The sequence below is a fragment of the Neoarius graeffei genome, chromosome 9 (genome assembly GCF_027579695.1).
Source record: "Neoarius graeffei isolate fNeoGra1 chromosome 9, fNeoGra1.pri, whole genome shotgun sequence".
NCBI lineage: Eukaryota > Metazoa > Chordata > Actinopteri > Siluriformes > Ariidae > Neoarius > Neoarius graeffei.
Window position 1 is genome coordinate 34,236,010 of NC_083577.1, and position 72,089 is coordinate 34,308,098.

A 72,089-nucleotide genomic window follows, 5' to 3' on the forward strand; every position below is an offset into this window, starting at 1 on the left:
ATATAATAAAGTATGTGCAGTATGAACCATATGATAAAAGTATATATAGTATGCACCATATAATAAGTATATGTAGTATGCACTATATGATTTTTTTTAAAAGTATGTGTAGTATGCACCATATGATTTTTTTAAAGAAGTATTTATAATATGCACCATATAATAAAATAGTATGTGTAGTATGCACCATATGATTTTTAAAAACGTATGTGTAGTATGCACCATATAATAAAGTATGTGCAGTATGAACCATATGATAAAAGTATATATAGTATGCACCATATAATAAGTATATGTAGTATGCACTATATGATTTTTTTTAAAAGTATGTGTAGTATGCACCATATGATTTTTTTAAAGAAGTATTTATAGTATGCACCATATAATAAAATAGTATGTGTAGTATGCACCATATGATAAGTGTGTATAGTATGCACCATATATGTGTAGTATGCACTATATGATTTTTTTAAAGTATGTATAGTATGCACCATATGATTTTTTTAAAGAAGTATTTATAGTATGCACCATATAATAAAATAGTATGTGTAGTATGCACCATATAATAAAAAAGTATGTGAAGTATGCACCATATAATAAAGTATGTGTAGTATGCACCATATGATTTTCAAAAAAGTATGTGTAGTATGCACTATATGATAAAAGTGTGTATAGTATGCACCATATATGTGTAGTATGCACCATATGATTTTTTTAAAGAAGTATTTATAGTATGCACCATATAATAAAATAGTATGTGTAGTATGCACCATATAATAAAAAAGTATGTGAAGTATGCACCATATAATAAAGTATGTGTAGTATGCACCATATGATTTTCAAAAAAATATGTGTAGTATGCACTATGATAAAGTGTAGTATGCATTATATGATTAAAAAGTGTGTAGTATGCACCGTATGATTTTTTTTAAAGTAGCATGCGTAGTATGCACTATATGATAAAAAGTGTGTAGTATGCACCGTATGATTTTCAAAAAAGTATATGTAGTATGCACTATATGATAAAAAAAAATGTGCAGTATGCACCATACGATTTTAAAAAGTATGCGTAGTACGCACCCTATGATAAATAGAGTAAGTCATGCAGTAGGGAAGTGTGCGGTTTGGGATGCAACCTACGCAACTTTTTGTTTTTTAATATTATTTCCGGTTAGGAAGTCGTCCTGAAACGCTTCTCTTTAAGAGCTCTGCAAAATGCAACTGCTCCCCCCGACTCTGCTGTCAGATTCGTGGTTGTGTGTCAAAATAAAAAGGGATATATTAAGAAGAAATGTAAGATTATCCGGTTATCAGATGTTTTCAATTACCATATCAGAGGGAAGTGAGTGTGTAGCCTCGCTCTCAGCTCAGCGGCCGTTGTGTCCGAGGCGAGCGCGCCGAGGCTCTTATATACCCCTCTAAAAATAGCTCACCTTTCACTGCCTAGTACGGCCTGATTGGCAGCTCGGCCACACCAATCGCGCTTCGGTATTCAAATCTAGTCCCGCCTCTTTGCCTATTTTAGCGCCGCCTCCATTGGGTGCCGGCAAGATCGTCAGCCCCATTTACTTTATATGGTCACGCACGGAATTGATTGACAGCAGACGCCACGCCCCTTTCGCGAGTTGCTCGGCTTCCTCTTACTCGCCAGAGACGGCTAAAGCCCGAGCAACTTGGCTGCTGCTGCTGCTCAATCGCGGCTGTGAAGCGACCTGGATTTACAGTGTGGAGATGCGGAATTAGGTGGCCGGTTCTTTCCCCGGGCCAGCAGCGCAGAACAGAACAGGGATTGCAATTTAAATGACACGACCATATTTTTTTTTCTCCCTAAACAACAACAACAGCAACAATAATTTGCAGAGTTTGACCCGCTGTGCAGCAGTTAGTTTATTTTTCAGATCTGTACAAATTGCACGGTTTTCCCCGGAGCGCGCGCCGGTCACGGATCTGAAGAGTTGTTGTTGTTGTTGTTTCCACTGATTTTTTTTTTTTTTGGAGAAGCGGGTGATATTTCGGTTATCACGGAATCAAATTGTCTTTCTTGAGAGACCCAAAAATGGACGTGCTGGCGAATTACAGTATCTTTCAGGAACTTCAGCTGGTCCATGACACGGGCTACTTCTCAGCGATGCCGTCGCTGGAGGAGAACTGGCAGCAGGTGAGCGAGTGCGCGTGCGCGCGGGAGTAAGTGCGTTACTATGGCGCCTTAGTTACGGGCTACGTCTCGAATCTGCGACGGCTGTACCGAACAGTAAACATGCTAACCGGTAGTGATGGCGTACTTTCACTAAACACCCACTCAGAGGGCGTGAAGTTCGCCTAAACAGAATTGAACCACCACTATTATTATTATTATTATTATTATTATTATTATTATTATAGCTCGGTTCGGTGAATCAGGCGGAGCGCGAACACCACGCTGGTTCCGGTGTTTCCAAAACACAGCGCGCGCCTCTCTATGGTGCGCTCGTGCCACACTGCTGGTCAACCTTTTTGGACTTTGTTTGTTTGTTTGTTTGTTTCTCAGCATAAACAGCTGTTTATTTTTAATCTGGTCAATGGTGATGCTTGTAGGCGCGCGCCCGAGAGTGTAAAGGCTCGTTTCTCTGCTTCTTCTTCTTGTTGTTGTTGTTGTTGTTGTTCTGGCTGCTGTGGGGTCTCCATTGCTCCCTGTCTTTCACTTTCATGTCCTCTGTCACCACACATCCATGTATCTCCTCTTTGGCCTTCCTTGTTTTCATGTGCCTGGCAACTCCATCCTCAACATGCCCTGCATCTCTTCTCAGGATGTGCCCATACCATCTCAATGACTCCTGGATGCACATCTGTCCAGCTGCTGTGTTTCCAGTTTAAGTAAATGACCGCCAGTTAGGATTCAGACTGAATCCTGTGTGATGGAGAAGCATGCAAAGTAGCATATTGCGTTTTTACTGGCGAGTCACCAGATCATCCTGTCCTGCACAGCCTTTCGGTCATACCATATACCCGAGTGAACCAGCCGGTTCAACTGAACACAGAGAGAGGAGTGCACATGGTGAAATGAACGCCTTGTAGACGAGCCCTTTTTGTTGTTCTAAACCTTAGGAGTGATGTTTGATTAATTTCTGCTCGCCTCTGTGCTCTATAGAATATGTTTGAAATGTGCATCGCATCGCATCGCATCACATCCCCCTGCACGTTCCTCCTCGTTTTAGACCGAAGGCTGTGAATTGAAATCAGGATTGAATTCCTAGTCTAGTTTATGATTAACCCAAAATTCATAATTTGGTATCGGATCCTGATGGCTAGGATTCATAATCTGGATGGAGCCAGCTGATTGCCATTCCATGTGCTTGACTGCAGGGGGAAACAGCTAGTGGGGGTGTGTGTGAGAGAGAAGTTAAAAGAACATCTAGGAGGGTCTCCCTTTAAACCTGCTTGCACGCGTGTGCGCTCACACACTCCGGCACCAGCTGTGCTCTAGTAGGGGTGATCTGAACCCTTACGACAGTGATTAGTACACAGCCTGGTCTCCTTCATCTGTTCATCCTCACATCTTTGATGTATCAAACAATAGATAGAGTAATTAGCCAATGACTTAAATGTGCAGGTGTGTGTGTGTGTTGATAGTCAATTAGTGGCACACGCACACATGGGCTTGCAGTTTTTGCCTACTGCTGTACATCAATTTGTATATTAGAGTATCAGTGGTTTGTGTGTGTGCATGTCAGAGAAAGCCTTTCTGTTTTGTTTTTTTTTTAAAGTATGATGTTAAACTGGCATTCCAGTTCACCTGCTGATTTACACTTCCCAAATTCAGGAAGAAGGAGGCAATGGAAGCAATAAATGCAGGCGTGTTTACGCACACCGAGGACCATATAATACATCTAGTGATGACTGGAAAGGAAACATTGAGCTGTAATCTCATCTCTTTTGACATGTTTTCTCACCCTTGGCACATACTGTTGGGTGAACATGTGATATGGCTTGGGAGGAAAAGGGAAGCAGTATCTTGGCAGTGGGACAATAAAGTGCCGTGAGATAGTGAAAGGAAGAAAAGGCCTTGCTGGGCTGACAGGTGAATAAAAGAGGTGGTGGAATGGCCGTGCTGTAAAAATCTGATGCTTTTACTGGCAGTGATGGCTTGATAGTGTGACTTCAGATCTTCCAGGGAAGGGAAATGTCCTTTAACCCAGGAACAAGATACATGGACACTCTCGTTCCAGGGTGAGTGGCGCATGAATCAGTCCCTAATGGGCACGATAGGGGTGAATTAAGTTTCAGGGCTGGGCAGCAGAGGAAGGAGGGCAAATGTGGGCGAAGCGCTATACGACTATGATAAAGTCCTCACAGGACCTGACGTGCACCACATCCATTCCCCTAACGGGACTGGCGGCTGATGGCAACACCCCCCACCCCCCTCCTCCTTGAACAAAGACGCCATCTCTCACTGTCAAGAGAAGACAGGAAAGCAAGAGGCAGTGAAAGACCGAGCTAAACGGCTCGGTGTAATTACAGCACGCTAGCATTTTTTTTTTTTTTTTCGCAACGAAGGTCGGGATTAGTTCAGCAGTGACCCACAAGGAAGGTTAATTCAAAGAGCGGCTGTTTGCTCAACAAGGGGGCCCCTGTTGTCTCTTGTTCCCTTCCCCTAGTAGCACCACCCAGAGGGGTCCTCTGAGCTCCACACTAGAGGCAGTCAGGACAGGTGGAGAAGTCTGGGGAATCACTCTGTGGAGGTAAACAACACCATTAGAAGCAAGCATGGCAGTCTGGCCAATTAGCAAGGATCACCTGAGAGACTGATTGTGGGTGCGTACGTGTGTGAAGAGGAGGGGGTGTTTATCTGCGTCCATCCATCTGTCTCACATGAGCCAGGAAGTCAGTAATGGTTAGTCGTCTTTTAGATGTTTTTGTTTGGTTGCGTGGGTTTTTTTTTTTTTTTTTTTTTTGAATTGGCTGTCCGAAAAATGGGTCACCCTACATCAGTTTGTCTTCCATGCCTGGCAGAGCTGTCTCTCAAATTTGCCTCGTTTTCATCTCTGTGGTTGTTTCGAAGCCGTCTATTTAGAAACAGTGAGGAATTCAAAGCTTCTTATCTGCTTTTGTTTCTCGGAGCATTATTTAAGGTGTGTAGGCCGGGTCCTACTGAAAAGCATGTTGCAGCAAGTGGTTATCCAATGCCAGAAGTCCTGTTTGTCCTGAAAAATCCCTGCAATAAGATGGTGATAGACATGAAACCTGGTGGCTCCACTGGTTTTACCACCTGTTCCATTAACACCTTTTGTAGGTGTGTCACAAAGGGGCTTGATTTGGCTGAGCAGGTTACATTGTGTCCAACTATAAACCTTGACAGGAAGCAGAACTTAAGGCTTTCTATTAATGCAGTTCTTCCACATCATACCACACATCATGCTTTTGAACTGGTGCGTCTTGGTGTAGGGTCATGTAACCCCACGAACCAGGCCACAGACAGCCATCACAGGGCAAAGACAGCACATGGCCTCATCCAGGGAGTTCTGTCTGTCCCAGAGAAGCCAAGTTTGACAAGATAATGAATCACCCTGCATACATATTCCGCTCTGCAGTTTTTCACATTTCACAGCCCAGTAACTCTCAGAACGGTGGCAGTGGGGTAGGAGAAAGCCAAGTGTAAGAGCATCCGATACCATTAAAAATACATTCAAATGGAGTTCAGATATGCTTCCGTGTTTCTAATGCTGTCATAAACCATAAACTTGTTCTCCTTTAGCCACCTCCCTTGATTCTGTGCCTTGTAGGCTTGTGTCCAGGCAGTGTCTTGCTTTAAATTCTACTATGTGCTCTATAGGATGCCTCCCTGGTTGTGTAATTTTGATCCAGCTGAAGGTGGTGTTATATTTTTGTCTGTAACAAGCAGAAAAAAAACCACGTATTGCTTAATTCTTTGAGTACAGCTGGTTTCTGACAGACTATCCATTGAGGGCATGGAGAATGCCCAAGCCCAATCTTAACTTCCCCCAGCACCTTCTGACTCTGGAAAAACTCTAGGATTATGGCAGAAGAGCTGGTCAGATAGGGCCTGTCAAATATCCCACATTAGAAATGGAAATGTGCACAGACTATGGACACCTGGACAGCTTTAGCATTCAAGATGCTGCACTGCTCTATGGTTCCATATGGGCTCTGCAGGAATTCAATTCCAGTCGTCTTCAAGTCTCAGACAGAAACAGGTGTATGTGCCTTTTTAGAACATGCTTGTCCATGCCAGTATTCTTGTCCGTTGTATATTCTGTGCGGCCACTACATCATCAGACCTCGGACCAGTTTTACCGGTCCCTGCATTGAAGTGATAACAGCATTCTGCATGTGTTGACACTCAGACATGTGGGGAAACATGAGACTGAGATCATGTTTCAAGTTTCGGCCTGATAGCCATGAAAGCTGTCGGAAAACCATTTCATCCAGGCAGACAGGCCTGAATGCCCTCTCACATCCACTCAAACACATAAGTCACAGGATGTGGGTTACGGGTCGTGGATAGTGCAGTGGTGTCTTGTCCTTTTTTATTAGTGTTTTTTGTAATGGGCAAAAATAAAGAATGTGAACATGCTCTCTGGTATCAGCCCTTTTGCTTTGAACGGGTTACGATGAATCAGCATGAGCCAGACAGTGTTGAGTCACCCACTGGGATTTAACAGCATGAGGTCATAAAGCCAAGCCATTGTACCAAGCATTTCCTGGATTCGCTCTCTGCCACACAAAAGAGAGAACAAAAATCAACAGTCCAGTTGGTGCTGTGGTAATAGACGTCCATGGTCTTTTCTCTGCTTCTCCTCATGTATCTGATAACTCGGCTGCTCAGTACAGCAGAGTATACAAGCTGGGACTCACTCACTCTCTCTCTCTCTCTCTCTCTCTCTCTCTCTCTCTCTCTCTCTGACCCAACCAGACTCGATCTGTCCAGCCCCAGACAGCTGACAGTAATTAGACTCTGGCATGAGGCAGCAGACTCTTTTTCATGAACAGGGCGAAACCAGGTCTTCTTTGAAGTGGGGCAAATTCGCTCGTGTTGTTTTTGACCAAGCATGTTGCTTACATACTCTACTTTTTGCACAAGCTTGCAATTTTGTGACAACATGAAAATGTCTCAACTTGCAAAAGAAGCTTCGTGAACAGCCGGCCACACCAAAAGCGTGAACAACAACTTCAGATTAAATTAACCATGAAATCCATCCATTATCCGTAGCCGCTTATCCTGTTCTACAGGGTCGCAGGCAAGCCTATCCGAACTGACTATGGGTGAGAGGCGGGGTACACCCTGGACAAGTCGCCAGGTCGTTGCAAGGCTGACACACATGCCCCTTTTCCACCAAAGCAGTTCCAGGGCTGGTTCGGGGCCAGTGCTTAGTTTGGAACCGGGTTTTCTGTTTCCACTGACAAAGAATTGGCTCTGGGGCCAGAAAAACCGGTTCCAGGCTAGCACCAACTCTCTGCTGGGCCAGAGGAATGAACCGCTTACGTCAGCGGGGGGGCGGAGTTGTTAAGACCAACAACAATAACAAGACCGCGAAAGATCGCCATTTTTAAGCGATGAGAAGCAGCAGCTGTACAAACGCGAAGTCATTTTTTATTGTTGTTGCTGCTGCTGCTGCTTCTTCCATGTTGTTTTTGCTTCGATATTCGCGCCAAGGTTTATGCAAACGTAGCGACGTAACTGACGTATACAGAGACGTAATGACGTGGCTCCGCTTAGCACTGCCAGCTATGGAAAAGCAAACTGGTTCTCAGCTGGCTCGCAAGTTGAACAAGTTGTGAACCAGCACCAGCACTGGCCCCGAACCAGCCCTGGAACTGATTTGGTGGAAAAGGGGTAACAGAGACAAACAGCCATTCACACTCTCATTCACACCTACAGTCAATTTAGAGCCAGCAATTAGCCTAACCTGCATGTCTTTGGACCGTGGGGGAAACCGGAGCACCCGGCGGAAACCCACGCAGACACGGGGAGAACAAACATGCAAACTCCACACACAAAGGCCCTCGTCGGCCGCTGGGCTCAAACCCAGGACCTTCTTGCTGTGAGGCGACAATGCTAACCACTACACCAGCGTGCTGCCCACCACAAAATCCATTAAGGTAAAGAGAAGTAGCCTAGATTGTACTCGATCATAATTCCTGCTGTTTGCACTGTCATTTCAGTCGTGTGAAATTACCTCCACAATCTGCTTTTGAAGAGACACTGAGACCTCACCCACACAGGTTGATTGAAAGCTGTTTACCAAACCTCAGTTGCCATGAATTTTGGCAATTGCTCTATAATTTATTCTCTCTGCCAGATGTAGATCAAAGTAGATGTCAAATTGGCAGTCTGTAGGTTGTCTTGCAAAGAGGTTTTCGAAATGAGAGTCAATAATTAGCATTTCCAATGCAGAAGGGATTAAAAAAATAGAGTTGTGTGAGAGCCAGACTCGGCTGTGATCAGGGTTTTTTTTTTTTTTTTTTTGGTTTGTTTTTTTTAAAGTTAATTTTTTTATATATTTATTTTATGGATTTAATGACCATAAATGTGTTGAATCTCCAACATTAAGGTGAATAGAGGCTTTGGGAATTTTCTTAATCCCTTGCTATTAAAATAGCACTGCATTTCTATGACACAAACACAGCCTTCATTAGTTTGTCTGAAGGTAAAACACTTCCATATAAAGCCATGAGAGCAATGAAAACTACAGCCTGAGTCACAGGGCAGCTGAGTGACTGTCTGCGATGTCATATATTTCATATATATTATGATACTGTTGCTAAAGTGACGGTGTCGACTATATGCACGTCTGTTATTGGCTGGGCATGCAGTATGAATTCAGGAGCTTATGTTTAAAGGGTATGCGCATCTTTTACTCGTTTGATTGACAGCCGTGATGATCCATAAGTTCGCAAGAGATGTTGGCGAGGTCTTTACAGTTTGCCTCGACATGTCCAGTTTCATAAGCATCGGGGTTTAAGTACAGATTTTTCAAAGGTTAGATCTCGTCCATGACTGGAATTCACCCAGCTTGATAAGCCCTCAGTACCAGAGACGCTTCTCTTTTCCTTTCTGATGAATATAAGGAAGAGAGTCCTTCAGCAAACGCTAATGACTTCTACCGTCATCCTCCTGACTCCAACCTCCTCCTGCCATGGAGAAGTACTGACCACCTAATTATCTCCTTGCCTATCGGAGCACTGATGGATGTGGCTTTGTTGTCAGGAGATCAAGAGATTTTCAGGGTCTGCATCTGAAATAGGGCCGTTTGTTTGAGAGGTGAGGTGGGAGTGAGTTGGACACCACTTCTCCGACTGCTTTTCAAGTGTCTGTTAACCCACAGAGAGGAGGAGCAGCGAAGGGATGGAGTGAGAAAGTAGAAAAAGACAGAGTACGGATTGCATCTTTATGCATGAGGCCTAGCGTCCCCTCAGCCTGATGGAGAGGCAGCTTAGCCACTCAAGTGGTTGATTAACAGCCAGTGAGGAACCAACCATTGTTCTCGAAGTACACGTACTGTTTGATACACACACGCACAAACGCATGCACTCGGACTAACTGAGAGCTCGATGGCATATTTTTGCCTCAATTTTCAAGACGGCAAAATTCAAGCCGATTCAAACTCCACGTATTCCAGCCTAGCATGTTTAGTATAGACCGGGAGTGAGTTGGTGATGAATAATAGATTATGATATTTTTGGTATTCCTAACCAGCTATAAGTAGCACGGCAGAATGTCAAAACAGTTGAAGAAAGAGGGAGAGGAGTCGTGTGAAGAAGTGAAGGGCATCTCAGCATGGAGGAGAGCACTTATGTTTATTCAACTGCTTCTACGCTTGGGAGGGGTAGAAGAGCCTCCCACACAGTTCTTCGTTTCAGTCTCTGGTCGACCTGCTGGAAATTCCCTCCTCACATCCCGCTCCTTTAAAGCCATCTTCCAGGCACAAGTGTGCCGAGAGAGAACTCTGGGCTGCTTTCACATTCACTCCTGCTCATTTTCCACACATGGCTATGACTGAGAATGGGGGTGTGGCTTATCAGCCAGCTTGAAAATTACACCATGAAAGGGAGAATTTCTTTTTTTTTTTTTTAAGTGACCCTCCTCTTGCTTCCTGTATGCAAAAAGCAGATAACTTTGACTCGCATTTAAACAACGGCTTCTCCGACTTGCTAATTCAAGATATTCTTTAGAGAGAGGAGGAACGCAAAACATGGTTAACTGAATACGACCTTGAAACAAGAAGGCCTGGAGGCGTGTGTGTGTGTGTGTGTGCGCTCACATACACCAGGGCAGCAGATGTGTTTGTTTTGGTAGCAGTGAGGTACAGTGAGGCGGCATCAGACACAACACTGGCTGTACGTTCAAACACAAACACTCGGGGACAACAGGTACTTTCCGTCAAGGAGAAAATTACCTACAGGGCTCATTCTCTGTCCTGAAATAGACCCTGAAACTGAAAGAAAAACCAAACGCTGAATGAAACGCAGGCCACGCGAGTATGAAACCTAGAGGCATGGCTCGGAATCATACGCACCCGAGGGTATTTGTTGACTCTAAAACTGGGAACGTTAGACAGTACAAAAATAGTAGTGCTACTTTCCTGACGTTCTTTTCAAGTTTTAAAGGGCTGCGTTGTGGTGATTTGCTTGTACTTTGTGTGTCGTGGATATTTGCATATGTTCTGTGTCCAGTGACTACATGACCTGGCTGCTGTCCAGAGTCCCATTGTGTTGTGCCTGGCCTGCTCATTTCCACTCATTTCTCTCTCTCACTTATTCCAAGCTGCTGCTGCTGCAGGCAAGGTTGGCATGCATTGCCCCATGCAGAGCTTCCTGCCTAACTATAACATGTCTGCCCACTAAAGAGATGGAGAGAAAATAAAAAGGGCAGATGCCCCCTTGGCACCCAATCCTGCCACTCTCTCTAGTAGAGCGGAGTGATGTACACACAATCCTCATTGCCCTCGTGAGCAGGAAATGCCCCATAGAGATGACTAAAGCAGTGCCAGAGATGGGACTTCCCCATTCGTGTACACAAAGCAGACCTGAAGACTCCATTCACAGCAAATTTCATACGTGGTTTCACCGTGAAGTTTGTGGCGCTAGAACATCCGCGTTACTTAAAATGCTTTCTTGTACTCAGGAAACCAAACCCACGGATGTAGTGTTCTACTATAAACCCCTATAACTTGCTCTTTTCACAATCGCAATGGCTACAGCTCCAGGTGATGACCACACAGGTGCCATGTTGCCGTTATTTTATTTATATACAATATAGAAAATATATATTTTTTTCCTTTTTTTGTACTCCAAGGCTCATGCCAAGTGGCATAGTGCACTCCCATTATAGTCCTGGCTATGGATTCACCAACACTGCTGTCTTCCCTCAGAGCGTCTGCATGCTGCTCTGCTGTGAGACCCACCTGTTCCTCTCTGCTGGCATGATCCAGTTTTTCAGTGAAAAAGACAAACGAGGGGCTCTGTATCCTCCACCGTGACCTCACATTCAAATTAAAGAGCAGCCACATGCCAGCAGATTTGACATTAACATCCCCCAGAGAGGCTATAAAAATACGCAGTACGAAAAGAAAAGGAGGGTACTTAAGCCGAACCATAAAACTTGATGAAAAGCCCTTTAGTTTCTCTCCCATATAACAAGTCGAAAGTTCTTTTCATGCTTAAAAAGATCACAAATTATATTTCAGTATTTCAAAATGTAAGCAGAGCCAAATGTTTGGGTTTTGGAGCTGCAGGCTGTACTACTAACCCGCCAACCCTTTATAATTCTCCTATGACGTCAGCTCAGCAGCATCGATTCTCCTCAAGATTCTGAACCAATAAGAGGTTTTTGAGCGAGCGGATATGTATGCTCGACTCAGCCATTAGGGCTTGTGTATGGCACCGTTAAGTGGGTCACATGCAGAGTGTTATCGACCTTGGGAATTTGTCCTTCTCGCTGAGACGTTCAGCCTCTCCTCCTCTTTTGTTTTGCACAGCCACGCCAAGACCTATTTTTCAAGGGAGGGAGGGAAAGGGGGGGGAAAGGCACCCATTCAAATTGTCACATTTACATGCAAGAAGGTTGATAGAATCTGATTTGGGATTCATTTGCAAGAGCGTTTGCGGCACGTTAGCGACATTCTTTTAGCACTCTGTGCTTCAGTCACCTGGCTGGGAGATGCACGGTGATGTTCACACCATCTGGTGGAATCACTTTAGAAACAGGACGAAGAGGTAATTATGATCTGGAAGGTACAGTCGGCGCATTGGTGGCGGGGCATGGAGTGCAAAGTCTGTCTCCTTTAAAAGGGAGCCTGCGCCAGTGCGTAGCTATGTGGGTCGCCAGCTATTTTAATCTGCGATGTTGCTGGGAATACCTGAGGGATTGGCCAGGCTCTGTCGGAATGGGGGCTGACGGTGTGCGAGTGCCTGTGTGTGTCTGTAAATTGCTTGTGTAGCCAAGAAAGGGTAGGGGTGTGTGTGGAGGAGAGAGAGACTGGCTGCCGAAAGTTGATGAACCAGTATCGAGCACTTTTCCCTCTGTCAGATTCAAGTAACAAGTAGTGTGTGCTTTTAGGCATGGAGTGCTGCTCTGAGGAAGCCCTGTAGTGTCTAACTGACTTTGCTTCCCCCCCCCCACCCACCCCTTTTTTTTTTCCTTTCCTCCTTAACAGAAGACACACAACCGAATACCCTCTCTCTGGCTTTTCACAGACAGGTCAACTGCTTAATTCTTCATGGAGTGCGTGTGTGTGATTCATCTTCAGTCGTATTCAGAATGAAATCACTGGATAACTGAAAGTGCTAAACATTGCCCTGCACTTCCACAGTAGTCCCGCCTGCACTGTATATTCCTGTAAAAACCATGAAGTAATCTCTGCGATTTAGTTCCAGTTTTGACTAGCAACCATGCTGTCATCCCAGGCTTTATGACCTTGTGGTAGACTGATGGAAGGCGTGCAGGAGGGAATAAGGAGTTTAATGAGGGAGTGCAGCACATCCGTAACATGCCCCTCTCCCGTGGTGCAGACAGGTGTGATGGCAGCAGGGGCACCTGCTGAACCAGCCTGGCCTAACGTAAAGCACGGTGGCTTCAAAAAGCTCAGCTCCCAGTCTGGTGTTATTTATACGCTAACCAGGTTGGGGCACCTCGGGTAAGCACGCTAACGCCAGAGGGGCAAAAACTGGAGCTCCACATGGTCAGCCACAGAGACACCACTGACTCCCCCTGGCCTACCTTCACAGTTCGTTCTTGGCAAAGAGCTCCCTTTTTGTGGCTTCCATTGTAGTCAGGAATTAATGGACTGCAAAGGCATTCATCAAGTCCCAGTTAGGTTTCCTTTTTATGTCTCTGTAGCAGTTGTGTCAGACACTGGTAATTGGGTTCAAAGTACCATCACAGTAAAAGGCTGCGTGGGAGTGAGTCAGAACAGGGCGGGCCCTTGCCGTCTCAGGTGACCTCACTCTCCGCCTAACTACTCTGGAGTGGGGGGGGGGGCACGGACGGGAGGGATGAGGTCATTCTTCGAGCCTGCAGGAAGGATTTGTATAGGCAGCTCTGTGTACGTGAGTGTTTGCATGAGTGACGAACTATGAGGAAGAGTGGGAGAAAAGCATGCGTGTAAGTTGCTAGATTGCTTTGAAAGTCACACACGTGCATCAATGTTATTAGTCTGCGTGTAAGAGAAATGTGTACGTGTTTATGTACAGTGCTTCCCACAATTATTGGAACACCTTGTGAAGATTAGTAAAGGGCCTTTCTGTGCGGAGTTTGCATGTTCTCCCCGTGTCCGCGTGGGTTTCCTCCGGGTGCTCCGGTTTCCCCCACAGTCCAAAGACATGCAGGTTAGGTTAACTGGTGACTCTAAATTGAGCGTAGGTGTGAATGTGAGTGTGAATGGTTGTCTGTGTCTATGTGTCAGCCCTGTGATGACCTGGCGACTTGTCCAGGGTGTACCCCGCCTTTCGCCCGTAGTCAGCTGGGATAGGCTCCAGCTTGCCTGCGACCCTGTAGAAGGATAAAGCGGCTAGAGATAATGAGATGAGATGAGAATGGGTTAGGAACCCCCCCCCCCCACCACCACCACCACCACCTTTTATCGAAGTAGCGTCATCTCGCACTCAAAATGATGATAGTCCGACCTTTAATTAAAATAAATTTGTTCAGAGAGAAACAAATCCCTCAAGAAATAACTGTTCAACAGAAACGCATGCCATAAGTATTGGCACCAGTTTTGGAGGGCAGTGTGTGGAGTTGTGTATATGAAATGAGTGAGCGTGCCAGTCAAAAGGTAATGCTTTTATACCAGGGTTTTGGCTTTTTTTTTTGTGGATGAAGCAGATTGTGAAAGTAGGAACAATGGATTCATTCACACTTTTTTTTTTTTTTTTCAAGCAGTGCTCAAAAAGCTGCCATCACAGTGATGCATTTCTGTAACCCCTGGCTGTGGCTTGTGGTTTTATAGAGGAGATTTTGTATGTCGTTTCATGATGGCCATCACCCCCCCCCCCCCCCAATCACCAGACAAACCCTCACCCCGTCTCAGTGCTGAGTGGCAGGCGTTTTGTCTGGTGTTTAAGAGATGAGATATCAGAAGACGAAAGGACACAGTGCACAGATTGAGACATCACAACAAAGCTGTGGCTCTCGGTTCTGTATTGCAAGCACGTAACGCGACTAGGATCAGATCAGAGGAGGTATTTCTAAAGCAGCTATCTCCTTTGAGATGGCCCTGATACATGTGTTTTGTTTCTCCAAAATGGTTTTAAGACTCCTGAGTTATATCTGCTAGTTCACATTTACTCTCTCATCCTCGTGTCTGACATTTGGGCTTCTGTAAAAATGCAGTTTCATGATTACTTTCTCACACTCAAGCTGTACAACTGACGGAACATTATGTGAAATGGCTTTCAGGATTTTTTTTTTTTTAAATACCGTAATTCTCAATATTTATGATAAACAACAGTTTCAGTGCTTTTGATATTTCATCAGAACACCTTGGTTCTTTTTCCAATGCTTTAAGTTATCTGAAAGTGCCCGTGTTTACCCATTCTTTGACATAATCACCGGGGAAAAATAAGAGCACAGAAAAGAGCAAAGGAGTTTGTTGTCGCATAAAATATGAGCTGAGCTCACTTGGTGTAATTACCATTCTGCAAGATAATTATAAAGAGGACAGAGTCAGGGATGAAAAAGTCATTTACGTGCTCCTTAGTGAGCAACTGCAATTAACTGGGTTGCTTAACCTGGTGCTGAAAAATTGGGTTGGGCCGGGATCTTGCGCAGTTATCACACAAAACAGAACCCGCCAGGCCTCTCCTATCTCTCAGAGGTGAGCTCCTAAAAGGGGGCTCGTGCAAGTTGCTTAATTTTTTAAGCGGCTTTGCAAAATCAACATTCCCCATTTTGTTTTGGAGCCTTTCGTGCGTGAAAAATCCCTATAGCACAAAAGCTTTTCAGCGGCACCGCTATAAGATTGGTTGAGGGCCTGAATACGGAAGCGACAAGAGGGGGGCTCAGATTCTTGTTATCTTAACTGCTTTTTTCCATCACTGCTGGCTAATCTGTACTCTCAAATTGGATTGGTTATAGGCATCTATGCCCTCCTTCAAACCCTTCTCCTCCTATGCTAAGTAACATGCTCACAAAAGTTCAGTGATGACACTCTGGAATGTGCCAAGCAAGGTTCGTCCTTATCTATAGGATGGTAATCAGGGCAAGAGGCAAAGAAGTACGGCATAACCTGCATTCTTTAGCTCCAAGACGATGTACAGTACAGTCACGCTATCTGGAGCTAGTACAGACCCCTGCGTCATACCTGTACAATATCTAAAATCCTCGGGCTACACAAAGTCACAGGGGTGGGGGTTTTTTTGTAATTAGATAAAACAGGAAAAAAAACCTCCACTGCATGGAATGTATTTCCTCTCTGTTAGAGCCTCCTTGTCGCTGCTGTCTCACACTCTCAATTGGTTACATCCTGTAGTTGGATATCGGGCTGCAACAATAACTGGATCACCACCATACCACGGTATTAGGAGGTGTACAGAGCTGTTGAGCCAGTCACCAATATTAGCTTCATAACAGCCCCCCCCCCCAACCCCGGCTTGGTCTGTGGTCTTGTCTACACGTGTCTGTATATTTTCGAAAACTCACGTTTTTTGAGGTTTTTTTTTTCCCCCCTATCAGTTTTGAAAAAGATCACGTCCACAGTACACGTTTCTCTCCACACAAGAATGAGAAAAGGATTTTAAAACGCTCCGACCTCTGTACTGAGCACACGCATAACATTTTAGCAAGCGCATCACGTTATTGTAACCTTCTGGTTGACTGACCAGTCAAATCAATCGAAGGGACTGACACTGAGGACAAACGGTCGGTGAGTGTGGTGTTGGAAAACTATTGTTGAGCAAGTAGTTGGAGTTATGGAGGAAAACATGTATGATAACCCCCTGTCTATTCCCTTTTTTTTTTTTTATTAATTATAATGCCTAATAAAACTCACTTTTTTAAATGTGTAATGCTTTTTTTTTTTTTTTTTTTTTTTATATAAAGTTTTAAGTCCAGTTGGGAACTGAAACTCTGTTCGAGCCAAAATGCCAAGTAACGGGTACCTGTTTAAAAAAAAATAGTAATAATAATAATGATACTTTTGGTTCTGCTTATTGGTTCCTAAACTCAGTAACCCTTTATTGCCAACAAAGGTTACATATCTACCAAGAGCTGTCTATGTAACTGTCCTACATCAACAAAAGTGTATCCATTTGTTCATATACAAGCTAGCATGCATGGTAACGTCACAAGTGTGAACGTTCAGTTAATGCTTAAAATACATTTTTGCTATCTACACATTTTGACCTGGGGTAGCACGGTGGTGTAGTGGTTAGCGCTGTCGCCTCACAGCGAGAAGGTCCGGGTTCGAGCCCCGTGGCCGGCGAGGGCCTTTCTGTGTGGAGTTTGCATGTTCTCCCCGTGTCCGCGTGGGTTTCCTCCGGGTGCTCCGGTTTCCCCCACAGTCCAAAGACATGCAGGTTAGGTTAACTGGTGACTCTAAATTGACCGTAGGTGTGAATGTGAGTGTGAATGGTTGTCTGTGTCTATTGGCCCTTTTCCACTACCCTTTTTCAGCTCACTTCAGCTCGCTTCAGCTCACTTCAGCCCGACACGGCTCGTGTTTCGACTATCTAAGAACAGCACGACTCGGCTCGCTTCAGCCCTGCTCAGCCCCCAAAACTCGCACGGTTTTGGAGTAGGGCTGTAAACCCGGAAGAAGAAGAATTACAAAGCCTTATGCGCCTCGCCTCATCTATACGCTCTTGCCAGTATCTGTTGGTGTTGTCGGTGACAACAAGCCACAGCACCAAGACCAGCAACACTAACGACTCCATGTCCTCCATGTTTATTGTTTACTCTCCGGGTTGTGAGACTACCGCTTAAAAGATCACTGATGTCACTGTTTGCACCGCCTAATGACATCACCTGACGTCCACCCACTTTCACTAACTCCACCCAATGTGTCCACCCACTTCCAGCCAGCACGGTTCAGCGCGGTTGTAGTCGAAATGCAACTCCAACAGCCCCACTCAGCTCAACTCAGCACGGCTCAGCCCCACTCAGCCGCGTTGGTAGTGGAAAAGCGGCATGTGTGTCAGCCCTGTGATGACCTGGCGACTTGTCCAGGGTGTACCCTGCCTTTCGCCCGTAGTCAGCTGGGATAGGCTCCAGCTTGCCTGCGACCCTGTAGAACAGGATAAAGCGGCTACAGATAATGAGATGAGATGAGATGAGACATTTTGACCTGACCACTTTTTTGTACCCAACGAGGAATCGATAAGAACTAGAATCTGTAAACAGAATTGGAAACGCTAAAATTCAAAAGATACCCAACCCTACTTTTAAGTTAATGAACCAAATATTTAGCACTTTATGCGGTGTTTTTGAAATACATCTCATGAATAAACGAGTACAATTATCCTTGGCATCCAAGCCTTAGTTCTTGGCTCCAAGAACTCGATGGATTTTTGTCTTTTGAAAGCAATAAACCAGTAGAAACCATGTTTGCACACCAGATGATTGTAAGGCTGTTTAGGTTGGGCATATTTGTTGTTTAATATAAACAGTTTCTACTTCTGTTGCATGGCTACCCTTGAAATTGCCAGCAACTGCTGAGCATAAGGAGTTTGAGGAAATAATTTATATAGCCTATTTTAAAATGGACCCAGTGCCCCCAATTCTGCTAAATTTAAATCTCTTGCTGGTTATTCCGAATGAGGTACAAACAAGTCTGCAATGGTTAGCTCTTTTAGCTCAACAATTTCAACATATTAAAGGATAAGTAACGCCAAACGAATGAAACAAACACACGGGGGTTTGGTTGCGGTATTCTAGCAACCCGCAAGGTGCCATTCTTTGAAGACTGTGTTAAAGGGGAACTGAAGGCAAATATTTTTTATCAAAATTCTATTTCTCTCATTTTATTAAATATAGGAATGCATTTTTGATAGCCATTTTGTCACTGCTATAGCAAGTTATTAATGTGTGAAATGTGTAATATATCAGTCCATATGTCAAAGCAATGGCCGTGAACAAGATTCGTTGAGACCTGTGTGAGACATCGTAGGACGGAAGTGAAACGTACAGCGGAAATCAAAGTGACCGACATCTGCCAACATTCCCTGTGTCCAAAATCACTCACTCGTTCACTACTCCCTACATAAGGAATTACTAAATAGAGGGAAAAACGCTTTTGGACACAAGCCCGTCGCACTGGTATTTACGTCATTACTGTCGCGCAATTAAAACGTGCCAAATCAGTCGGCTGGTGGGTTTTCAAAATAATAAATCCATGCATGTTTTTTTTGTGATAAATCCGTATTATACTGAGCGCATTTCCCACATTAATCAATACAAGGTACCTGCATCTTTCAGGTTTTTTTAAATCAAGGCTGAATACTTTCTTCTTTGCTGCTGCCTTTTCATCTCATCTCATTATCTCTAGCCGCTTTATCCTGTTCTACAGGGTCGCAGGCAAGCTGGAGCCTATCCCAGCTGACTACGGGCGAAAGGCGGGGTACAGCCTGGACAAGTCGCCAGGTCATCACAGGGCTGACACATAGACACAGACAACCATTCACACTCACATTCACACCTACGGTCAATTTAGAGTCACCAGTTAACCTAACCTGCATGTCTTTGGACTGTGGGGGAAACCGGAGCACCCGGAGGAAACCCACGCGGACACGGGGAGAACATGCAAACTCCACACAGAAAGGCCCTCGCCGGCCACGGGGCTCGAACCTGGACCTTCTTGCTGTGAGGCGACAGCGCTAACCGCTACACCACCGTGCCACCCGCCGCTGCCTTTTATTAAATTAAATTTGAGACTTTTAATTAGATTTTTTTTTTTTTCAGCACGGACAGCACTACAAAATGGCGTCCCCACTATATAGTGCCCTATATAGTGAGTAGGGAGCGATTTCAGACACAGGTTGTCAAAAGATGTGCGCGCCCTCTTTCGAATGCTGATGTAATCAAACCGGAAGTTTTGTTCGTTTTGATAGCAATCAGGAAAGTTTGTAGGCAGTAATCATGATTTAAAAACTCGTTTTTGTGCAATATTTCATTTGGAATACAGTTTTCAAAATGGCGGCACCGACACCTGGCTGACACTTCACGTTTCAAAGTCTTGTGAAGATCAGACGGATAAGTGACGACTGCCGTGGGCCAAACGAACTAAATTCAACACGGCTAAAAACCGAACAGGCCGAGAAGTATAATATTTAATTGCAATTAGTTGTCAATACGAGTCACGATATAAGGTTACTAAAACCGAAAACGTAATTGAATAACCTGTTAATTAGGAAATAAAGCAAGTTTAAAAATGACTTCAGTTCTCCTTTAAGGAAGTTTCTATACCGCTGCTGCCCTGGTTGGTTAAAAATGACTATCCAGAATGGCCAGCAGGATAAAATCAGTTGTAAGACTTCCTTGCTTCAATAAAATAGTCTTCGGGAAATGCATTTACAAAACACTTGCTTGCTCCTAATTTTCATTAACTAAAGTATCCAGGAAGTCTGTTCATTTGGTCTAGTAGATATTGCGTACACATGCGCACGCACTTTTGTTATTGGACGTTTTTGCCCCTAAGGTCGCATGACGCACACCCAGACTATTGTGCTTGCCTTTAGCAAGGAAAAGGAAGCAGGAATTCCTGACTGACTAGCCCCACGGTGTGGTCGGGGTAACAGGCCTCTTTGCAGAGCTTAATAGGGTGGTGGTAAAGTCAACAAGATGAAAGGGGACAGGCAGGGTGAACTGATGTCTTGAGTTTCTCCACTTGCGCTGCTGTGACATAACTCTGAATAAGGGAACTCTGCCCACCGGTCCTCATGCATGGGTAATTTTAGCTTCTCTCCATGTGGCTTCCCGCTCGTTATGCAGAAGGTTGAAAGTGCAGCGGTATCTGCTGGACAGGAGCCCAGAAAGGTAAAAAGAGGGAGAGAGAAAGCTCAGAACTGATGCCTTTAATGTAGGTGTTAGCAAATGGATATAGCAGATTTTGTCCAAAAAAAAGAGATCTTGTGCAAACGAAGTGCTCACTGCTTCACAACTGATCCAGCCAACTGACGTGGGATGCTTTAATACAGTTTCTCAAGCTGAAACGGTCTCCTTCCAAGAACTTAGCCCGATAGTCAGGTGACTTGCCTGTGCTCGGGTGGATGTAACATGAGCTCTCCACTCAATACCCAAAGGACTGTGCATCTTATGAGACCAAAAAAAAAAAGCCCCAGAGTCAGCCCCCACCTCCAGCTCTCTCTTTGTTGCCCATCTCCTTTTGTCTCGCCACACTCTTGCCTCTTGTTCTCTTTTGTCTTCTGGTGTTGTATCTCTCCACCCGAGTACTCCTCTCTTTGCGGTGAGTAATGAAGATTAGCCTACACAATGGGAACCCCCCCCACACCCCCTCCAATGCTTGCACACTTATTCGTACACACACATGCAAACACGCCAGTATCCCTCCTGAATCTTATAACAAGCTGTTAACCCCACTTAAAAGTGTCCCCTTTCAATCGGCTTGTGATGGCGAATAATCCTGCTTGAGCGATGTAATGTAAATTGCTGTATCCTGATTAGATTACCCCAGTGCCACCAGCCAGCGGCCATTAGCCAACCCATACACAGATAAACAGCAGCTCTTCCCCCAAATCCAGTTAAAGGAAGACAGGGACCCATTCTTCGGAGCTAAGTCCGCTTAGCCTAAATGCTGTCTCGGTGGCTTTGTTGGTATGATTATCCTACATTTGGTGTCTTGGTACAAATCTTCACATTCACATACCTTCTTACTGTCATAGCTGGTATGGTGGGGGTTTTTTGTTTGGTTTTTTTTTGGGGGGGGGATGGAGCTAGTATTTAGACCAGGCGTGGTATAGGGAATCAACTATTTAGGGCCTGAGCACCGGTGGTGTAAGGCCCTATTGTTTTCCCAAGGATTCCTCGTCTTCTAGACTTGGCCATTTTTGAGGTGGTTCCCATCGGCAAAAACTCATGAAATTTGGACACACATCAGTCCTGACCACTGCTAGTCAGCCCTGGGTGTGTCTGGGGGACTCCATCATATCATTTAGGCCCTGTCCACACGGCAACGGATTCAGGTGAATCTGATAAAATTGTTTATCGTTTCGGCCTGGCGTCCACACGGCACCGGCGTTTTGGGTGCCCCAAAACGAAATCTTTTGAGAACGGGTTCCAGAGTGGAAAAATCTGGCAACGGCGCCGTTGCGAAGTCGTCTGGATGAGTAGAACGGATTTGTTTACGATGATGTCACAACCACATGACTGTCAGTGCTTCACGCCGGGTAGAAGTGTAACGAACTCGATGCAAGTTGTCAACAAATCCTATAACTTGGTTCATGAAATGCGCTTACAAAATATTTTCACTGCTTTCCAAAAACAAAAACAATCCCACCAGCAAAAATGGGGAAAAAAAAGGAGCGATCTCACCTCTTCAGATGTTGGTTTAAGTCCGACAATACATTCCTCAAAAAGGGCATAGAAGAACAAAGTAATCCATCAACGTGTAGCATTCAATTTATTCCGGACCGTTAAAGAATTCTGGAGGATATCAGAATGTTGGCGTACCGGCTTCCATCTACCGCCATTCATTCCTCTTTCTGCGTCTTTCGTTTTACACTACTGATTAATAATCAAAACTTTGTGGCTGATGCTACAGAAGAAGGGGTTTATGCGCATGCATCTACTTCTATTGTTCTGGTGTCTCCGATGGGACCGTCTTACAGCGCACGTAGAGGTGTGGCATGTGTATTGCATCGTTTTCAGCAAGCGTTGCGTTGCCATATGTACCTGATATTTTACTGATCCGTTGCCCATGTGGACGCGATATTTAAAAAAAAAAAAATCTCGTTGCCGTTGTCGTGTGGATGTAGCCTGAGACTTTTGCCCATATATTGTTTCACCTATCAGATACCCAGGCTTTTATCGCACATCTCCGATGCGTGTTCATTGTATGATAACCATGTGTGACGGGTCGCGGAACCAGAGGTGCTTGGGCCCTTCATCGCCACTTGCAGTTATATTTGTCTTTATAGTCATTTGGTCTTAATTTGCACGGAATACAGCAGTGCCTGTCTTACTAACCGCTTTCCTTTCACAAGCCATCATCCATTCATAAGCTTTGTTGTGCCTTGCTAGCCCAAAGAATGTAATCTAGTCACAAGCAAAAACTGGTTCAAGTTTGAATGATTTCTGAGAAACATTTCAATGTTTGACCTAGTGTTTTTGTTGGGTTTTTTTTTCTGAATAGCATGAATGTCTGTTGAACCATTCATCTATTGAATCACTGTTCTACCACAATGGATAGAGGGTAATTGCTAAACCGTTTCCCAAAAACAAGTCCCTCTGTTGTCCCGCCACCCCTCGAGTCAAGTGTGTTTGACTGTATGTTAATGGGACCTATGTTTGGTTTGGGATCTGATCAAGGGGATGTTGTTCTTTCACAAACATTTGCTGATAAACCAAATGAGTGAGGGGTTTTGTGCCTTGCACTTCTTTTACAGCCCTTTCGTCTCCTCTCACACATTTGCCGTCGTTTTGCGAGTTAAATCGGTGTTTGTAGAATTCAGTAAAGCAGGATTCGGTGGCCACACAAGCGTATGTATTCATTAGCTGCAGCTGTGTGATGTCAAGCTTACAGTCGCCGTGTGTGTGTGGGTACAGATGGAGAAGTTGGCAGAAGCCGTTCTCCAGTGGTAGTGCCATTGCTCATTTATTCCTTAGAAACCCCATCACTCCTCACTTCAATTAAGAGGTAATAAGTTATAATAATAATTAGCAGTGGCAACTCTGTCTAGACGGGGATTATGCCAGTGGTCCATTAAGGCTGGTTGGATATATGGAATAATGGAAATTGAATTTCCAAATCGAACTTGGACTATTGACTTTTTTTTTTTTTTTTCTGCCCCAATCCTGGGAACAGTGAGTTAACCCTTCTGTCTGCTGGAATCCAATCTCAAATTAATCTATTCACTTTCCCTGTAATCTGTCAGTCATATGAAAATAGACTTATCCCAGGGTACCAACGAGTTGAGAAACGTATCATCAGTGCATGGGCGTGGATTGTGGATTTGAACTTGATTTGTACTATGTGTGGAACAATCAGGTTTGTTAAACAAGCATTATTTCCTTCCAAGGTAATCTCTCTTAAAGATCCCGTAGTCTGTGCTCGTACAAAGGTGCATATTGGTGGTAATCCCAACCAACAAGGGGGTTTAACCTACGTAACGTATATGCATAGCTATGGTGTGCGCTATGGTTTGCTTCTCCTTCCAAATGTTGAAAAATGAGTCTACAGAGAAATAAGATGCAGTGTAATGAAGTTCTTCCAGAGATGATGATGATGATGATTATTATCATTATTAGTTTTCTTCAGCCAGGGCATCAGTGTTTTTAATGTCGAGATGAGATGTTTTCTTCTCCTTAGGTGGCAATCTTCAGACTGCCTCGGGAAACCTCTTGTCATAATAAACCTGTCTTGGTTATGTCATGAACCCGAACGGGGGCCCTAATGTTCTGCCAAGGGCTGTCAGCATGCATCAACTCCCGCACACCTCTGTCTAATGAATATTTTCCTGTCTTTTTACCTCATTTTGGAGTAGAATCGTCTGACAAAGGACTCCCCCCCCCCCCCCCCCCCCCCCCCAAAAAAAAAAAAAGGTTTGTACTGAAGGGATTATAGTTTGGAGCTCGTTACTGTAAAACTGAATTAAATGTCCAGGGTATTTTAACTCTAAATGAAATATTACTTCCTCATTAAATAACCGCTCTAATCCTCAGTTGATCATGGAAACAGGAAGGGAATAGGCAAAGCCTGAACCCGGAGATAGACAATGAGGAAATGTGGTCAGTTTTTATGACCAATTCAACAGGTTTTTGTTGGGATAAACGTTTAACATATCCGAACGTATAAACCCGGTAGATCCAAAAGAACTAACAATCATTTCCAGCACACCTCCTATAATCCTTCCAAAAGCTGAAACCCCGACAACGTGACTACCAAGGAAGTGGCTTCAAGGCCTGTTGTGCCCGTCTAAAGCTGAGCCTCTGTCTGGATATCCGTTTGTCTCCCAGAGGAGCTGCCTGGTGCTCACTCGCCACAGATCCAGAAGAGGAAGGAAGAGCTGGAGTTCAGCCACTGCAGCGCCTAAGAAGGCCAGTCTCGCAGCACAGCTTTAGGCACAGGAAGGAGAATGCAGAGTACACAAAGGATGAGCTGGCGAGTTTGTATTACACAATGAGCGTGCAATTAGCTTTTCGGAAGAGGGTAAATATTGATACAAAGTAATGAGTGTGTTTGAATTTTTACATAATCTCGCACCCAAAGCCAGTCTTAGCCTTTCACGGAGAGCGTTTAGGAAGAACACGTTTACTGTGTGCTATTTGGATTCTTTCTTTCTTTTCTAAGTAACTTTCATTTCATTTTCATTGCTACCTTGAGGATGTGCTGCTCCATTTCCCACAGAATTCGGAGTCCTTTGTGAACATCTGGCACCAGTGGTGTAATCAGGCACCAAACTCTATTGGGTTATGCAAAGAAACATCAGGAATATGACACTAATCAACTATCCTAATTGGCATTACATTATTAAATGTGTCATGCAGACTGATATCACACACAGGATTATGCCATTCCTTCTATTCTTCATCTCTCATATTTATATTAAATTATACGCTTGCATGCCATTTCTTCTAAAGTTGCACAGGTCGAGCAGACTGGCTAGTTTTCATTCTGATCGGCACTGACTGGTGATCAGCTGATCAACCTAAATATTGCTGGTTTTGTCCACTTGTCCTAACATGGAAAATGTAAACTGTGACTAATCCTGCCCCAGTGTGTGAAGGTTTTTTTTTTTTTTTTTTTTTTTTAAATCGCGTTCTGGAATCAGAGACATGACATCTAACAGTGTTGCATCTAGTACGACATAATGTACACATCAGAAATACGAACATACTGGACCGGCGTTTTGCTTTTTGTGCACGTTTATACCACTTTTTTTTTCTCTCTGTGTCAGAGGTACAAGAATTTTTATTTCTCTGCTGAAATTAAGTCATGTAAGATGGGTGCTTTTGAATATGCTAGGAAGGGAGACCAGACACAGGCCTTTAATTTATTGTTATTAAGCTTTGCTTTTATAAAATTGTAGACAAAAAGCTGCATGGTCTTTTAACCTCATGGAATCTGTGTGTGGGTTTTATTTTTTATTATTTATTTAAATTATTATTCAAAAAGTAAATAAGGTTCTATATTCTACAGACACGAGTGTTTTTACTGGGCAATGCACCACTCGTATTTTTCATACGAGCTACATCCAGGACATGGAGAACCAAAACCTTGACATAATTGATGTCACTCGTGAGGAACTTGATTAATTGTTTTGATAAATTTGGGTACTTTGTGAATGTGTCTGTATAATAAAGAGAAATCACACGTTGGCTTGAAGATATGAAGTTTATCTTCTCGTGTTGAAAAACTCGCATTTTTCATATGAAACACATCGTGGATCTGAGTGACATATTTAAATAATATTGGCTGGCGTTGAGTGGTCTATCAGATATATTCCATTCAGCTAGCATGATACAGAACGAGTTGAAGATGAGTTCAGTATCATGCTAGCTGAATGGGATATATCTGATAGACCACGAAAAAAGCCTATTATTATTATTATTATTTATTATTATTATTATTATTATTCCTTTCGGGTGTTCAACACATCTTTCTCTTTCAAAATTCTCTCAAAATCTTCCATATTTAACGAAGCAAACCTGGCAGCCATGTTTGTTTACAAATTGTCACAGTCGCGGAAGTTTTACGTCTCCGACATGTGACGTCATGTCTTGACACCCATGCAATGTCAAACCATATTCAACGCTCATTCTCCATTGGGTAGAGTGACGTAATACACGTTGGATAAGTGATATGCTAACAATATATCGCATGCTGTTGAACCAAATGAATGAAACCTGCTAGAAGGGAATAGAACCAGGGCTTTGAACCGGTTCAAGGAACGAAAATGAAAACCGGGAACTTTTTCTATTTCACATGGAATAGAAACGAAACCAGAAACTTTATTATTTTTTATGTTCCGGAACAGAAACGCTTATTAAAAATAATGGTAACCGGTTAATACCGGTTTTTATTTCGTTCCTCAAAGTTTCCGTAGCCTACAAATAAAAGTCATTCTTCTCCTGCGCAAGTTTCTATGACCCGCTGGGGTTCGCTGACTGAATGGAGAGAGCGGGAGGGTGGACTACTATCATGTCTCCACATCTTAAATAAGAGGTAAATATTGCAGTCTATCGTTATTCAAAAACGTCAATTTCAAACACGATATCAATATATTTGTCCACGTTAATGAGAGGCTTGCGAACATTAAATAACGTTAACCTCTGTTAGCCTATCAATGCATAGGGCCTGACTAGCCTTTGGTAACACACTAAACGAATTATCTTTCATTTTTGGCACTTTTTCTGTTTGTGTAGATGGGAAGACATACTGAGAATCCAAATCGCCAACATTTGAAATAATAATTGTTTTGAATTATTTCTTGTCTTATTTAATGAAGGTTGTAATAGAATTAGCCTACATTTGGCTTAAGCTGGATGAGACAGAGACATAATTTTATAGCCATTTGTTAAACAGCTGACAGGGAACGTAATTAACCGTTCCGGGAACGAAAATTTTTTTGTTCTAACCGGTTCGGGAACGTCTATTTAATGGTGGAACCCAAAACCGGAAACGTTAAAATTCCATTTCTGTTCGGAACGAACCAGTAGGAAAAAAATTCTGGTTCAAAGCCCTGAATAGAACACGTGTTTTTATTCCATCAAAAGTGTCCTGTGTGTATAATAATTCCCGATAGTTCACGCCGATGACATGTTTTCCCACTGACTAGACGCACATTGTCAAGGCACTGCAAAAAATGATATCTTAGCAAGTGAAAATATCTTGAAAAAATAGTTGAAACGATCTAGCTTTTCTTATTAGAAGAAAACAAGACACCAATTTTAAGATTATTAAACGTAGTTCTAGATTGCAACCAACTTATTCTAAGATGTCTTACCAAGTGTAATTATCTTACTGCACTGGCAGATTATTTCTATTGATTATAGTCTAAATTTTCTCACATTTATTATGTTTTTTTTTCCTTATATTAGGATGGCTAGTTTTTGCAGTTGCGGTTCAAAATTAAAATTCTGTTCATCAACTTGCAAGGGTGGGTTGTGTTTTGTGGATGTCTCATCTCATTATCCGTAGCCGCTTTATCCTGTTCTACAGGGTCGCAGGCAAGCTGCAGCCTATCCCAGCTGACTACGGGCGAAAGGCGGGGTACACCCTGGACAAGTCGCCAGGTCATCACAGGGCTGACACATAGACACAGACAACCATTCACACTCACATTCACACCTACGGTCAATTTAGAGTCACCAGTTAACCTAACCTGCATGTCTTTGGACTGTGGGGGGAAACCGGAGCACCCGGAGGAAACCCACGCGGACACGGGGAGAACATGCAAACTCCGCACAGAAAGGCCCTCGCCGGCCACGGGGCTCGAACCCGGACCTTCTTGCTGTGAGGCGACAGCGCTAACCACTACACCACCATGCCGCCCTTTTGTGGATGTGTCCACATAATATAAAGAACCATTACATGTTTGCGCGAAGATACGAAGTTTATCTCCTCGTGTTGAAAACGTTTTCACTCGTTCACTTCACTTGCTCATGAATATGTTCGCCACCTGAAGATAAAACTTCATATCTTCGCACAACTGTGTAATATCCTCATGTACATGGTCCTCTAAGGTCCTGGAATCTTGTTTTGATTTATGAATGTTGTTTTACTTTGATTGCAGGAAGCGGAGTGTATTGCAGAACTATTCTACTAACAGAGTCGTTTTCTGTGCAATGACAATAAAAGAATCTCATATGGACTGATTCATATGATTTTTAAATCTGTGTCTCAATGTATAAATAATTAAATGCATCTAATTACTTGTTTTAGAGCTTCAGCATTTTATTAGGATTTCTGCAAATTTTTTTTTTTTTTTAGTCAGTCAGTTTTACATATTCACTTCTGTTAGAGCTATAAAATCATTTCTGTACCTCTTAAGGGGTGTTCACACGGCAGCTTTTACTCTGGTGTAGCACCGGGGCTGCCCCGGTAGAGCGTTCACATGGTACAAAGTTATACCGGTGTAGCCCCTGAAAGCTGATTAAACTAGTGCAAATCTAACCCTGCTCGGGAGGTGGTTTAAGAAATTTACTCCGGAGTAAATGCTAGTTTGCGGGGCAGCACCGATATAAAATGGGACGTCTGAACGCTACAGGGGTAGACTCGCTACGCGTCAGGAGAGTTGATTACATACGGGCATTGCATAATTTGCATCCTGGTATTTTGCGCTTCCAAAATGGTGAATATCAACAACAACAGAACTGCGTGTCTTCCAGTGTTGCCAGATTGGGCGGTTTTAAGTGCATTTTGGCGGATTTGAACATATTTTGGGCTGGAAAACGTCAGCAGTATCTGGCAACACTGGTGTCTTCATCCACGTTGTTTTCCCGGCGCTTGGTGATGCCATGACAACCGGGAAAAGGAAGTACATTTTCACGCATGCGCATATTTCATTTCCGCATTATTACTATCGTATAGCACGGTCGCAAAAACTGCCGTGTGAACGCAAGTGGGGCTGCACCGGCGCTAACACGCTTCTCTCTAGTAAGCAGGTTTGTGACGTGTGAACGCTCCACAAAATTTACACCGCTGTAAGATATATATCGCAACAAAATACATCGGTGCAGCATCGATACAAATCTGTGCCGTGTGAACACCCCTTTAGTGTTGGTAGTGGCCAAGTGATCCAGTTCCTTCGAGACAGCATTTTCATATTCATAAGGAATTACATAAGCGTGAACTCCTCCTAGGTTATGGCAGCCAGACTGCATCACGTATGGGGGGGGGGGGGACCCTAAAGAGTGTCAAGAACATGAGACCTGTCACATATAAGCTGCTTGGGTGCGGAGACTAATGGCCAGCATGTATTGATTTTCTGTTTTCTGCTAAGCCTACACATAGAAGGTCAGAGTGATTGTGTCTCTTGACTCAATGATGTGGAAAGAAAACCAAACCAGTCTTATCACAAGAAGAGATCTAGTAATTAAATCTGGAAGATGTACAGTATGTACAGGTATGTGTGAAGATTTAGGAGTGCAAGACATTTTTAGGGTCTGTTCCAACGTCAAGGTCATATTCTTTGCCGTTGTAAGCGCTTGGATTTTCAGTTTTTCAGTTCATGTTGGCTGCCTGGCTTATAAGCTGTAGGAGTTGCTTTTGCAGATAAACACAAGGGATTTAACTATCGCCTGGTATCCAGGCAACCACAACAATAATAATGATACGCATATGTAAATGCAGGACTTGTGTGGCGCACAGTTGGCCTCTTTTTTTTTTTTTTCTCTCTCCCCTCCCTCCCTCCCTCCCTCCCTCCGAGAAATCAAGTGTACAGTTTCCAGAAATCTGGTGCTGAGAAAACGGCATCAACAGGGCAGCGAGAGCCCGGGGACTGTCTGCAATCGGGCATCGTTCACCCAGTGTCTGGCTAAAAGTAATCTTAATCTGCCTACTATGAGAAACGGTCTTTTATTTCTCCTTTCTACACTCTCGCAAGACAGCATCTAGTCCTGATCTCCTAGCTGCGCGGATCGGATCTAACTTCTATCCTGCATTAACATATTCACACATGCTAGTATGAGCTCATGGGAACAGATGTGGGATTGTGCTATTCTTTCACAACAGTGCCTTTTCTTGTTGCCCTCATAAATATCAATTCACAACATCTGACAAATAATTTCCCGGATTTCACATGACACTGCTTGGCTTGCTTTTTATTTTGTTTGTTTTTTTTTTTTTTTAAACTGTGCAGCAGAAAAACAAGGCATTTGTGCCAGGCGGTTATTTTCACGTCATCCAGGAAAGTGCAGTGGAACGAGATACGGTTCTTATCAATAGACTTTTTAACAGGATTTTACAAATTCATCGAAGCGTGTCTCATGCCTTAAAAACCTCAAGTGTCTCTCGTTTGCATTCAGTTGGCTCCGCAAGGAGTGAAATGCATTCTCAGCCACGTTGCGTGTGGATTCCTCGCACCACCACCAGCACTGTGGACAAATGTCAAAGGGCACGACCCAAGATAAAAGAGCCAGCAAGTGTGTGTGCAGCCTCTGCATCGGTGGCCACAGGCCAAATGAAGCTGGATTAAATTATCCGTCCAAATTAAAAGAGCATATCTGGGCTGTCCCAACTACCAGCTGTTAGCATTTTTCTTCCATGCGGATCGCCTACATTCATTTATTTTATGGCCCATGTTTATTAGGCCGAGTGCGATGAGGATGGAGTGGAGTAGAAGAGGGAGGATGGTTAGTGCCCAGGTGCTAATTGACTTGCTGTGCTATTGTGTGTTGAGGACAGGGACAGTAAGGCTACTGTACTGGACAGGAGGGGCTGATGAGAGGGTGACACAGGTGCAGAACCAGGCGCAGAGGAGGGCCATTACACAGCAGGAGAGTCTGAGTGGACTCACTCCATCATACACCTTCTCATTAAAATTTCATAAGAAGCGAGAAAGAGAGTCTGGACATCAGCAGATAGTTTTAAACCGAGCAGGGTTTTTTTCTAGAAAAATCTAGTATGAGGGCGCTCACCATGGCAAGGGAACGACGCGACCGGGAGGGGGGGGATGGTGCCGGTTGTCCGTCCCCCCCCTCCGCTGTGCGAAGCCTTTGAAAAATTGAGGCTACAATGGGACATTCTGAGGCTATCTGAGAGGGAAATTGTAACAAATTGTCTGTCAACATTGAAAAAGAAAGAAGTAATCTTCTTCTGCCCCGGACAGTCTTTGGCTTTCTTCCGTTTCGTGCCGCGGGATGACATCTTTAAATGCCCAAGTGTCAACAAAAACAACTCGCGAACTACTTCTGTCAAAAGCTCCCGCGCCGGTGGGTGAAACGTCATTCGGTCTCGAGAACTCTCGCTCTACAAGTCAGCTGACCTTGTATGTAACCCATGTCAAATCTCGCGAGAGCAACCGCGACAAGTAAACAACATGGCGCCTCAGTCTGGAAAACGCCAATTCGGATTGTTTTTGCACCATCTGGCGGTGTATCTACAGTACTATGATTGGAATATTTTTGGAGTAATTATAACGTATTTGATGATCAGACACATTGTCACGTGGTGTTGCTGGGATGTTTTCACGGAGAAAAGATCGTTTTGAGAAAGATTGCATGTTGTGCAGTAGCATATAAGTGCATGGCCTAAGTGTGACTTGGGGTTCAATCAGCATTTCGGTAAGAGGGCGCACTCCGAGAGTACAGGCCAATTTATGCTGACAACCCAGTCCTCGCAGACGGCGCCGCAGATAGCGTCTGCGTAGCCCCCCCTCCCACCTTCGCAGACACTCTGCTCGCACCTCCCAAAAATTGTGACCACCGCAGAAGCCTCGCAGACAAGAGGGCTCTGATTGGTCCACTCTACATCCGCTGTACACGCACTTCCGCTTCCCTACTTTCCCGGTTTGGTTTGTTTTCACGACCGCCATTTTTAAAAACACGAGCGAAGATGGAGCAGCACGAAGAGCGGTTGATCGAGGAAGTGAGGAAGTACGTACATCTATACGACTCCAGTTCTAGTCATTATCAGTAACCGGAGGATAAACACTCCACTAACCACACCCACCAACTACTCCTAGCGACTTCGCGCCCCCTTGCGTTGTGGCGGTGAATAACATCGCGCACGCCTATTACTCCCCGCTCAACGATAAATTACAACTGTCTGCGAAAGCCTTGTCGCAAGAGCATGCAGAGGCCTTGAGAGGGCGCAGCGCCCCTGTTCCCCGGTTTAGACAAAAGCCTGCCGAGGATTGTCAAGACTTCAGGCACACTTGTTTGTCCTTAGGTGTGAACGGAGTGCATTGTGTCTTGGAGTGTTGCAAGCGGCTGTCAGCTCCCCGAGCCTCTCGCTGTTCAAAATGTTATAGCTTAGCGTTAGTGACGGCTGGTGGAAAGAATCGGGTGTTCGTTCTCAGATGTGAGCGTGTCTCTCTTGAAGAAAGAAAGGGGGGAAAATGCTGAAATCCCCTTTGTGAGACAGCAGTTGTGATCGAGCGAGTCTTTCATTTAGAAGGCTTTCTTTGATGGTGGGAATTGCAAGCAAGATCAAAAGGAATCGCTCGGGCCACTCGGCGCTGTACCAAGCTGACGTATGTTGACTTTTCACATAAGTGCCTTTCAATTTATTTGTCCATTAACCATTTTATTGGGACACTTTTTCATGCTTTTGTTGGGTCTTTTGTTAGGAAACCGGCTGTTAGATACGCCACTTCATTGGTTTTATGGCCACTTTTCAATAGGGCAACCAAGAGCGCACACACCCTTACCAAAATAAATAGGCACACACAGTCAAACACACACACACATGCACAGTAAATCACAAAGTGCTCTCTGCTTCATGGTGTAACTGTATCCTCTAAATGTCAGGATTCCTGGGGCTTGGAACCAAGGGGATGGGCAGTTGACAGCGAGTGTGTGTTGGACTCAACCTCCACAACACTATTCATTGCTACTGTCTGAACGACAGGCCAAAAGTGGCAGCCCTGGCCTATGGGTCCTACCACCCAGGCAAAAGGTGAGCAAATCCATGAAATCCTATCCACAACAGCTTGGGCCTCAGATGACTGTGATGTTCATCCCATGGCGATTATGGTTTAAATGTCATTTAGAACAGATAGGATCTACCTCTGACAGAATGCTTGTGGCTGTCTAGCCTCTCTCTCTCTTTCTCTCTCCGTCTCTCTGGGTGCGACCTGAGGGCTGGTTTTGTCATGGCCATGCAACAGAGATTCCGAACGCTTCCTGCAGTTGATGATAAGCGTCTGTCACTTGGCACAATAGCTTTCCCAGGGTTCCTCAGTAATTGTCATGTCGTTACAGAGCTAATGGTGCAGCAGCCGCCACAGGCTCCTCAGCCCCCAAAAAAATGAGATATAATATATATTTATATCTCACTCCAAATCAAATAAATGGAAGACGCAAACGGGGCAAAAGCCTTCCTTAAACGAATCAAGGACGGAGTCCCAATTTTACAGAAGAGTGGTTACGATCAGTGGAATGTATGGGTGATGATGGCCGTAGCGGATAGACGGGAGCCGTGGGTTATTGTTCTGGGCACTGCAGGGGACAGCAAAGATGGCACATCGTAGACAGATTTCATCAACCCGCCTCATTGAAAACGACACCATTTCCATGTAGAATTGCAGCGTGAGCTGGATACCAACTCTCGTTTCCCTGCCACTTCAGCCACCATGGAGTACACAAAAACCCCCAAAGCCAGGGTTTTTTTTTTTTTAAATTCTAATGGCAATAAAAATCAAGGGGTAGTTTTTAGTTACCGCTCAATTTTATTCACACAAACACGTACGTGATGCAAGAGTACACACACTTGGGCTTCCCATCAGCAAATTAGCTGAATAAAGAGCCTCTCTTCGCCGGGTCGTTTGAGTGGCTAATTAGTCATCAACGCATGCTGTGGAGGGAGAAGGGGAGAGAGAGAGAGAGAGAGAGAGAGATATCAGCGTTTCATCACGAGGTAGAGCTTCAAACAGCATCTGATGAAAGCCAAATCACTTTAATTAAAACCTATTTGTATTTAGGGAAAAAATATAGTTTCAATCCAAGGATACAGGGAGCAGAGGAGGGGGAGAACAGTTTTGCTAGATGCAGGCAGAGATGTAAAGGCATTAGCTTTAGATAATGTGCTGACTTTATTACATGCACGGAGCGGAGACGGCGAGAGGAACTGACTCCGAGATTGGCCGTAATTTTCTCTTTGTGTCTAGTTTGGACCCGAGCCGTGTTAGCTAATAGCAGTTTGGCGGTGTTTTCTCTCTCCCTCTCCCCCCTCCTTCCTTCTCTAGCTGTCTCTTTGTGTGATAACGCCTCTTAGCACCACATCTATTATTGATGGAGCTCAGTGTTGCAGGTGCAGCAAATAAAAGTCTAACGTTCTAATATTCACTTTAGCAGATATCGGGCTCAATTAACACTAACCGATGACCGTCTTTGGTAGGAATGCTGGCGAGTGTGGTCTAATCAGAGATATGATTTGATCATTTCATTCATTAATTCATTCACACTTGGGATTAGTAGCACTAATATCATTGAGCACTAATTTAATTGTGAAATTTTAGTACTTTTTTTTATTTTTTTTTAAGATCTATTGACCAGATATTGTCATCATTACGGGCTTCAGCATCCGATTATTCAGATTCATAAAGCAGCTCCATTGTAGGGTTGCTCAGATAAATATGTACTCTTACAGGGTTTTTTTTTTTTTTCCCCCACCCCCCCACCCTTTCTTAATTTGTTTCTGGAAGCTATAACTGTACTGAATGTTCTCTTCTTCTCTCTGTGTCGCATGCTCGGGGAAAAAAAAAATCCATGACTGCAAATAAGCTCCATAACACAGGCAGTGAAAATAATTCAAGATGCAAAACTTCAGTCTACTGCTAAAATTTTCACTCTGTAACGCCGCTTCTTCTCACTCCGCATGGATAATTTACACACCTGCCATGTAGTCTAAAGCTCATACAACCATCCCAAAATGCGCAAGCTTCATTTAACGCTGCTGTGAAGCTTCGTGCTTTTCAGGAAAGCTCAATTGTTAACGTCGAACCTACATATAAAAAGTTTTGTCAGAATAACGAGCAGTAACCTTATAAAAACATGTTGTATATTAATAGTATGTTAGTGTTGCATATTATCCATATACTCCTTTTTAAATATGGATAATGCTGCTCGGGAGAGGTGGATATTATAGTCACGTGTTTTTGATGTAATTTGAATAAACCTGGTGTGTCAGTATTAAACAGTAACAACAGCTGCTTTTCTGCTGTACTCCAAATTGGTTGTGAGTTGGACTGAAACCAAGTCAAAGCCTTTTTAAACTAGGTTTGACATTCCATTACAAGCAAGAAGGTCCCACGGCAACGTATACATACTGCCGACGTTTGGCTGTCCGAAGACTTGTAGTACATAGGCCTTGATGACGTACTATACACCGATCATCCATAACATTCAAACCACTGACCGGCAAAGTGAATATCATTTTCATTATCTCATTACAAGGGTGGGATATATTAGGCAGCAAGAGAACAGTCAGTTCTTGAAGTTGATGTGTTGATATGAAGCAGGAAAAATGGGTAAGCGTAAAGATCTGAGTGACTTTGACAAGGGCCAAATTGTGATGACTGGGACGGAGCATCTCCAAAATGGCACGTCTTCTGGGATGTAACTGGTATTGGTTAGTACCTACCAAAAGTGGTCCAAGGAAGGACAACCGGTGAACCAGCGACAGGGTCATGGGTGTCCAAGGCTCATTGATTGATTTTGCATGGGGAGCAAAAGCTAGTCTATGATGAAATTTGAATGAACCAAGTCAAAGCCATTTTATAACCAGGTTTGATGTTCCATTATAAGCAGAAAGGGTTTATGGAAAGTCCTACGGAAATGTGTGTATATATACTGCTGACATTTGGCTGTCCATAGACCTGTAGTATGTAGGTCTTGATGTATTATACGCCATAACATAATCAAACATAACATTAGATAGTGCCTACCAAAAGTGGTCCAAAGAAGGACGACTGGTGAACCAGCAACTGGATCATGGGCGACCAGGGCTCGTTGATTCGCATGAGGAGAGCAAAGGCTAGCCCGTCTGGTCCAATCCCGCAGAAGAGCTACTGTAGTGGAAATTGCTGAAAATGTTGATGCTGGCTATGATGGAAAGTTGTCAGAACACACAGTGCATAGTAGCTTGCTGCGTGTGGGGCCATGTAGCCACAGACTAGTCAGTGTGCCCATGCTGACCCCGTCCACTGCTGAAAGCACCTACAATGGGCTTGTGTGCATCAGAACTGGACCTTGGAGCAATGGGTGTAGATAGCCTGGGATGATGAATCACGTTTACTTTTACATCCTGTAGACGGCTGCGTTTGTGTGTTTGCATTGTTTACCTTGGGAAATGATTGCACCAGGATGCACTATAGGAAGAAAGCAAGCCAGCAGAGGCAGTGTGATGCTCTGTGTAATGTTTTGCTGGTGGGAAACCTTTGATCCTGGCATTCATATGGATGTTACTTTGACACGTAGCCTGCTACCTACCTAAAGATTGTTGCAGAGCAAGTACACCCCTTCATGGCAACGGTATTCCCTAATGGCAGTGTCCTCTTTCAGCAGGATAATGCTCCCTGCCACACTGTAAAAATTGTTCAGGAAAGGTTTAAGCAACATGACAAATGGTTCAAGCTATTGACTTGGCTTCCAAATTCCCCAGATCTCAGTCTAGTCGAGCATTTGTGGGATGTGCTGGACAAATAAGGTCCTACCTCGGAACTTACCAGGCTTAAAGGATCTGCTGCTAATGTCTTGGTGCCAGATACTACAGCACACCTTCAGCGGTCTTACGGAGTCCATGCCTCAATGGGTCACAGGGGGGGTGATAATTTGGCTGTTTGGGATATTTAAAATATGCTTACGAGTTGGTTGTAAACCCTACTCTCAAATAAAAAGAAACCTTTGCATTAATATTTAACTCATCTGGCCGTAGGCCAGGCCGGATGAGCTTATGCGATCACGCGTTGTCTGTCCATCGTCGTCTGTCCAATTTACAAAAATTGCTACTCCTCCTCCAGGATTGATTGGATTTTGGTCAAACTCGCATACAATGTTCCCCAGGTGAGTGTGCATAAAAGTTGTCAAGACGGTGGCGCCACCTGTCCTATTTATGATTTTATGGGCGCTTGAACATTTTGAGTGACTTGTCACACCAAACATTACTGTTCGTAAACTGTTAATATTTTCACTGAAACTCACCCAGAAGACTCTAAAGACATATTCCAACAAGAATTGTTTCCCAGGTAGGTTCACGTGCCATGGATGCGGCTACACAGAGGTCATATACAACTTAACAAAAATCGCTACTCCTACCACAGGACTGATCAGATTTCAAACTCGCACACAGCAGTGGCCAGTAGCTCCAGCCTCATAGCGGCTTTTTTTTAAACCTAAGTGTAGTTTGCAGCCAAAGACAATACATATGCATTGTGTGCTATGGTTAAGGGAGTAGATGAGGATGTGTGAGTATAAGCTCTAGATGTTTCTAAAGTTAAAATAATGGAACTGCTGCAGTTCTAATTTGTACTGATGACATGAAGGAATGAGCCGGAGGGGGTGGTTTTTTGTTTTTTTGCTTCCCCCCCCCCACCCCGATGCTCCTCTAACCCTGCTGCCAAAGTGCTTTTGCTGTGACATGTGGAACGGAACACTCTAATATCCAAACTAGTCAATGTGACTGGAGAATAATATTGTTAGACCGTTAGAAAAGAAACTGCTGAATAGGCAGTCAGTGAGCCATAGACTCTCTCTCTCTCTCTCTCTCGTGTGCTCATGCTCAACTGAAGTATTTCTCACTTTAATGAATCCTCCTTCACAAAAGCAGGCTAAAGGTTTATTATCTTAAGCAAGGTGCTCCTTTGTAGTGAAATACCATGAAGAGACTAGACTGAGGAAAACCATACCTTCCCGTCGTGGTTAGCAAGTTATGAAAATTCTTCGGATGTTTGATTTCTCTCCCAGAGAGATATCAAGAGGGAGGGCAGAGCAGCCCGCCCAACACCTGTGATTGATCGCTCCAAACTGCTTGTTTCTCTTGCAAGTGTGTGTGTGTTGACAACCCCACAGTGAAATGAAACCCACCAGCAGAAATTGGTTTGCCAGCCAGTTTCATTGATTTGCCAGTAAGCTGTGGCTGCTGATATTTCGTAAAACTATTCTAGCATATACCTACTAATGGCATGACCCTTGCCTAGAGGTTTAGCTACCTCTTCTGTTAAAATTAATTAACTGTCAAAGCTATTAAGGTTTATTATTGGTGTGTTTGGTATTTTAATGGCATCGTTTTCAAATCGAGCTGGTTTTCCCTGTTTAATATTGTATTGTTAGACTTTGTGTGGCATTAGGATCGCTTGACTTCCCCATTTAAGCAGTTAATTAAACAAGCGATTTATCAGGAAGTACAAGCTTATTAGTGTCCTGCTGGAAAGTAACTAGAGTTATCTGTGTTTGACCTTCTGTCTTTCTCCCTGTTTCTCTTTTCTACAGACGTGTCTAGAGCTGGAACGGTATCTACAGACCGAGCCCAAGCGACTGTCCGACCTCTTTGATGAGGATCTGGACTGCTTGTTGACACCAGGTTTCATGAAGGGGGACAGCGACGAGGACCTGATGGATCCACTGCTTCCCAGCCTGTCAGACCAGCCGAGTCCGCCACCACTGCTCGTGTCTCTGCCCAAAAACCTTCACACTCCAGCCAGTGGTAAGACCACTGAGGCAGGGGCGAAAGAGGGCAATGGGGGCGTCCACCCAGCACAGCTGAGTGCCGTCACCTCACTAACGCCACCCTCCTCACCAGAACTGGGCCGGCACCTGGTCAAGCCAACGCAGACCCTCACCGCCACACCTGATGGCACGCTCACGCTCAAGTTGGTGGCAAAGAAAGTGGGGTTGGCCACTGCCAAATTGGTGGCGACACAGTCATTGCCTTCACCACCAGCCCGGGGAGCACAGAGCGATGGAGAAGGAGGCTTGGGATCAGCAGGAATTGGTGACATCCCAGAGAACAAGAAGAGGGTCCACCGCTGCCAGTTCAATGGCTGCAGGAAGGTTTACACAAAGAGTTCCCACTTGAAGGCACACCAGAGGACACACACAGGTGAGATTCCATCAAACCTTCAAGGCATGTGATGCTATTCAAAGGATTCATTTGGACTTGTATTCGAGAGTCTCTTTTAAAAAATATTCCGTTCTTGTTTTAAAAGCAAGTCGAATGGTGAAAAGCTTGCACAGTCAAAAACTCTACATTCTGCTACAACATAGCTTGGAGTGAGGTCTGTCTCTGCAAGCATGGGTGGAATAAGGTAGTTGTCCCCCCAGTTCACTCAAATAAAAATAAGTGCAGCCACACTATTCAAAACCTGTCAGCACAGTCAGTAATTGCAGGATGATTGATAGACTGGCTGGGCTAAACTTCGTATCTTGGCTAATTCAGCCACATCCACCTCTGCTTTGCTGCTGGTGCCCCCTCGCTGAACCCTGAGAGGGAGTTGCGCTCCACCATGCCCTAAAGTCCTGCTGTGTTGATGGCCTCGCTGTGGCTAATCTTGCTCTCGAGGCCGGCTGTTGACTCAGCGGGTTTCTGCAAGCGGTAGCATTGCTAATCACTATACTAGCTCACCGGCAGTGTTCCTGCCAGGGAACAAAAACAAGCAACAATGGGAGAAAGGAAAAAGAAATGAGCCCAAAGACAGACTGCTGTATGTCAGAATCCCAGTCGTGTTCATTACACGCTGGATTCAATGATGTAATTAGTTTAATCCTCTTTTTCCGGTTATTATTTCGATAGATTACTGGCACAGGGACATTCCGATTACTGCAGGATTCGAGGGAAGCCTACTCGGTGATGGAAAGTTTGGATTTGAAACTGTGTTTACAAGGTTAATGGTGTAAGATCCAGTATGGAGGAAATACGGGTTACAGCATGAACACTGGCTCAGAAATGCAACACAAAATGGAGGTAGGGGCTGTGATCAATAACGCCTGCTCCAGGAGATGGAAGTAAAAATGCGCACCCTGTAATTGCTGAAATTTGATCCTCGGAGATCATTGTAGCTGTTGACTGGAGAAATGTAATTAACTGTGGCATTAGTACCCAGGCCACTGACGGAGGAGCAGCAGGGGGTAGTTGATTAGAAGACAGGAAGTTGCTAGGAAACCCTATCACATGCAGAAGAAAGGCAGGAACATGCTGGTTGTTTGCAGCTCTGGACACCAGTTAAAGGCTTCAGTATGCCAATCCAGCCAGAGCTCAGAGCTTCTCCAGCCTAGGGTCCAGCTTTAACCCACTGCCTACCCCACTTCGCTCTGTACGTTTGGGTTGCCAGGCAACTACTGTACATCCCACTCAACTAAAGCGAACAGTAATTGGCTGGTGCTGCAGAATGTCCCTCCATTGCATGCTGCAACTGCACAGCTCTCCCTCACTCTAACTTTACACTCTCGGTCTCGCTCTGACCGGTTGCTAAGCGACTCCATCATGCATCTGTGCCTTCCCAAGTTATAATTGGCTGGTGTTGTGGTTGCCGTGGTTGCAGGTCCAAGCCTGCCTTGCTGCTGTCTGACAGAGAGGGAAGGGGGGGGGGCTGTGACAGAAGGAGGGAGATGGTGCATGTTTGTGTGTGGGGATGGATGGGGGTAGGGGTCTCTGGCCAATTACCCAGAGTGCAGTGTGAAATGTTTGGTGTCTTGCACCTGCGGCCCCACCACTTTGCAAATCTCAGCGTAAGGGGGGGGGCTCCTCTCTGGTTCCGTCCGTCTGTGTAGATACGAGAGTACACGTTGGGGATATTATTCACCGCTGATTTTATAAACCAGGAGATCTCAAGGACAGGCAAATCCAATAAAAGAGAAAGGCACAAGCATTTGGACCACGATGCGTCTCGGTCAAACTAACCAGGGAGAGACACTGCAGTCTGTTCGGCATTGTACGAGGCGCCAAGGAAGTTTAGTGGAAATAATTTCAGATATGGTCTTCTCCATTTGTTGCCTGTAATCCTCAAAGAGAACTAAGGATGGGGGAAGGAAAGAGGAAACGGTTACAGGAGTTACATCATACAGTTCGCGTTCGTTTCATCGTGTTGTGTCATCCTTTGTTGTATTGCCTCATCACCGGTTTCCACATCGCTAGCAAATCCAGGATATTCCCAGATTATACAAACACTCGCCCTTTGTCTCTCGGCTCACACCCATGTTTGTGTGCCTCGGCATATTGGGATGCCGTTAAGCGAACATTAAACAAGAATATGCTTTTATTTCAATTACATTTTACAGCGGCAAGAAAATAAGTCGTCTGATCAGTAATTCCTTCCTGACAGATCCTTGGTCATTCTCCATCTGCATTAGATGGCAGTAACCAATATCCTTAGGCATGAGTGCTACAGACAGCAGCCGTTTTTTTTTAAACCGTACTGTCATTTGCAATCTGGTAAGCTGCACTTCGTAATCGAGCAGTCCTAAATTTCACTTCAAACAACTCTTCAGTCTAGTTAGGAAGATTGGCGGACATGAAGAAGAGTAGTAAAGCTGGCAGCTGGCTGACTGCGAATACGATATTACTCCCCATTAAGCATCATTAAGACCCCAATTATCCTTACCACCTCTGGATCTGAATCAGCACTCCTGACAACCCTCCGTTTCCTCCTCCGAGGTAGGCGGGCGAGGGCCAGAGCCCCGTCTGCTCACCCCAAACACTAGCTCGAGGCTGGGGTAGAAGCGTGACCACGGCAGACACCCCACCCATCACTTTAAGCCTGATATATTAAAAAAAAAAAAAAACTACAGCATGTTGAACAATGGGGATCGCCTCCCCCATCTGCTTAACTTCATCTGAAATTCAGATCTCTCATCGGGGGGTGGAGAACAGTTAATGGAAGTGGTTTCATGTTTTGGAAACGTGACTCTGGATTATAAATTAATGTTGTCACAGTGAATGAGTTAATTTGCACAGTCTTATCGCTCTCTTTATTTATTTATTTTTTTTTTTTACCATGGAGTTTTAGGGGAAAAAAAAAAAAAGGGGGAACTTGCCTTTGATTTGGCTCATTGAGTGTTCCAGACATTTGGGCAGCAATAAGAAAATGTGAATAGTTGGCGCGCAGAGAATGAAGGAGGAGAGCAGTCACTGTTTAATATAACAAATCATTTTTATCTCCGGTTTAATGCAGTGGATCTGTCCTGCATAGGCACCTGTGTGTGTGTGAGTGCAAAATGCTTGCTAAAGTGGAGCGTGTCACGTGTGTGCAGGTGAGAAGCCGTACAAATGCTCCTGGGAAGGCTGTGACTGGCGCTTTGCCCGCAGCGACGAGCTGACTAGGCACTACCGCAAGCACACCGGCGCCAAGCCCTTCAAGTGTAACCACTGCGACAGGTAAGACACACGCTATCATAGACGTACTCGGCTTCCTTCTTCGAGACCGTGTGATTAGAAGGCTCTCTCCCAAACCGTCTCTCTGCATCTGAGCAGCAGGCACTTGAACCTGTCTCACTCTGTCTATCAAAGTTGCTTTCTCGCAATCCCCTCGTGCACACAAATAAAATTCCTTTCAGCTGGGAATCGGCAACACTAAACTGTCTTGCTCTGAAGTGTTGCGCGCGCTCTCTCTCTCTCTCTCTCTCTCTCTCTCTCTCTCTCTCTCTCTCTCTCTCTCTCTCCACCCCCCTACCCCACCATACCCTGAAATTCTCTCTGAAGCACAGCAGCATTTGTTGTGTGCTGGGATAGATCGTTTGGCAGTTAGTTTAAGACTCCCGTTCCCTCATGAGTAGTTCATTCACAGTCCAGTCCTGTGATACTCGTTACAAAATTACTGCTGCGCTCTCTCTCTCTCTCTCTCTCTCTCTCTCTCTCTCTCTCTCTGTGTCTCTCTCTCTCTCTCTCTCTCTCTCTCTCTCTGTCTGTCTCTTCCCATCTGCCCCCTTCCTTCTCCCCACTGGTACAGTGTGGATTGACTCAAGAGAATAGAGAGGGGGAAAAATAAGGGGGTGTGTTTCAAATACTCGAGTTATATAACAGCAATAAAAGGAACTTGGCATGGTTTTCGGAAGATGGACCAGACCATGCTCGACTACATGGTTATATACGACTTGTGAAGGGGGGAAAAGGGCAGCATTTAAATCCAAGCTTTTAAATCTGCCTTGTCAGTCCAAACTTTCTTTTTTTTTTTTTTTTTTAAATACCCCCCCCCCAAAAAAAAGTATGCTTTTCAGAGCATAATCATGCGAGAGACGAGCACCTACACACAAATAGTTCATTCAGACGCACACACGCTAACACAGTACATCAAACGTTGTCATTACATCCCACAGTCCTGTCAGAAATCAAAGCTCTCTTTGTCTCTGTGTGATGTGACAGTGATGGGTTTGGGGAGGACTGATTGAGCGTGTGTGGATGCGTGTGCGAGTGACAAAGGAAGTGTGTGTTTCCAAAAGGGAAAAAAAAAAAAGAGGAGCACAAGCAAGAGTTCCATGCACACAGGGGTAGCTTTGAGTGATGGCCTGTCAGTCGACAATAGTAGGATGCTGTCATTCGGGCCGGCCGCCTGGTGCAAATTACACGACATGGCTGCACGTGCACACCCGAGCCTGCTCCAGGTGGAAGAACAATTATACACGGCTCCCCAGCCTGCTGCCAGCTTACCACCATCACATGGGTCGCGTCTCATGCGTTCAGAAGACATCCATCCAGATCTACTCGCCTGCTCCATCAACAAACCTCGACGATAGAGTAGTCTCCGAACGCTGTCCCAACACTCCTAATTGCGCTAGGTTTTGAAGATGAACTAGGAAGGGCTTTTGGTACAGAATTCACTAGTGTTGACTGTAGGGAAAAGCAAGACTTGGCACATGGATGTAGAACGCAGCACAGTACGCTCACTGATGGTCTCTGATGCCAAGCTTTTGACAACAGCTGGGAATGGAAGTTAAGACAGAGTTCACTTCGGTCAACCCCGGGGAGCTTTTTAAATTGGGCTCTCCGGTTCGTGTTTCTTTGAATTGGACTTAATATTAACCCATGCAGAACCTCGCTGCAGAGGTGTCTAATCCGGTTGGAGAGGATACTACTCGGTACATTTGCTAGTGCTCATGTTCACAGCCATAATAAAAGGAAGTGCAGAGTTTGTTCATTTTGACCACCATGACTCACATGGAGATGGTGGTTTACTTTAAGAGAACTTTGTAACAACAAGCAGAAAAATCTATTTATGGATGCACCAGTAGATCCTGCTATTGGGTATTGGTCCATCCATTACCATACTCACATACTTGTAAAAAATAAATTAAAAAAATGCTCCAATACCACGTGAGGCTCTGTGATGTACAGTTGGTCGAGCGTATGTTGTAAGACAGAGGACGTGAAATTAATAACATATCAGGTGAAAAGTCAAATTCAGTCCAAACTGCTCTCGTTGAATTCAGAATTGAATGCCGAGCAACATACTTTTTACAGAATTAAAATGCTTATCTGTTCTTCATATATTACAAATCAAAGATTGGGAAAAAAAGGCTTAATTTTTAGAAAACTGCTGTAATATCCTGTATAAGGATCACATGGTCCAGAATGGGCCTCATTAACCAATGAGGTCAAATGTTTTTTCTTAATAACTTCTCTATTTTTAAAGATATTTACATGGAAATTGGCAGGAACATAGATGATTATATACTGAATACCAAGTTTGAACAAGAGTGCTCTGAGAGCACAATATCCCCCGCTGGCAACTGTGCCATAACTCTGGTAAAATGCGACTGAATTGAACGAAATTGCAATATGCCTATTACTGACATATAACAAGGAATCCTGTCAAATTTTCGTGAAATTTCTCCAAAAATTGTGAGAGGAGTTGATTTCAGAAGGTGAGTACCCTTCCCGGGATGGACATTGCCATGACATAATCCCCCTTCAGGCCTTTCGGCTCGCGGGGGATAAAAATTGGTAAAATCAAAAATTAGCATTTATTTAATATTAGTTATGCTAATTAGGTAAAACGTTCAATCTGTATACTCAATAAAAAAAGTAATAAAACGTTATTTCTACTACCTTCTTTGTGCTCTATAGGCCTTTGTAGTTCTCAAAAGTAAGGCTTACTAGTGTTTATATTAAAGAATATGAATGATAATATTCACAGCTTTCAAGGCGAACCTCAAAAAAACTGTGACATCCACATCCAATAAACAGTTCACGTTAACTGAATTGAAATTGACACTGGAGTTTCTGACTTCCGGTTTTTATTATCCCCCATTGGCTGAAAGGCCCGAAGGGGGATTATGTCGTGGTGATGTCCGTCCCAGGAAGGGTACTCACCTTCTGAAATCGACTCCTTCACAATTTTTGGAGGAATTTCACGAAACTTGACAGGATTCTTTTGTTGTACAGTATGTCGGTAATATGCATATTGCAATTTCGTTCAATTCAGTCACATTTTACCAGAGTCCTGGCATAGTTGCCAGCGGGGGGTATTGTCCTCTCGGAGCATTCTTGTTTAAAATATCATTCCGACCACTCCGATCTCAATATTTTTTCATCAGAACAACTCGTTATATTCTAAAATAGTTATTTATTTACATGAATCACTTTGATTTGAAAAAAATAAGTAGGTAAAGCTATGAAAACTCGCTTCAAGGTCTCCCATGAAGCATAACATCAAAACTAGCTGAGGGGAAAATTTTGCTGAATACTTGATCAGAAACCGAGAGACCGAGAGAACATCCCTATAAAAGTTATCTGATTGATATTCAAGAGTAATCCAGTCGGAAACCAATCAGAAGAGAGAGAGAGAGAGAGAGGACCTGACCGCTTTCCCATGACTCAAAAAGCACCGGCAGTTTCCCGACATCCCACAAGCAGAGTGTACTCTGTTGTACCAACTTCAACCTGCCGTTACTCCCAAAGTACTGAACAGATCTTAAGGAGAGACATTTCTTTGGGAAGCAGAGGTTATAAGCTTTTTAAGGATAGAAAATATTCAAGAGTTAAGCAATGACTGATTTGGAAACTTGGGCTACATCCACACGACAACGGCAACGAGATGTTATTTAAAAAAATATCGCGTCCAAATGGGCAACGATCAGTAAAATATCAGGTCCATATGGCAACGCAACGCTTGCTGAAAACGATGCAATACACATGCCACACCTCTAGGGGCGCTGTAAGACGGTCCCTTCGGAGACACCAGAACAATAGAAGAAGTAAGGACGCATGCGCATAAACTATTATGCGCGAGACTTCATATTAGCCACAAAGTCAGGAAAATCTGTTCGTAAAATTACATTATAATGACCAAATACAATGAAAAGTATTTTCCAGTCTCACCTGTGAAAGGTAATCCCATGTGATCTCGTTTGGACGGTAAACCTGTTGGTACAGTTAAACGCAGCACATGAATGAGGCATCTTTATTCTCCGCTTTGACCCATCCAATATGGCGGCGAGGATGACGTATGATTCTACGCGGAAGGCGGCGTCTTTAATGGTCCGGAATAAATTGAATGCTACACGTTGATGGATTAATTTGTTCTTCTACGCCCTTTTTGAGGAATGTATTGTAGGACTTAAACTAACATCTGAAGAGGTGAGATTGCTCCTTTTCTTCCCTATTTTTGCTGGCGGGATTGACTCTGCCCTAAGGGATATTTTCTCTCTCTCTCACTCACTTTGCACCATTACACCAATAAATATTCACAGTGAAAATATTTTGTAAGCGCGTTTCATGAACCAAGTTCTAGGATTTGTTGACAACTCGCATCGAGTTTGTTACACTTCTACCCGGCGTGAAGCACTCACAGTCATGTGGTTGTGACGTCATCGTAAACAAATCCGTTCTACTCATCCAGACGACTTCGCAACGGCAACATTGCCAGATCTTTCCACTCTGGAACCCGTTCTCAAAAGATTGCGTTTTGGGACACCCAAAACGCCGGTGCCGTGTGGACGCCAGGCCTAAACGATAAACAATTGTATCGGATTCACCTGAATCCGTTGCTGTGTGGACAGGGCCTTAGATGAGCGCCTGCATGCAGTTTTAACAGCACAACCAGCGAGCGTCTGATCTGGCTATAATAAGATTAATGATGGCAATCGAAGCAAAGCAGCCTGCTAAGTGGGCTGTACGAGAAGATCAAGAGGAGCAACTCCAACCCCTTCCTACTACCTTCAAAGAAATAACAGTTCCAGTATATTGTTCTTGATGATCAGCCAGTATGATTGGCAGCGAAGGATTCTGATGCAGTAAAAACAATGAAATGTACTACTAGCTGTACAGAAGCGCTTTGCCAAAGTGGAACAAAGGCCGCTCGCTCTCCACTGCAGCCTGACACGATCCAGGGGAACTAATGCACTTACAAAGAACAAGCATAATAGCCTGAATATGGACATGTGCGCGTTTCATGGCCACCATTTTAAACTGGGGAAATCTAAACCGATAAATAAAACGATCCGTGACATTCCCGAAGTAGGTTAGTCATTTCTTTCGGGATTGTTATTGATCTTGACGTGTTGTGAAAAAGCGTGCAGTCGTCCTTGCGCTCCGGCTGAAAAATGGGTATTGAGGCGGTCCTAATATCAGCTCTTCCAGTCGTACCCCAGTGGGTTAAGTTAGAAGTTAATTTATCTTAAATAGAATAGCCTCTCACGTGCTTTAATGTGTGAAAAGCGAAGTGCAGGCAAACAGCTGCTTCTCTCTGTCCTCTCCATGAGCCATTCTGTTCTGCCTCCTTGAGGGACTTCATCCGTGCGTGTGTCAAGATGATCCCACATTACCATCACAATGGACAGTGGAGAGCAGCCGTGGAAAGTTTAACAGCTAATACAGTCAGCTAACACGCGTACACACAGTTACTGTGTGTGTGTCTCTCTCTCTCACACACACACACACACACACACACACACACACACACGGCTCATCATTAATCCTGCCTAATCAAGTCCAGCCCTCCTGTTGGGTGTGGAGTGGGGCTGAGTGAGGGTGAGGAGAGGGGGGTTATGGGTGTGCCAGCTGGTATGGCAGCCAGTGTCACAGGGCCATCTGTCCAGCAAAAAAAAAAACCACACACACACACACTCGTACACACACCTCTGCTCGGTCAACCTTTTGATTTCTCATAGCAGAGGCATTAATGCACGCTATGGAAAGAAAGCACAAGGTTTGTTGTTATTCAGAAGAGCTGCTATTAGACAGACGGTAATGATGTGCGTGTTATAGACGGCTAAATCACTTCAACCAAAAATGCTAGCATTGCTAACTATATCCAAAAGCTCACAGGGACCAGTTAACATCCTCTCATTTGCATAATGCCAGTTGTACTACTACTATTACAGCGACTCCAGTTCCTCCTCTTTTTTTTTTTTTTTTTTTTTTTTAAGCACCCTTAGCATCTTTTCAGTGAACTATTTCTTTAAGCTGATCGTAATTGTCCACCTGTACGTCTTTCCCCCGCCACCCTTCCCTCTGCCCGTTCTGGAGAAGCATGCTGCGGCTCACTACTAATTAATAATGCATACAGCCAACGGCGAATTAAAATTTAAATTCTTCATTTCAATCCCCCACACATTTACCGATTGCGATTCATCATTGTATACGAATGTTATATGGTAATCCTTGTCGTTTAACGTATGTAAAATAGCGATGGTATCTCCCCTGCAGATCTTCTTCCTCTGAAATGGTTATTACCAGCAAGCTTAATCAAGTATGACGGGGGGGGGAGCCTACGGCTCGGTCCAAAACTAACCATCATGATTCAAGCGCTATATAACTAATGTGATTTTCGAGAGTAGTTTCACCACCAGTGTTGAAATAACCTCCTTCCCCCTCAAAAAAAGGAGAAAAAAGCTCCAGCTAGTCTCAATTTTCTCCTACATTCTCCTCAAAATATATGTTATTGAGTTTCTTTAACAAAGAACAGCCGAGTCGCAGCATGCATCAGTAAGCTGGCAGGCTTTCGACTTGAGACGATCTGTCATTAACTTGGGGAGAAGAATCTAGCGCTTAAATATTCTTCCTCCCCCCCCCCGAAAGCCAAATGTTGTTTTCTTTCTGCTCCGAACGACTCCATCTGCAAAGCCTGGGCTGGCTGTCATATGGTCCCCCATCACTGTAAGACCCCAGCCCGATTCATCAAACGCTGTTATGCTAGCCCTCATGATTAGCTAACATTTGCACGCTCTCCTCTTTCTGCAGGTGTTTCTCCAGGTCTGACCATTTGGCTCTGCACATGAAGAGGCACATCTGAGGAGGGTGAAGGGGAGAGAGAGAGAGAGAGAGAGAGAGAGAGGTAAGGCGGAGAGGGGGAGAAAAAAAAAAGTCGAAGAAGTGGTGTTCCCCGTCCAGAGATGAAGACTCCTGTGGAGACCTCAACATCCAAGCCTGAAGGAAATTGAGGCTACAAAGAAGAAACAAGGCAACGAGAACATGAGAGCAGAGCTTGCTGGATTCTTCACTTCTTGACAGTTTTCAAATATATATAAATATATATATAATCATGCCATTTTTCTCTTCTTTTTTTTTTTTAAATCAGTTCCTTAGCTCAAGCGACTAGCTTGGGAATCAGACACTGCCAAACAATAGCTGTTTTTTCTGCACTATTGCTCTTCTTTGTACAGTAAGTCATAAGACAGGAGACCTGTGGACACTGCATTGCTCACAAACACATTACATTTAATCAGAAAACAACACTTAATCTCTAATGTACTATCTAATGTGCTCTCAGTTATACAGACAACACCTTCTGGGGGGGGGGAGAGAAATACTTCCTTCTTCCGTTTGCACCAAGGACTCATGATAAAAACCGAACTGCGGTTCACGCCATGTACAGCAAGCTGCCACTTTGGAGGATGACGTTGCCAAACATTCTGGACAGTGACCAAGGGAGAGCTAGTGGCCAAAAGCAAGAAGTCCCTGGAAGGAGCCCGTGCGCTGACCACCTCTGCTCTTCGCTTCAGAGCGTGCTCCTCTCTTCACGCCTCTCACCTTGCAGGCATCTGAAACAATGCGCAGCGACACTTTCTTGCCTTTTTTTTTTTTTTAAAAGACAGTGTTACATAACTAAAGAACTGATGTCTTAAAACTTAAAAAAAAAAATTACAAAAAAAAAAAACTTTTTGCCTACATGAGCGTGAATGTGCACATACAGGCACAGGGATTGGGGGGATTGTTGAATATGTGAAAGGTTCAGTTCAGTGGTGACTGTCGTAACACTGACAGCAAGAAGTGTGAAGAATGCAAGGAAGGAAGAATATACAAACCCCTAAAGGACTTGGGCTGCTCGCTCGCTCGCTCGCTCACTCACTCACTCACTCACTCGCAAAGCGAGGCCCTGTGGTTTTCATTTCACTCCGTTCTGATTTGATGCAGACTGTCGCGCAAACCTGGCGTCAGCACGGACACTCGTGCGATGCTCGTTAACACTGGAAACGTTCGCTGGTTTCATGCTCAGACTGGATCCCGTTTTAGAGGAGAAGGGGCTTATGGGAGGCCCGTCTCCTCTCCGGATGCAGCTCGTGGACAGGATGGAGGAAAGCAGGCAGGTCATGTGACTCTAAGACTAGAGACGCCTGCTGGCATCAGGATCCAAAAAAAAAAAAAAAACATGAAAAGGAACCCAGTGGCATCGCGCCAGACGAACTTTGCCTGCCTGTTTCGTATCCATTGTCTGCACTGACTTTTTTCAACGTTCTCTGTGCTTTTTTTTTTTCATACAGACGAAAAAAAAAACTGAGGAAAAAAACTGAAAAAAATTAATCTCTCACATAGACACGCGCGCGCAACAGAAACACACTGATTTTTTTTTTGTTTGTTTTTTGGGGGGGGTTTTTGGTTTTGGTTTTTTTTTTAGCTTGTGGCTCTTTTTCAGAGATAAAGCTGAAAATAATCAAGGGAAAATAATTATCATGTTAATGAATGAATTAGAAACAAAACACTGCATGGCAGCCTCTCTCAAACACACACACAGATTGCTTCCTGGATTTTTTTTTTTCCTCTTTTTTTTTTTTAAATTTGGTTCTATTCCAATATCTTCAAAGTAGGATTTTTTTTTTTAATCCATTGTCGTTTTGGAGTAGGATTTCTTTCAGCCTGAAGTAGAGCTTTGAGGGATGATGATGATGATGAGAGCTCATTCACATGTTCTAGCTATTATGCTGAACTCGGCCTAGGATGAACTCTAGCATTACAGTCAGCTTCGAAATAATAGAGAATGAGGTTATAAACATTGTTTGCAAGGTCGAGCAGGATGTTGACTCGCTGAACCCTCTCCTTGCTTTAGTTGATGAGGTTGGAGGAGGAGAATCAAAGCCATTATTGTAACATTGAGTTGTAACGTTAAGGTCATCAGCTTTCGGGGGAACATCACCACCAGACTGATACCAAAAAAAATGGCGCACATCTGCTTAATACTGCTCTCAAAACAAGGCCTGCTCCTTCTTCACGTGAAATATACACACACGCACACACTATTATTCAAACACAAGGACATAACAGTCTGCTCAGTCCTGTATTCTACTTGATTTTTTTTTTCCTTTCTTTCCTGCTCAAGGTTTTTGTTTTATACTCAAAGTTCTTGGTTTGACTTCATGGGTTGAGATGCAGCAGATGCCAGAATCAGTGGTGGATCAAAACTATTTGACTTGGTGTACAATCAGTTTGGGGCATTTGTGTCGCTTTTTCTAGACACGCCATCTATAGCGCGATGCACGCAAAGCAGGACACATTCCTTCCATGACGAACCTTGATATAGAGTCGTGTTAGCGTTGTGAGGAACGCTAGTCGTAGGTCAAGGTTTCTGCTGCGCTCTGCGTTGGTTGCATCAGCCAGAAAACAACGAGATCAAGTTCGGAACATTCTGAAACGCATCGAAAAGATATGACCAACCTTCATTTCAGTGTAGTCCTAGAAACCAGCATGAATTTCATCCTGCGTTTTTAAGATGCTCACGTGACTCAGACTGAGGTTTCCTACGTTGCGTTATGAGCATCACATGACGACAACATGGTACAGTTCTTTTTATCCAAGGAGCCTGACGAAAAAAATAATAAAAAATACAAAAAAAAAAAAACATTTTAGTCATTTCCATATTCCAACCTGTAAATTTCCATTGTAAATGCAAGACGACAAGTGAAGAATTATTTTTTTGCGTAGAAATATTATAAAGTTCCAGAACCTACCAAATGATTATGAAAATAAATAAAGGCCCGTCCATTAAAATAGCAATCAGCATGCTTGAGACATCGCCTGCGCTCGTTGAGTTTTGACCCCGCCCCCTTCCGTCTCTCCGCACTCCAGAACGTCAGCAGTGATCAATGCACAATCAACTACAGCAGGAACATCATCAAATGCACACTTTGCCCAAAGATTTATGCATCTGCAAGCAAACTGCTGAGTGTTTTAAACAAAAAAAAAAAAAGGGAGAGAGAACGAGGCTTTTTATTGTTTTTACCCTCATTATTATCACTTATCAGATGCTGTCCTCTGACCGCCACCCTAAATCAGCTGAACCACATTCAACTTTTTTTTTTTTTTTCCTTTCTTTCCTGAGCATCAGTGTGTGGCCATTGTCATGGTCTTGGATATGTGTGCTTGTAAGATAGTCATTTAGTGATTTTTCTCTTTCTTTTTTTCTCTCCAAGTAGCAGTGCAGTAACAGCGAGATAGTCGCATCGGTTTTAGTCAACTTTACATATTATACAGTGGAGTTTACTGTTTCTTAAGGATTTCTAAGGTCAAAGGAGTCTTCAGGAACGTCAGAAATGCCTGTGAAGATAGAATCCCGAACTGATGGAATGGAGCAAAAAATCTGGAAGGGGTGGATTGCTTAAATATGTAACAATTATTCCACAAAATCGAGTCGTACATGAGCTGATAGCCGATGAGATGCGTAATACAAAGTTGACTATAAGCCGTGTACGACGAGATTGAGTGGAATAATTGGTTTGTTTTTTTTTTTCTATCCACGTTCACTGGATTTTTTGGAACGGAGCAATTTTGACACACCCCCCCCCCCCCCCCCCAAAAAATGCGATAAATAACTTTTTTTTTTTTTTAAATATACAAAACGTCCAACAAAAACATTTTCTGCTTAGAATGTAAACAAACCAGCGAAATGACAGTAACAATTTGTGAAAAATGCTTTAATAATAATAATAATAATAATAATTCATGAAAAAAAGAGACGCTCTTGCCATCAAATACTTTTATTCCATATTTTGTTGCCCTTTTTTGTGTGTTTTTGCGATTTTGTTTTCAATTAGTTTTTATTTCATCCTCGGTTGGTTCAGCAACGCGCGCCACCATTTTGTTTTCTTTTTTTTTTTGGCGGTTGGCAAACAAACTTAAAGGTGCATTACTGCCACCGACTGGACTGGAGTGTAGAACAGGAGATATTGGGGAGAGGGGAAATTTTTTTTTTTTTTAAGCTATTTCTTTTAAATACTTGATATACCTGATTTGATGCGCGCCACCATTTTGTTTTTCTCTACTCACGGTATATAAGCTGATAGCCTAGTAATAGAGTAGCCAATCAGAGCGTGTGATTGCTCATATCCAGTGGATGTGGATAGAATAATTGTTCTTATTATTTGGAAGCCTGATTATTTGGACTAAAAATCCACTCAGATTTTGTTTCTAGGATATTTGGTATAGTTTAATTATCTGTTCATCTAAGGCAGGAGTTTTCAAACTTTTTGCAGCCAGGGGAAAAGAAAATTACGAGTAAGGTTCCACTGAGTAATACAGAATACAGTAATAATTATTTTCTGGACTATTCTAATATTAGGCTCATTATTGAAATGTGAATTATGATTTCCTCCAGTGTAATAAATGAAATAAAAGAATACTTATTAGTACTTATGATCACAGACACCCCGCCCCCGTTTTTCTCGGATGCCACTTAGAGAACCCCTGAGCTCAGGTACCTTCCAGTGAAATAAATGACCTTGTGTTATGTTTAGGCTTAACGATGGTGTTTGTGTTCTCTTGGAACACTGAAGCCGAGGGATTTTCTGAACAGGCAAATGGTTCCGCTTGACTCTAGCACCTCTTCCAGATTGTAGGTGTACCAGTCTTTAGTTGAAAACATAAGCATTTCGATACAAAAACACACGCACTTCATATGTACTCCTAGCATAGTCTGTTCTTCGCACCACTGTCGATTGTCCACATAACATGTCGTGAGATTTCAAGATGCACCTGTCACAGGAGCACATGAGCCGTGACCTGAACGAATAGTACAAATCATGCTGAATGTGGCATTTGAGTCCCTTCGTCTACTTGGTGTCAGGTTGGATCATGTTAAAAGAGTCAGTACTGTACGTGTCATCAGACCAGATCCAGTTTGATACTTGGGGATGAATTTATTCTGCTCATGTCTTGTGATGTTTAGTGCATCTTGGACTCTGCTGTGCTTGTCTAAACTCTGTGTCAGTATATACCGGATTCACCAGTACTTTCCTTTTCCTCTTGCTATAAATATATCTATATATAGACACACATATATATCTCTTCCCCTCACTCATTCTGTCCCCTCTCGTTTGTCCCACCCTGCATCTGCAGGACAGCCGCTAGCTGCTCCCAGATCACATCCCCGGTCCTCGATCTGCTGTATTCAGACCACCTAGATTTCTACCCTTGCTTGTGTGTTTCCAACAGCAAAGTCTGAACGTCACAGGCAGTCAATAACCAGGGAGCGAGCCACCCATCAACAGTAGACCTCAACTGAAACGCAGTTCCTTGAACAGGTGCTTTTCTTTTTTTCAGCCGCTTCCTCTGCCATGGCCGGCCACGACAGCTTAGCGCAGGTTGTGTCAGAACAAAAGAGAGTACAGTATATGCCATCACTCATCCACATCCACAGTGGCACGACAAGACTCGCACCGCTTGTACAGCACGTTTCACGCTATAACAGGACCCACCCCACTCCCCCGCCACCCTGTTCATCATCGTAACCGTTATCCTCACTCGTCCACACCGCACCTACTCTACTCATCAACCCTTCACTTCCTGCTACCTTCGTGCTCACTTCCTCTCCGTTATATATTTTTTTGTTTATTTGTTTGTTTGTTTTTTCTAATCGGTTCCTTCTGGATTTTTTTTTTCCAGTTCGTTTTTGTTTTTCTCCTTTTTATTTGCTGTACAAAGTGTTTAAAATATTATTTGTATGATATGATGTTAGTATGGTAATGTTCTTTATTAAGGAAGAAGATGAAATTTATTTTTGTTACTGGTCTGTTTCATAATTCTTTTTTAAATTGGTATTGTAAGATATCTATGCAAGAACTGTTCAGTGGAGCGTTTTTATTTAAGAATGTAATATGTGTAATAAATGGTAGAATCTGACTGCTTTGGTGTGATGTGGGGTTTTTTGTGACAAATAAAGCGAATCCCTGAGACCGAGGGAGATGAAACGAGAGAAAATTAACACTGGAAGTCTTTTCATGTAGTTACCAAACTTAGGCAGGGCTTTTTCAAAGAGTCGAGACTCATTACAAAATTATCTGACTTTTTTTTTTCCCCCCCCCCTTTCTGTCTCAGCAAAGAGGAACGCATTGCAACAATGGTTCTCTTTACAGCTTCTATTAATGACTTCTTTTGTGCCCAGCAGTGCATTTTGCCAAAGAAGGAAAAGGCTGCACACTACTGTTCACAATAGGCGCACGCTGGTACTACTAGTGCGTCTTCTTAAAGCATTGGTAGTGATTTTTTACACTTTATTACAAATTAGACACCTTCATGAATATCTACAAGCCCCCCCATCAAAAACTTGTCTCTAAGGGACACTTCCTGCATCTCGTCCTTTAATTAGAGCTGTTACCAGTGCACCAGTGTCTAAGCCGCCATTTGTAAAACCCATGCCCATGACTTACACATTAAAAGGCATAATCAAATAACTGATGGCTAATTAGAGAGTAATTATGAGGAAGAAAAAGGTGATTTTACAGCACTCTAGTCATGTTAATGTCTTCCAGAGAGTTTTTTTTTTTCTTCTTAGTCACAGTTCCTTATGGCTATAATTGAAATTTGCACTATCATTGTGGCGCTCCAACAGGACTCCAAGGCCCAGTTCAATTTAAAATATTAAATCCCTCCCTCACTAGCGTCCCTTTTAAAGCGTGTAGGCTATATGTCATTGTGTGTAATTCAATATCTACAATTAATGTTTAGCCACAACCCTGTTCTAGTGGGGGGGGAGAACAATGAACCAAATGAAGACTGATGCATGGAGCAGAAGTTAGCCCTACATTATGGGGAAATGAACAAATCCTAATGGCACAGGAAACAGTCTTAAGTCTCCTGTGTCCATTTCTGCATACACGTATAGTCAGCCTACCAAACCACAACATGCGCTTTGTGTGCCTTGATTAAAATCAGAACCATAAGCAATAATTAATCCTCAGTAAAATTCTGTAATTGAGGGGGTAGCATGTGGCGGTGACTGCTTAATGAACTGACGCATCAACTCTTACACACATGCAAAAGGACACCAAATTCTGCCTGTTGTCATTTTTCGGTCTCTTGAGAACCACGTCAGCTACTTAATGTGCATATCGCGGCCCACCAGTTCAGCAGAGCAGTCACCCCTCTCCCCTTGGCGCAGGGATGAATGACTACATCCAAAACCACACACCCCTATTACTGTAATAAATAGTACCACTGCTGGCATAGCGTAATGGCATATGTTATGAACCTCTCTTCCTTTGTCTTCTGAGAGGAAGCTAGCCAACGAATTTGGGTTACCGCTGTGCAGGAAAAGTAATAACCTTTTGACGTTGCTACTACAACAAATAGTTTCAACCCTCTGAAATACAGTAAGTTCAAATGTTTTTAGAAGCATTTTACACTGAGGCACAAGAGGAAAGACATTTCACAATGATGTACTGATCAGTGATCCAGTCGTCTGGAGAAAGAAGGTAACACGTTGCTAACAACAATAAGGTAGATTTAGCGAACTGACTCAACACTCTGGATGAACACAGAAAACTAAATTGTCGATTCGAGTAAAGGTTAAGTGATCCGGTCCTTAAAAAAAGGGCTTTGAGACATTTTCTCTCCCATTTTCTGTCCAATTTGATCACCCAATAGCCAGCTGTCCCTGATCATACGGTATGATGGCTACTGGTCAGGGCGAGTGGAAGCTAACACGTGCTTCCTCTGATACCCGTTTTCCACCAAGGCAGATCCAGGGCCGGTTCTTAATCTCGAACCAGTTCATGTTTCAACAGCCAAAGAACTGGCTCTCAGCTAGAAAAACTGGTTCCAGAGTGGCACCAACTTTTTGAGGGCCTAGAACCAAGAATCGTTTATGTCAGGGGCTAGGAACGGGATTATCATGACCTACAGGACCAGCTAAAAATTTGTGACCACTGTTAAAAAAAAAAAAGAATTGGCGTCGCATCTAGTCTGACAAATCCAAAGAACAAAAATAGATGATGTAGTCTTTCATTGTTGTTGTGCTTGTCACTAGCAGCACTAGTGTGAAGGACTAGCTGGGCTGGCTAGCAGCTAGGCAAGCGACTGAGAAAGCAGACACACATGCAGTGACATAATGGCGTGGCTCTAGGGAAGCTTTCTAGCCCATGGAAAAGCATACCAGTTCTTAGAAGGTTCACAAGTTGAACCAGCCCAGAACTAGCACCTGGTTCATGGTGGTGGAAAGTGAATATGAGACGCAAGAAGCCAGCCAACTGCATGTTTTGTTTTGTTTTAATTGATGTTCATGTTGCATCACAGGGCAGCACATGACTCTCAAAGGAAAGTGCTATCTGCCCTCTTCCGCATACATGAGCTCACAGATGCCCACGATTTACTAACGTCATTGTGATTGACAGATGCGAGAGAGTACGGCCAATTTTGCTCTCTTGGCTACAGATAGCTGTGGCATCATCAGGATTCAAACAATCGGGGTGCCATTTAGCAATCTAGCAAAATAACCCATGTTAACGCATCCCAATGAACAATATCTCATGTGTTACAAAATTTCTTGGCTGATAATGGCTGCATTTTGCTCTTATGTGCGTAACAGGGTTGAGTTTTCAGCAGAGAATTAGCAAATACACATAATTTAGTTAACTAGCATCCATGCTGGGGCAGCACGGTGGTGTAGTGGTTAGCGCTGTCGCCTCACAGCAAGAAGGTCCGGGTTCGAGCCCCGTGGCCGGCGAGGGCCTTTCTGTGCGGAGTTTGCATGTTCCCCCCGTGTCCGCGTGAGTTTCTTCCGGGTGCTCCGGTTTCCCCCACAGTCCAAAGACATGCAGGTTAGGTTAACTGGTGACTCTAAATTGACCGTAGGTGTGAATGTGAATGGTTGTCTGTGTCTATGTGTCAGCCCTGTGATGACCTGGCGACTTGTCCAGGGTGTACCCCGCCTTTCGCCCGTAGTCAGCTGGGATAGGCTTCAGCTTGCCTGTGACCCTGTAGAACAGGATAAAGCGGCTACAGATAATGAGATGAAATGAGATGAGCATCTGTGCTAATGGCATAATGACATTATGATCATTCTAATTTAAGTTCAGTCTATAAGTCGGAGATGTTCAAAATGATTTCATCAATCTAAATGATAATATAGCTGGAAATAAGGGGGGGGGAGTACAAGAGAGCTTACTTTTCTTCTTCCTGTGATCTTTAAGAAATTTCGATGATGCAGTTTCCTGTTGAAGGGGCGGCACGGTGGTGTAGTGGTTAGCACTGTCGCCTCACAGCAAGAAGGTCCTGGGTTCGAGCCCAGCGGCCGATGAGGGCCTTTCTGTGTGGAGTTTGCATGTTCTCCCCATGTCCGCGTGGGTTTCCTCTGGGTGCTCCGGTTTCCCCCACAGTCCAAAGACATGCAGGTTAGGTTAACTGGTGACTCTAAATTGAGCGTAGGTGTGAATGTGAGTGTGAATGGTTATCTGTGTCTATGTGTCAGCCCTGTGATGACCTGGCGACTTGTCCAGGGTGTACCCCGCCTTTCACCCGTAGTCAGCTGGGATGGATTCCAGCTTGCCTGCGACCCTGTAGGACAGAATAAGCGGCTGCAGGTAATGGATGGATGGACAGTTTTCTGCTGAACGTGTGACTTAAGGGTGAATGGATTCGGGTAACAGAGTTGAGTGAATGTTGTGGAACTAAAATGAACATTCTTCATAACCTTTAATGGATGACTCATGGAAAAAAGACATCAAGCCTGAGCTGTTGGGTTAATTCACACATTAAGGCAAAAATATAATTTGAGAAGTATTTTAATGTAAAGTGGAGTTGTAGTCAGCTGGGGCAGGGAAAATGCTTTTTTCAGAGCTTTCAAAGGTTTTTTTCGGCTTTTTAGGATTTTATATTATTGATCTGAAATACGCAGTAGGTTATTGAAGGACACTTTACCTATATTTAAATGCCTTTTTCCTTTACTTTACATCCAACCCCAAATCTGAAAATAATGGGACGGTATATTGAAATTGGAATTAAAACTGAAAACAGTGATTTGTAAATAATCTTTGAACTGTATTGCGGTCATAACAATACAACAGCACATTATTTGATATCATGTTTTGTCTCATGAATTTTATTGCTTGTTTTTTCAAAATAAACACACTTCAAAAAAGTTGGGATGTTAAGGTATTTATCACTTTATAATGTTTCCATTCCTTCTCACAACACTTAAAAGACATTTAGGGACTGAAGACTCCAAGTGATGAAGTGTTTCAGGTGTTATTTTGTCCCCTTCTTCCTGCAAACAGGTCTTAAATTGTGTAACAGTACAGATCATTGTCATATTTTTCATTTCAGAATTCACCACACATTCTTTATTGGGGGGGTGGCACGGTGGTGTAGTGGTTAGCGCTGTCGCCTCACAGCAAGAAGGTCCGGGTTCGAGCCCCGTGGCCGGCGAGGGCCTTTCTGTGCGGAGTTTGCATGTTCTCCCCGTGTCCGCGTGGGTTTCCTCCGGGTGCTCCGGTTTCCCCCACAGTCCAAAGACATGCAGGTTAGGTTAACTGGTGACTCTAAATTGACCGTAGGTGTGAATGTGAGTGTGAATGGTTGTCTGTGTCTATGTGTCAGCCCTGTGATGATCTGGCGACTTGTCCAGGGTGTACCCCGCCTTTCGCCCGTAGTCAGCTGGGATAGGCTCCAGCTTGCCTGCGACCCTGTAGAACAGGATAAAGCGGCTAGAGATGATGAGATGAGATTAGATTCTTTATTGGGGACAGAGGGGACAGACACCCTCTCCTTCCACAGCCCTGCCTTTATAATGTGTGCAGAATGTAATCCTGAGCCCATGTGGTTATATCAGTTATAGGTGGGTTGCATCCGACTTCATATCCGCCTCATTAGATATGGAAGACATGAAGTGGTGGTCAGCTAAGTTCACTGTTCACAAAGCATTACTAATGCTGGAACGCCTTGCTTGCCATTAAAATGCTCGACGCTTACGTTGTTTTGCGCTGTTCGAATCAAACAAACCATGAAACTGATCAAAGTTTCTTCCGGGTTCCCCATGAAGTGATAAAGGGTGAAAGAGCAAAGGATTTTACCAAAAGATGACAAGAAAGGTGGCTGTTGAACCTTTCACTTCAATGGAAGGGAGCTCAGTCAACAAACGTTCAAGTTTGCAGAATCACTTCGTGAAAGGTCTGTAAATTTCTCTGATTTATTTCATTTGGATTTGCAAATCACTTTTCTTGCCATTTTCTGTTATTTCGTGATGTTTTGAAGTTCAGGAGATGCACGTCCTCAGATGTGTTTTTGTTTATGGTTTGATCATGGTCGCTGTATTGGAAACCAACGTGTCTGTTTTCACTTTATGTATCAGGAAGTCCTAGCAATTTTTACAAGGATGATGTAGATTGGGCTCCTACACTGAACTACATAGATAAGATAATCAAAACAATCCACGTAGACACAAAAGCAGAGCTCACAAGTTAACAGCACGAAACTGCTTCCCTGGCCATGCAGTTACAGGGAGTCGTGATAACTTCTCCATCCTGATTCACCAATACCCAGGTCTTTAAAGGGGTCTCTGTGGATCTTTGTGAATGGTTTACCTGGAAGAGAAGAGCAGGGAGGATTGGGAATCGAGCATCTGTGGTTTGTTTTCACCTGATAATAAAACTTGTAGCGTCCAAGCAATCATTGCACAGATGTGTAAAAAAAAGCCCAAAAATTCCTACTTTCCCAGGCATAAAGGATACAGGATTTATCTTGTAGTGTCCTAATCCCCAGATCTTTAACCTAGCCATGTATAAAAAGTTGTATATCTCCATGCTCGTCCAGGTTTTCATCTGTGTGTCCATGTAGAACGATGCCCACAGCACGAGGTAGTTTGAGACGTTGGGGAACTCAGCGGATGGATAATTTTCCAACTCATAGAAAAAATCCAACTTTGATAATGTGTAAGGCTCGATCCCATTGCAAAGAGCAACTTTCTGAAGGTATCATAACCATGCCCTGGCCTCTAAACTGCAAAATAAATAGTCGGAGACAATTTCATTAGCTCTTTGCACAACGGAAGCTAAATTGGGTGGTCTGGCCACCACTTCATTCACCAGAAGTGGCCACCACTTCATTCACCAGAAGTAAACTCGCAAGCAAAAGTCACGTGACTGAATCTCATCTCATCTCATCTCATCTCATCTCATTATCTCTAGCCGCTTTATCCTGTTCTACAGGGTCGCAGGCAAGCTGGAGCCTATCCCAGCTGACTACGGGCGAAAGGCGGGGTACACCCTGGACAAGTCACCAGGTCATCACAGGGCTGACACATAGACACATACAACCATTCACACTCACATTCACACCTACGGTCAATTTAGAGTCACCAGTTAACCTAACCTGCATGTCTTTGGACTGTGGGGGAAACCGGAGCATTTCTGAGGGATTTGAAATCACAGGTGTTCAGCTTAGGCTTGCGCCCTTGCCCTTTATGCACGGAAATTTCTCCAGATTCCTTGAAATATTTAAAAATATTATGCACTGTAGAGGGTGAAATATCCAAATCCATTCATATCTTTCTTTAAGGAGCATTGTTTTTAAACATTTCAATAATTTTCTCACACATCTGTTGACAAACTGGAGATCCTCGGCCCATCTTTGCTCCTCAAAGACTCGGCCTTTCCTGGATACTGATTTTGTACCAAATCATGATCACAGTCACCTGTTGACATCACCTGTTTCAAATCGCATCATTATTTAATTGTTTTGCCTCATTACTCGCCCTAAGTTGCCCGATACCAACTTTTTTTGGACTGTGTAGCAGCCCTGAAACACAGGAATTGATGTATATTAACAAATGAAATGAAGTTGACCAGACGAAACATGAAATATCTTGGGTTCATTCATACCTTCTGCAATGAAATACAAGTCAAAATAAATTTTCACAGATGGGACAAGGTTCTTATGCTGGAATGCAGTGTTTTCCTTTCTCCAAACATAATGCTTCTCATTTAAACCAAAAAGTTCTATTTCGGTCTCAACTGTCCACAAAACATTTTTCCAATAGCCTTCTGGCTTGTCCACGTGATCTTTAGCAAACTGCAGATGAGCAGCAATGTTCTTTTTGGAGAGCAGTGGCTTTCTCCTTGCAACCCTGCCATGCACACCATTGTTGTTCAGTGTTCTCCTGATGGTGGACTCATGAACATTAACATTAGCCAATGTGAGAGAGGCCTTCAGTTGCTTAGAAGTTACCCTGGGGTCCTTTGTGACCTCGCCAACTATTACATGCCTTGCTCTTGGAGTGATCTTTGTTGATCAACCACTCCTGGGGAGGGTAACAATGGTCTTGAATTTCCTCCATTTGTACACAGTCTGTCTGACTGTGGATTGGTGGAGCCCAAACTCTTTAGAGATGGTTTTATAACCTTTTCCAGCCTGATGAGCATCAACAACGCTTTTTCTGAGGTCCTCAGAAATCTCCTTTGTTCGTGCCATGATACACTTCCACAAACATGTGTTGTGAAGATCAGACTTTGATAGATCCCTGTTCTTTAAATAAAACAGGGTGCCCACTCACACCTGATTGTCATCCCATTGATTGAAAACACCTGACTCTAATTTCACCTTCAAATTAACTGCTAATCCTAGAGTTTCACATACTTTTGCCACTCACAGATATGTAATATTGGATCATTTTCCTCAATAAATAAATGACCGAGTATAATATTTTTATCTCATTTGTTTAACCGGGTTCTCTTTATCTACTTTTAGGACTTGTGTGAAAATCTGATGATGTTTTAGGTCATATTTATACAGAAATATAGAAAATTCTAAAGGGTTCACAAACTTTCAAGCACCACTGTAAATGTAATATCATAAGGACACAAATCACAGCCCAGTCATGGACTGGCACATTTTATTTATTTGTTCTAGTTCTAGTTATTGGTTCTGATGCATCTTTCACATTCAAGTTTGTGGTTGTTTAAAATCTTCTCTTACTCTTTTTTAACACAAACAGTTAACAGTGATATACTGTTTAGAATGCAAGTGTGTAGATTTTGACGTAGCAAAGGGTTCAGGTGGTGCTGTGTGTGTGTGTGTCATATATTAATGTAACACGTCCTCATGCCCTTGTATGCGTGCCAGAGACAACTGCGCCAAATTTAGTGTGTTGATTAAATGGATATTACGTCGCTGATGTGATTATTGCTTTAATAGGGCTAAACCCCTGTAAATGATGCTAACTAACAAAAGGTCATTTAATTAAGCAGGTGATAGCTGAAGATAATGTGTAATTTGCGAGACTCACTGGCTGGCTGGGGAAGAATGGGACAATGTTTTTCTTTGCATGGATCTCGCCTCACCGCGCCGTTCGCCTGATTGTGTCGGAGTAAACATGCTTCGACATTCCCAAAGGAGAGCATTCTGGGATTTGTGCAAACATGACAACAAATGAGAGATGAATAAGGAAAGCTCTCATGAGTCTGACTCTATTAAAGCTTGCTTCTAAAATAAAACGAAAACAAGAGGAGAGAACACACTTAAGACAGATGACAGCTTCCTATTTCTGGAGTGTCAAAGAAGAAAGTGATGCCTTTAATTAATGACCAAAGATTTTGATATCCACCCAGGTCCACATAGCCACATATGTCTACCATGACAGTGCTACAGGGTTAGATGAACACAGAACAAAGTTGTTGATAAAATTTGCGTTCGAATGAAATCTCGGAGAGACGCATACATATTCAGACGCTGATAGATTTTCTTGCGTTGTTTTACTTCACATTGGTTGTAGCAAAATGTCCTAATGCCTCATTAAAAAGCACATCTGCTCTAAACGCTGCTAGAATGGGACAGCAGTGAGGCCTAAACATAGGACGAGTCAAGGGAATAATATTTACTACACCGGAGATGATGGGTTCTGCAGGGGCTTGTGTTTAGCGTAAGTTTCCCATGGGTGACGCAAGACAGGAAATGCTCTCCATCCTGATATAGTGGAAACAGGAAATGAGAGGAAACATGGTAGTTTAATTAATGCATGCTCCACACAATACTAACATCCGAGGACGCACAGCACCACAGTAAGAGCATTTTAAAAGGGTACGTAGTAGGGATGTTATTAAATGAATAACATTAGATTTCAGGTTTTATTTAATTTGAATTTAAAACTATTTTTATAAACTACAAGGACATTAAAGCACGTATCTGCGTCAGCTTTGATATATGATTCTCTCTTTTCTCCTCCCACTGTATGTTCAGTAAAGGTGAAGTAAATGTCACTTTTTCATCCATTACTTGTGAACTAGAAAAAGCCTGAAAAGAAATAGTTCTGCATTATGTAGCGCATATAGACTAACGTATGAAAACAGTGTCGATACGTACCGCAGCCTTCTCAGCAGGAAAGAACGTCAAGCCACATTATCCCTTGTGGTCTTTTGTCAAGAAAAGAAGGAAAGAAACTCAAGTACAGCAGGATAGAGGGCTGCAGAGTGCTACACGTGTGCATGTAACTAAATATAAAGCAAGTGTATGTTCACTTAAACAGCTGACTCTGGTACATTACATTAATTGCATTTAGCAGATGCTGTTATCCAGAGCGACATACAACATACCCAGAGCAGCCTGGGGAGCAGTTGGGGGTTAGGTGTCTTGCTCAACAGCACTTCAGCCATTCCTGCTGGTCCAGGGAATCAAACCAACAATCTTTTGGTCCCAAAGCTGCTTCTCCAACCATTAGATCATGGCTTCCTCCATGCTACTTTGCAGTTTTTTTATGTTAGCATTCCATACTCCTGTATCCATCCATTTGGGTCTTTCTCCATCAGCCGCAGGTAATGTGCTATCAGCTGTCATGCAACTCAATCCCACAGAAGCTTAACCTGCTCCTTAATTAGCTTAGCAACATAGTATCCAGCTCAGCCTATTTATCTTAGCAACCCCAGGAGGCTTAGCAGATCCAGGCTGAGTTGCCAAGTGGACCCGAGACCTGGAGGAAATAAAATGGCTTGCTAATTTCTATTATTATGTAGTATAAGAGAGAATAGCATTGGTCGCAATGGATGACATTGGAGGATGTGCAAAAAAAAAGTCTCTACACAGACTTACCAACATTTGAACCAAGTCATAGGTTCTAAACTATATCTCTTTCCTGGTGATACAAACTGTTTGACTAGATATCACTACAGTTTGGTTTTATCTCCATTGTTCAGATTCACTGGTGGCCTTTGGGTTGCAATTACAGCCTCAAATGTCATGATAGACTTCGTGCACCACTTCTAAATGGAGTCCATTATGATCCCAGTATCAAGTAAGAGGTTTTAACTATGCATGGTATCTTCATAACACAGACACATGGGTGTTCGATCCAAAGATGTAGATTTCGATCGAATTGTCAAAGGTCAAGGCTTGGCAGGGTTAGAGGTAACGAAGAGGTCAGCTGCTCAAAGCACTTCAGGCAAATCTTCTTAGCACGTCTGGACAAGCTTAACTCAATAAGTGAGGCAATTACACTGGGCGGTGAAGAGTGTTACACAATAAATACATCTAAAATCTTATTTTTCAGTGACGATAGCTCAAGTGCTTATTAAGATGTAGACTCTTTCACCATATTTTCCTCTCTTACATGTCCAAACACACACACACACACACACACAAAAGTTTCCTACCCACCCACTCTGTACTACACATCTTTTGTCTTTGCTTCTTGAAGAAACACCATATTCCACCAGCTAAGCGCACGTCTGAGAAAGAAAGGAGTAATTTTCCCCCTCATCTGCTAATTGTATGAGCTTGTCATTTTCGGTTTGTTTTGCTATCCAAAAAAAGAAAGTGCTTTTTTTTGTAGTTCGAAGTCTGCTTGAGGCATGTAATCACCAAATCCCACTGACCCTCATCATGTCTTTCAATCCCTCTAATCGAGTTTTGATTGTATCAGAACATTAGGACTAAATCCGTTAAGACTATTCCATTCCCAGCGATGCTGACTGGCCACTCCAGTTGTTCATGAGTAGTCAATACCTGCCGCTTATATTCCTATCTGCCAACTACTGGAACACTTTCCTGTCACTCGGTGTCTTTATCAGACAGCAACTGGAGTGTCCTTAAATTTTTCAGCGTAAACACATGCACATCTGAAGAGGTTCTAGGAAGCTTATCTCAAATCCCAGCCTCTTGTTTCTTTCCCGTCACTATCTCTGCACAAGTCACCCCCACCTCAGTGCATGGGCTCAGAAGTATCTGAGGCTGTCAGTCTATATCCTCAGATCACTGCAGCTTTATCATTGAAGCTGTCTTTTCTGCTGACTGACTCTATCATCTCCTCAATTGGGTGAATTCGCCTGCAAATGTTCCTTTTTAAAGTACCGCCAATATATAAGGTCATTTTTTCCTATCCACATTCACTGGATATGAGCAATCACATGCTCTGATTGGGTACTCTACTATGAGAATATCAGCTGATGTACCGCGAGTAGAGAAAAACAAAATGGCGGAGCGTGTTGCTGAACCAACTGAGGACGAAATAAAAACTCGACTCAAAAACAAAACCCCAAAAAATACAAAAAAAAGCAACTAAATATAGAATGAAAGTATGTCTGCCAGAAAACTGGCAGACATCTTAGCCAGAGAGGATCGTTCATTTTTGTCAACCTGGAACGACCATCACTGAACAGAGGTGGGTGTCTATGACATCTATCAGCCACCTACAATGCAGCCATCAGCATTCTGATTCGGATTCTATGATGATTCATGAGAGGATAAATACTTGATACTCCCTATTAGACAGACAGAACTGAGGATGCCTTTCGGACGAGAGGCGAAACGTCTTCAAGACTTTTCAAGCAAGTCCAGTTGCTCTCTTCTACCAACCACAGATTACTATGTACCTGGATGACTGAGTATCTTCACAGATATATATCTGATGGTAAGAACGTATCTTTTTTGTATTTTTTCAAGAATTATTATTATAGCATTTTTCACAAATTGCTCCTGTCATTTTGCCGGTTTGTTTTACATTCTAAGTGGAAATGATTTTGTCGGACATTTTGTATAAAGTTTTTATTTATTGAATTTGCTCTATTTCTCAAAATCCAGTGAATGTGGATAGAATGAAACAGTTATTCCACGAAATCGAGTCGTACATGGCTTATAGCCAACTTGGTGCTACGTGCCTTGTTGGCTATCAGCTCATGTACGACTCGATTTCGTGGAATAACTGTTAAATATACAGTACCAGTCAAAAGTTTGGACACACCTACTCATTAATGGGTTTTTCTGTATGTTGACTATTTTCTACATTGTAGAACTTCCAGTGGTCACCTCCACCTGTTGCTTCGCCACTCCCCCATCACCGCAGGACTTGGAGTGTGCATAACGAAACCTGTGCATTAGTGCTTTTATAGTGGGAAGGTCTTTGCACGTAGACAGACCCACTCTCTTGACCTCGGAAGCCTGAGTCCAGAGGCACGAAAGAGCATTACATCTTGAGGTTTTGTTGACTGCAGTGGATGACCGTGTAGTCTGTTTTGCTCCATTGTGCCCTGAGCACTCCACAGTGCTTTGCTGCATCGCCTTCACAGCCGTTGAATCATGAGGATTTCCTTCATCCAATCTGCCAAGACAGACTTCACATGCTGGGACAAGCATATCCCGGACTCACCGAGGGTTTGAGACCCATCAGCTACCCTCACCTGGTTTAGCCGGCCAGTCGAAGCCGGTGCCCGGGGTGTGACCGCTGTCGCATGCAAACAGCTATGGGGAGCCGCAGGTGAGAGCTGGGTGAGAAGTGGGGACCAAAGATGGACAGACTACTCCCGGAGGAGCACGACGCGTCTCCCAATCAGAGATGCTACCCCTCCCTGAACACCTCATACGCCCCGATCCTGCGCCACGGATGGGTGTCCATTGCCCTGTGTGTAGTCACATTTCTGCTTCAGCTTTCAGACTTCGGAGCCACATGCAATCACACAAATGACAGCACAACAAGTCGTCATCCTTGTTGTTGAGGGACTACCTACAAAAAAAATACAAAAATACATTGTAGAACAATACTGAAGACATCAAAACTATGAAATAACATATGGACCTTATATGGAATTATGTGGTAAACAAAAAAGTATTAAAAAACAAAATATGTTTCATATTTTAGATTTTTCAAAGTAGCCAGCGTTTACCTTGATGACGCTTTGCACACTATTGGCATTATCTTAACCAGCTTCATGAGGTCATCACCTGGAATGCTTTTCAATTAACAGGTGCCTCATCAAACAAAAGTTAATTAGTGCAATTTCTTGCCTTTTTATGTGTTTGAGCTCAAACAGTAAATAGTAAAAAATAAAAATACAGTAAATAGCCTTATTCCACAACTGTAGTAATCCATACAGTATTACCTCAAGAACCGCTCAACTAAGTAAAGAGAAATGACATCCATCATTACTTTAAGACATGAATTGACTTTAATTAATAAAAATAAAGAAAAACTGTTGAATTTGAGGTGGCACGGTGGTGTCGTGGTTAGCACTGTCGCCTCACAGCAAGAAGGTTCTGGGTTCAAGCCCAGCAGCCGACAAGAGCCTTTCTGTGTGGAGTTTGCATGTTCTCCCCGTGTCCGCGTGGGTTTCCTCCGGGTGCTCCGGTTTCCCCCACAGTCCAAAGACATGCAGGTTAGGCTAATTGGTGGCTCTAAATTGACCGTGAGTGTGAATGGTTGTTTGTCTCTGTGTGTCAGCCTTGCGATAATCTGGCAGCTTGTCCAGGGTGTACCCCACCTCTTGCCCGTAGTCAGCTGGGATAGGCTCCAGCTTGCCTGCAACCCTGTAGAACAGGATAAGCAGCTACAGATGATGGATGGATGGATGGATGGACATCCATCATTACTTTAAGACATGAAGTGACTTTAATTAATAAAAATAAAGAAAAACTGTTGAATTTGAGGTGGCACAGTGGTGTAGTGGTTAGCACTGTCGCCTCACAGTAAGAAGGTCCTGGGTTCAAGCCCAGCAGCCGACAAGGGCCTTTCTGTGTGGAGTTTGCATGTTCTCCCCAGGTCTGCGTGGGTTTCCTCCGGGTGCTCCGGTTTCCCCCACAGTCCAAAGACATGCAGGTTAGGCTAATTGGTGGCTCTAAATTGACCGTAGGTGTGAATGTGAGTGTGAATGGTTGTTTGTCTCTATGTGTCAGCCCTGTGATGACCTGGCGACTTGTCCAGGGTGTACCCCGCCTTTCGCCCGTAGTCAGCTGGGATAGGCTCCAGCTTGCCTGCAACCCTGTAGAACAGGATAAAGCGGCTAGAGATAATGGATGGATGGATGGATGGATGTTGAATTTGAAGGTGTGTCCAAACTTTTGACTGGTACTGTATATACTACAGTAAGGCTGTTTCTGTCTTATTTTTGAGATGACTAACTGAGCATTCAAAAAAAGAGAGTTTAACTCCTTTTATGAGTCAGGTCTCATATGTTATGACGGTCTTTGAAGGCCAACTTGAAAGGAATGTTATTTCCCCCTCTACTCGTAAGTAAACATTCCCGCAAATACTTGCACAAAGCGAAAACCCTTCTTTGGTTTTTCTTTGGTTTTTCATTTGCTGAATAATGAATAACACAAATCACGTGCACGTGTAAAAATGCAGACCAGACCCACACGTGTAAGTTCAATGCTTGGTTACTTTTAGGGTGAAGACTGCTCAGATCTATGAGTCAAAGTTCTGGGAGAAACAAAGTCCATTTTTCTTCCAACCGCATGACAAAAAAAAGTGTATTGAAAAAGAGAAAAAGAGGCAGGCAGTCTTGTATTTCATCCTGTGTTTTTGCTATGATATCAGGCCTGAGATGGAAAAGGAAAAGGAAGCCCAGAGTGACACACATACACATGCACATTCTCTCAGCGGTGCTGACCAAAACACATTTCCTCTTTCTCAAGGTCTGCATTGTTGTGGTCGCAGGTGTGGACTGGGGGGGGCATGAGTTGTAGCTCTTTCACTTACTGCCTGCAGAAAACACACATTCCAGCTGTGGTGAATGGTGTGACACAGAGCACCAGGCTTCCAAAGTTTCCTTTTTTAGTCATAATCTTTACCCCAGATTTAACAAGAATTTTTTTTTTACTCAACTGAAACTTCAGATTCTCTCAAGAAAAGAAAGATGAAACAAATGTATAGGGAGTAAGATAGCAAAAAAAAAGAGGATGCATTGCCTTAGGACCTGCTGTCCTTTGCATTTCAGTAACAAACGCCACAGGAAGTCTCCCACAGCGACAGAAGCATATCATGTGGATGAAGGGACTCCAAAGCTTCCAGCAGAGATGCAGACAAATGTAGGCCCAATATGCCAGTCTGATGCCCCTGGAGTGGCCTGTGAGAGGCTTTTTGTTTGTTATCACATGACTGGGGAATGAGGAAGAGCCACCATGACAGACCATCAACTCTGGCCGCCAGCACTTTTATGACAGTTGGCCTGGTTTCCACTACACAGGCACGCACAAGCACAAACACTCATATTATCCAGCCATCCTTTCTGGAGTCCACTGTGCCCTTGGCTGACTCTGCACTGAATAACTCATCCCATTCACCACCTCAGCAAACAAGACGATTTCAGTCTGCATGTGGGCCTGTAAGCAAAACAATGGAAAGAGTCGGACTCATTGAGGTAATTTCCCAAGCTGTAAATGGCAAAGGCATGACAGAAGCCAGGAAAGAAAAAAAAAATTATTCCATTATCTAACCGGCGGTTTGTGAATATAAAATTACAAATGCAACAGAGTGACTTCAATGCTGTATCAGGACATAATTTCCTTAACAACACAGCATTTTTCCCTTGGTCAAAACTAGGGAATCTACTTTATTCCACTGCTTTATCCTGGTCAGGTTTGTGGTGGATCTGGAGCCTATCCTGGGAAAACTGTGTGTGAGATGGGAAGACACCACAGATGGGAGGTCAGTTCATCACAGAGAACCTTGCACATACAGTCACAGGATCATTCATAGCTAAGGTCAATTTACTGTAGCCAATACACCTACTGCCATGTTTTTGAGAGGTGGGAGGAACCCGGAAAATTAATAAACGGTATCCCGAGCTCAAAGTTGGGACAAAGTACAAATTGTAAATAAAAACGGAATGCAATGATGTGGAAGTTTCAAAATTCCGTATTTTATTCAGAATAGAACATAGATGACATATCAAATGTTTAAACTGAGAAAATGTATCATTTAAAGAGAAAAATTAGGTGATTTTAAATTTCATGACAACAACACATCTCAAAAAAGTTGGGACAAGGCCATGTTTACCACTGAGAGACATCCCCTTTTCTCTTTACAACAGTCTGTAAACGTCTGGGGACTGAGGAGACAAGTTGCTCAAGTTTAGGGATAGGAATGTTAACCCATTCTTGTCTAATGTAGGATTCTAGTTGCTCAACTGTCTTAGGTCTTTTTTGTCGTATCTT

General features: G+C 43.5%; 1 protein-coding gene across 2 annotated transcripts; it reads left to right on the forward strand.

Moving 5' to 3' along the window:
• Positions 1 to 1,662: 1,662 nt before the first annotated feature.
• klf7b (Kruppel like factor 7b) lies at positions 1,663 to 55,586 on the forward strand. Of its 2 annotated transcripts, XR_009655341.1 has the most exons (5): positions 1,663 to 2,158; positions 38,759 to 39,368; positions 42,515 to 42,638; positions 49,440 to 49,860; positions 49,969 to 55,586. XR_009655341.1 is itself a non-coding variant. In XM_060929335.1 (4 exons), the coding sequence occupies exons 1-4, from the start codon at positions 2,057 to 2,059 to the stop codon at positions 49,489 to 49,491; spliced, it is 888 nt and encodes a 295-aa protein (XP_060785318.1). In that variant the 5' UTR covers positions 1,663 to 2,056; the 3' UTR covers positions 49,492 to 55,586. The 2 variants fall into 2 exon arrangements, 1 of the variants encoding a protein (XP_060785318.1); XM_060929335.1 differs by having other exon boundaries at positions 49,440 to 55,586.
• Positions 55,587 to 72,089: the final 16,503 nt, after the last annotated feature.

What these genes read in the sequence shown, in the direction of transcription:
- klf7b (XM_060929335.1), top strand. Translation starts at nt 2,057, where the DNA reads ATGGACGTGCTGGCGAATTACAGTATCTTTCAGGAACTTCAGCTGGTC. An exon ending in TGGAGGAGAACTGGCAGCAG is followed by an intron (nt 2,159 to 38,758) that starts GTGAGCGAGTGC and finishes TCTTTTCTACAG; the next exon opens with ACGTGTCTAGAGCTGGAACG. An exon ending in ACACCAGAGGACACACACAG is followed by an intron (nt 39,369 to 42,514) that starts GTGAGATTCCAT and finishes ACGTGTGTGCAG; the next exon opens with GTGAGAAGCCGTACAAATGC.